We start from the raw sequence: 72,089 nt of genomic DNA, 5'->3' as shown, positions 1-72,089 counted from the left end.
TGTGATTTATCGTTATTGATGTTGGAGTTGAAACTTGTAAATTTTGCTCGAATTCGTACTAAATGATGTGGAAGTCATTCTAATTGGGGAAGCAGTTGGCCCCAAGCGTTGCGGTAAGATTGTAAATATAGAAGTGTCATTTTTGTGCAGGTAGAATTAGCTACTTTCAAGGGAGACTATGATGAAATTTTGGTATGTCTCCTTTTCATAGTGGTCCATGCACAACTTACTCTAGGTATTAGAGTGATATTTGGGGCGGGTTGTGTCACTACATCTGGCGGCCGGCCTTCCCATACTAGCACCACTATCACCTCCACGAACTACAAACTAAAATAAAGATCAAATTCTCAATGGACACGCGATCAAGACCCAACTCCGCCCTTAAAGATTTGAGAATATATCGTTGTCGTACAAAACAAGCCTCCAATCAATCTTGTCGTCGTAACTTGGTCAAAAAGCTAACATAGACTGTAAACAGAACCCGATCATGGATCGTCGACCTCAAAGGAAGCTCGACGCCGCCGAACAACATCGCACAACAGCCCGAAAAGGATGATAACCCACCGTTAACTATCGTACGCTAATATGGTACAAACGTCACACCACCAAAGATGGAGACTAGGGCCGACAACAAAAACAACAGTCGTCATCCCTAAAAAAACTAGGGTCGTTGACCAAAAACTGCGACAAAGAAGAGATATGCCACGACTTGCCTAAGACGGTTTAGAAACTGCATGAAACAACCCGCACAACCTAGATAGATTTGCAAGGAGGTATATTATCCAAAAGATTCATTCTTTAATATGTCTTTTCATTTTTTTTAGTTTGATAATCTCGATTTTGTGTCTTTAGATCTAACGCTCTGGTAACAATATATGTCGATTTTGGGATATTCTATTTTTCAATGTATCATTGGATTAAGCTTGTGCTTTAGGAAAGGAAGAGGAATTCAAGCGAAAAACTTGTCGGATGCTTACTAGAAATCTGGGGAGGATTTATAAGGTTATAGTTATTATGTTTAATAATGCATTTTAATGAAGATATATTAAAAATGAATTAGTTATTTAATTTCATAATTTAGTTTTTTTCTCTTAATTTTATACATATAATTTTTGTTATGGTAGCTCGATTCGTACGTTGTATTACTCTTAGATTGAAACATTTATATATGAATTATGATAGTAACATAAAAATATAGTGTTAGCTCTTTTCAGCATTGACCTCTCTACTACATAATGCAATAGCAATTACATACTGTAGCAACAAAACTGATTGGAATCAAATTTTTCATAGCTAAACTAGAACTAGAACTAGAACACTTTGGAATCAAATTCATCACTAGAATTAGAACACTAATTGAGTCATATACATATTTCATTGCAGATAAATCCCACCCACAGCTAAGAGCTGACCGAGTGTGCAATAGATGTTAACAGTGGACCTACGGAGTGTTAGGCGGTTAGAGGTGGAGACAGGTGGACATTTTTCTGGGATGGATGCACGTGGTTGAACTGAGGTGGAGGAGGTGGTGGGGAACTTCTGAGGAAATGACGAAGGCGACATTGGAGTTTCTATCAGGAGTTGAAGCTCCCGATGAAGCCATTCATGCAAAGCATGGAGTCCATTTGCGGTAGCGTTAATCTCTTGGATTGACTCATCCGTGCAGGTGAGGATTGCTTTCATAAGAGCAATGATTTCTACTCAATATGAGCTTGAATTTAACTTGATACAACAGTAGTGTCAAAAAATAAAAAGGAAATTGACTTAATAAGAAAACTCTACAAAAGGTCATTAGAAGGTACTCATCATTATCACCACGTATGTCTTTTAATTTTTCACTCGTATGTTTTGTAATATCAGCCGTATGTAAGAAAAATACACACTTCTCATTTCCAAACATGAATTTATCTTGAAGAATAATGCTTGCTTTCCTCGTGACTTGACTAACTCCGATGGATTTTGAGAAAGAGTTGTGTTGCGGCTTTTGATCAACGCTAGCAATAATCCGACAATATAGCATCCACAATTAGTATTATATTTATTCTAATCACTTTGTACTATAAAATAATCACCTCTGATATATACTCATATGAATTGAAGCACATTTTATGATCCTTCACTCCAAGGAGTGCTGATACACGAATAATCAACCTGTTTAACCAAGCAACTAAGCCTATAAAATGGGCGGGGTAGGGCTGGCCCAGCCCGGCCGTAATATATTAAGACCCACATACTACCCGCCCATGTATTTTTCAGTCCTAGGTGTAAAATGGGCAAGGCAGGCTAGGGCAGGGCCGCCCCTATTAAAATATGTTAAAGCCCAAGCCCGCCTTTTGGGCAAATAAACTTTCAGCTTAAAAATCTTGCCAATGGGCCAACCTACATTTGGCATATGATTTTTAAATAATAAAATATTTTAACTTTCATTTGAAAAAATTGGATTGAGATATACGTTGAACTCATGAACCTATTCTTATAAAAATAACACATTTGCTAATTGAACCAACAAAATTTGCTGGTTATATCGTTCTCAACGCTTCGGTTTTCTTGGAGTACCTAAGAGAGAAACCCTCTCAACACAATAAACCCTAGCCGCCCTATCTTCTCAACGGCAATCGATTTCATCATCGATTTTTCTCTCCGTGTTAGTCTCCTGGATTCAATTTTCATGCGCCGCTTCAAGATTGTGGTGTGGAATTTTCAGGGTCTCAATCAAACCCCAATGCAGGATGCCTTGGTGAGTATGGTATGTCAACATAAACCTAGTTTGGTTTTTCTCTCAGAAATATTGGCATCCACAAAAGTTCTTGATTTGATTATGAGGAGGATTCGTTTTGATGGGGTTAGTTGCTCCTCGTATATGGAGACTTGTAGGGGCTTGCACTATTGTGGAAGTCAGAACTTCCAGTTCGATTTCGAAACTTCTCAGACCATTATGTTGATGTGGAGGTTGGTGCTCCTGGTTCTAAAGGTGCCTTTCGTTTTATAGAGTTGTATGGTGTGGTCTCTGGGAATGGGGAGGTAACTTGGGATTTGCTACGTACATTAGTAGGTCAATCTTCCCTTCCATGGATTGTGGTTGGGGATTATAATGAAGTGTTATGTTTGGATGATAAGTGGTACAATCGGTTGCATCGATACTTGGTGAGAAGGGGTTATAAGAATGATGAACTATGCACATGCGTGTTCATACGAAAGATAAATTCCGGATTCGTCATCGTTGCGGTCTACGTTGATGACATGAACATAATTGGTACTCTTGATGACATTGAAGAGACCGTGTCTTATTTGAAGTCGGAATTTGAGATGAAAGACCTAGGGAGGACGAAATTCTGCCTTGGCCTTGAGCTTGTGCATAGGGCCGACAGCATCTTAGTGCATCAGTCGAATTACACGCAAAAGATGCTTCGACGTTTCAATATTAATCTATGCAGTCCATTGTCGACTCCCATAGTCGTCCGAAGTCTAGATATCAAGAAGGATCCATTCCGTCCTAAAGAGCATGATGAAGAAGTTCTTGGTCCTGAAGTTTCATATCTTAGTGCAATTTGGGCACTATTGTATCTTGCTCAATGCACTAGACCGGACATATCTTTCGCAGTGAACTTATTAGCCAGATTTAGCTCCATGCCTACGCTACGTCATTGGAATGGAATCAAGCATTTGTTTTGGTACTTGAAAGGTTCCCTTGACATGGGATTGTTCTACCCCTATTGCAGAGAGAACACCGCCACGGTATCTCCCCACACCACCGCCGTTGCCGACCCTGGCCTTGCTGCCGTACGCCGCAGCAACGCCGCCGGCCGCCATGGACTGGATACCGTGCACAGTACCGAGAGCAGCAACCGGTCCCGTGCAGCTCCTTCCCCCGATGCAAAGACTCCAAACAACTTGTTAGTTGGTTATGCCGACGCAGGGTACCTCTCTGACCCTATAAGGCTCATTCTCAAACCAGTTATGTATTTACCATTGGGAATACGGCGATATCTTGGAGATCAACGAAGCAAACTCTTGTTGCTACTTCTTCAAATCACGCGGAGATCATCGCTCTCCATGAAGCAATTAAAGAATGTGTTTGGCTACGATCACTTGTTCGTTATATTCGTGATTCTTATGGATTAGTCTCTACAACTGATCAACCTACGTGCATTTATGAAGATAATGTTACTTGCATAGAACAGACAAAGTTAGGTTTCAATAAGGGAGATAACACCAAGCATATTTCGCCCAAGTTCTTCTATAACGTTCCACAACAGAAGTTCTTGAATGTTCAGATCAATCAAGTGAGTTTAGAATCCAATGTTGCGGATTTGTTCACCAACTCTTTGCCTAAATCTACTTTGTGAAACATGTGAAGAGCATTGGCATGCGTCGTTTATCAGAACTCTAGAGTTTGGTAGACTTCAGGAGGAGTCTACATCACATGTTAAGATCTTTAAGTAGTTAGTGCGTTGTGCTCTTTTTCCCTTCGATCAAGCTTTTGTTTTACCCAAAAGGTTTTATTTTGCTTGACAAGGTTTTTTCCGAGGCAATGTTATGCGCCATGCAACCTAGGCATGCGACACAAGGGGGATTGTTCCAGGAGAATTACTATTCTACCATTTGTGTGTGTCTTAGCCTAATAGGTTTCCTGTTAGGAGATAGAATAACATCTTCGCAATAGATTAGGACTCCGAATCTTACGGGATTGTGGTTTTGTAAATGTCTATATATATGCCCCCATATCATTCAATAATACACAATTATTTCATCCTGCATCAACCTTTATATTAACAATATGCATGAGCAGCAGCATGCAATTTGTGACCTGCTTAACAAAAATTAACATTGATCCTTATAGCACCAAATAGCAGGTTAAACATCAAAATCCGCACTTCCATTCATTGAGAAATAGGACATTGTTATCATAACGCATAACTAAATTTAGGAAGTTGTAGCTTAACGAAAAAGACCAATACATCCATCTTAAATTGTTATAATGATATGTTTTTAACTATAATCATCCTTAAAGAATACTAGAGCTAGCAACAAAGTTACAAGGCACTGAGTTGCACAATATAAGATGTTTAGAATATTGCTATAGTAGATATAAGACTAGTTTCCATCTCCTTTACTTAACTTGTTGGCAATCCTCTGAGATGCTCTTGTTGAAGTCGTAGATGCAGTTTTGCTTGGCATGGAAGTTGCAGTTGGCCGTGAAGTTGGTGGTCTGGTACTTACAAATGCAGTTTGGGGTGACAATGAGCTTCTAGATCTAGCTCTAGGTTGAGTGGCCCTTGATGTCGATGATGCAGCCCTATTTGTTGCCAACTTTGTAGCTTTGGCGTCAACATATTTTTTTCTAACCCAAGAGAACAACACATGGATGTCAAATAGCATGAAACAATAAATGTCCCAACAAGAAATCACTCTAAATACGTTTAAAGGATTAAATAATGATGTTTTACCCTTTGAACTTATGCTCTCTCTTTTATTTTTTTCCTCAATTCATCTGTAGTCATGGGAGCTGGCTTGCTTTTCTTGGGCTGCAACAAGCAAGAACACAACAAAGCTTCTCTTCCTCATTGAGATTAGTTATAAATAGTGTACTATAATTTGAAGTATCTATTTTTTTTAAGTATAAATACCTGAGAAGACTCTGGACCTCCATCATTGTTAGCCTTCCTCTTGTTTTCCTTTGGAGCCAAATGTCTTCTACAGGTTTTCACATTATGACTTGTTTGGTGACAGTTGCTACATTTAATGGATCTTTATTGTCTTCCCAACTTACCATCAGTAGGAATAATCTTTTCTGATGAATCCTTCATCCTTTTTGTCTTCAGCCTACCAGCTGCCTCGAATATGATGGAGGTAGAATTGTTGGCTCTCCGCACTTTGTCCACATGTCCATACTATTAACATGCATGATGAACTACTAAAAGTCTTAATTAATATTCAAAATTATATGTAAATACAAGAACAGAGTTGTCTATTATAGACAAATATATGCAATATTCATTTTGAAAAATCTGAGCAATATTTAAAAGGTCTCTTTGCTTATGAACTTGAAGATAATAAATGTTTCTTTCCATTTGAGTGAAGTGCTTGTGCATGAGTAATATCATATTACATACATCCATCCAATCTTATAGCAGTTATACATCATGGTGTAGCCCCATATTTGCTTAATATCATATGCTTGACACCATAAAGAGATACAAGCTAAAATTGAAAGGACCAAAATAGAAATGTATTTGCAGGCAACATTTGCACACATCTTACTTATTCTCATGTGAGACTAAAGAATGCATTCTTTTACTAGACCACAGAGCATTACCATGGAAACACTCAATTTTTTTAAGGATCAATACCAACTTCTATTACAACTTAAACAACATTAAAATCAAATCATCGATAAAGCAACACAATAGTTTCAACAAATATATTAAATTGAGATAAACCCACACCAGCTTCAATATCATATAGACTAAGTGTAGTTAGTAAATAAAACCCAAAAAAACTTGATATCTTAAAACCCTCAAAGTAGAGAAACCCAATATCTTGAAAATCCCCAAATTAATTGAATTCAGATTTGTTGAAAGTAACTCATTCATGGAGTCGAATAGTATTTGAAACTCACCAAGATGAGGGGTTTTATTGTTCTGAACTCCTGGGGATTAAAAACCTCGATGTCCTGAACCACCACTGTCAAGGAACCCAATCGTCAATAGTTACAAGCGTCACGGCATTGGATTAAGACTTAAGATTACGACATTTTAAGAGGAGAATGAATTCGAGGTTTTAAGAATTTTGAGAGAGAAGAGGCATTAAGACTGGTGATTTACGTAATAGGGAACAAGAGCAATACGGTCAATTAACCTAATTTTTGGGTGATTTGGTCCTGACATGGCAATCCTAACAGACACATCAACAATGTAACAGAGGAAATTGACGAAATGACTATTTGGGATGAAAATCGTGACTTCAGGGATTATTTGGATCAAAATAGAACCACATGGACTAAACATATCACAACGTTGAACCACAAGGACTAAACAAAACAATCCAAATAAAAATATTAGGCTCACCTTCTTCTCCGGGCTTAGCCCCTACTATATGCTCCATAATAAATTGTCTAACCTATTATAACAATAACGTTGTTGGTCCGCTTTTGTTGTAATATCTCAGAAATTTGTAATTACATTTGAAGTATTTTTCGGAGATTAATAATTTAGTGGTGGTTCGATTTCATGGTGCGAGGGTGAAAGCAAAAGTGTTTGGGCGATTAATTGTTCAAAAAACGTTCAATTTAAACGGGTTTAAGAGTTGACTTTTTATTAGTCGAGAATTTCATAAAACATCAATAGAACTCGTCGATACGAGTTTCGTGGACATGCGGTGTGCATGATTTGGAAATCATATGAAAAGGTTATAATCAACATAAGTTCTAGGTTCCGGAAATTTTAAGTATAAACATAAATTTTTCATTTAGGGTTCCATTATTTTCGCATCTCCTTTTTCTTCTCGCTCTCTCTCTGTGTTGCGCGCCTCTTTCAAACTCAAAATCGTACGACTGACCCGACCCGGACCCGGCCGCCCCGACCTGACTTTTCTTGTGAGCTCCGACGGTTCCAGTTGACGGGGCCAGCCCAGATTTCTTCATCTCCCCCATGCACACCTCCCTGTGGTGGTTGCTTTGCCAATTCACGTCGAACTGTGTGAATCGAGAGCTCCAAGATAACCCGAAAATCTGGACGTGACCCGACTTATGTTCTTTAGTTTTCCGGTGAGCTCCGTCGAATTTGGGTGTCGATGCAGGTCAGAATCTCACTTCTTCTTCCTTGCGACGTTTCTTGTAGTAGTGGTTTGGCCCATTTTGATCTTGAAGTTGCAGATCGGCGAGCATGGTTCACGGCGGCGACAGAGGATAACTCCGACGTGTTTTGGTGCCGACCCCGACCTAGAAAGTTGCCTCTACTACTTCCAATCACGACTCTGCTGGTGCTACATCTCAATTTGGAATAGGGTGTGCCCCGTTTCGAAGTTCCCTAGGCAGCAACGAGTTGGGTGATTACGGCCAATTTTGTGGACTCTCTTAAATATAAAACTGATTCTCAGGCCTTAAATGTCATGTTTGTTAAGTTTAATTGTTGGGAGTTGGAAAATTTTGAGGGAAGCGAGTGGAGAGCCTTAGACAGCCCCTTAGGGTGGCTTGCGGTGGTGCTCCGGAGTTATTGCAGAGCCCTTGTTGCAGAGCCTTGTTGGCTCTACTGTCTGATGCTTGTCAATACGAGCATTTCGATATTAAATTTGTAGGTTTTGGTTGTCAAATAAGCAAGTTAGGCTTTTCAAATTTACTCGTGAGCTTTAAATTTGGTGAGTAACGCTATGTTGATGCTTAGCAAGGGTCTAGAGACCTTAGGAGGTCTCGGAGGAAGAGTTGTCTAGAGTGACAAGTCTTCCGGTTAGGTGGAGCGTCAGATTGAGCTAGAACTATATTATTTTCACTTGTTACTAAGTTGCGAATTATTGTTTATTTAGAAGGTTTATACATGTGGATTCGATGTTGAATTCATTAGGGTCAACATAGTAACACCTTGGGTAGTTTGGAGACTTTAATTAGTCTCAAATCAGTGGCCATGTTGTGGGTTATAGTTTATATGGGGAAAGTTGAATTTTTGTTGTTGTGTCTCAAGTGTTAATGACTTGTAACCTTGATATGAATTAGGTACTTATTGTTTGGTTATGGAGTGATTGTAATAACTAGTATTTTCAATATTTTGAGTATAAGACGCAGCGGGAGCTAAGGTGAGTAAACCTCACAATGACTATCATGATCGAAGTAATGTTATAATTATTGAATTTAGTTGAGTTGTTAACATAGTCCTTGCATCACTAACTTATAAACATTGTTCTAAAAATATGTTTTTATTTAAATTACGTGAACTTGATCGTTTACGGTTCATGGGTAAGTAAAACGGTATTTTAATAAAATGATTTTAAAAGGTTTTGGTGTGGTGAATGTGAGAATGAAATTAGATTATGCATATCGATGTTGATATAATATAGTAAATTTATATTTAGATATTAAATGGTAATATTAATATACATACATACATTGCTATATTATATTTTATATTCTTGAATGTTTATATAATAATATGAGGAATGGATCGGAATGAAAAAAAATGTACCATCCGGTAATCTGGTTTATTGGTATGATATTGTTATATTATGTTGTTGTGGAGTCACTTGGTTTTATGTACAATATTATCATGGATGGATTGATATGTTGTATGAGTTATTTTAACATTTGAGTGGTGTTAAAATGTTTTTTGGTCTTCGGACCTGGGTCACAGTGGTGACAATGGCAATTAAATTAGGAATCAAGCATTTGGCCGGTTGATTAGTTACGATTAATTAGAGCTCTAGTTTGTCTGTCGTTGCATGGCATAAGGGGTAAACTAGTGGGGTTATCTAGGTCTCATGAGTGCATGATTTTTCAATGAGAATTTAATTGTGTTTTTCTTGTTGGTTGTGGAGTTGTTGAATTCCTAATATATGACTTTATTTTGTGTTTCCCCTTTTGAGAAAAGGGATATTGTGTTTTAAAAGGAAGCACTGTGAGTTTATCTTGATTTTGAAGTGAAGGTTCTATAGTTCTGGTGAAGTTGTTAATTTTGTTTATTTCCATAATTTTGTTGCATGTTTTTGTGATTTCCTGAGCTATGTTTTTATGCAGGAAACACTACTATTTAACATGCATTATTGTAAGTGTGTTACGTTGTTTTTTTAATGTCGTTACTTATATCTTATAAGCATGTTTATCTTGAGTTAAGTTTACTCATACAAGTTTTAAAAACTCACCAGACTCGTTGTTTACAACCCGATGCACCAATCCATGGTGTAGGGTTATTTGTGCAAGTTGTTGTTCATGTTTGCAATGAGAGAGTTCAATGAAGTAGTGACAAAGGTAGACCAAATGTGTTTTAAGAATTATTTTGTATTAATTCCTTATAGACGTTGCTTTTTACTATTTGTAGGTGTAATATATTTGTTTTTTATTTGAGTTGTCATATCTTTAAATTTGAATTTGAATTTTTTTTATTACTCAAAATTCGGGTTGTGACAAAAAATGTCACAACCCGGAAATTTGAACGATACAATTCCAAATTTCAAAGTTGTGAATAACTCTAAAATTTCTTCAATTACATTGAAAACACTTTACAGTAACAGTTTATCAAAAAACTGAGTTCAAAATGCGACTCAGTCAACAATAATAATACATCACCAATGTTTACAAAATAGTAATATAATTTTGATAATGTAAAATTCACTCAAGTCCTTACTAAAACGAAAAAAGGGGAACTACTTGGCGAACCTCCAAGAAAAGCTCCTCAAGCCCGTTAATCACCACCTGCATGTCTATCCCCTACATCATCAATTGGTGCACCGGGATTGCAAACACAAATCTGGTAAGCTTTATAGCATGTATGAGTAAATCAATACAAAAGAATTAACTCCGCTAAATAATCAATAACAACTCAACCCAAAATTCAAGACTCAATGCAATGCACAAACGTCAGTTCTAGTCCCTTATAAAATACTAGAACCAACAACAAGAAGATGAAAAAAATATCCATTCAACTCACAAAATTATATTCTAGAGGTTACAACGACCCTATTATTCCCCCCCCCATGAATAGATTAACAATAAAAACTAGAGCTCTAGCTAATCATCCCCACACCCAGCCAATGTGTGGTTCCAACATTTGCATAACGCCACTTAGGTCGCCACTAAGGCAAAACAACATAAATTCAATTTTCGCCACTTTGGCCACCACTAAGGCAAAACAATAAAAACTCACAATGAAACAACACTTCTATTGGAATGTACATTTTCTTTTATTCCGATCCTTTTCATCACAATAACAATTAACTACAAACAACATCACTATATTCCGCATATATTTAATGAGACAATATCATCATTTAATATAGCAATGTATATATGCATATCACATTTACCATTAAATATACATATATAAATCACTACATTATGTCAATAACTCCCGTTTTGAGTCTTCCACAACACCAAAGAGACGTACATTCACTTGCCCCGACTATCACCTAAGTGACTTAACCTTCACTTAGTAACAATAGAGACTAAAAATAATTTAACTCAACCCACAACCCACTAAGCAAATGAGTTTGGTGCTCGCTCTCATTCACTGCCAACAACCTTAAAAATAAACTATAGCATGTCATAAGGTCTCGACACACAGAATAAAACCAAAACTATCGAATTAGCACCTAATACTACTTGCAACAACTTAACCAACCTCACAAATACATAAACAATGCTCGTAATGACAAACACACAACCATATGGCACCAACTACTCTAAATGTCAACTTAAACACGTCACCATGCACCACTAAAACCTGCTGCGCGTGGGACCCACGCGCATCTTAATAGCCGCCAACACAGAGTCACTCAAAACCTCATGACCCCAACACGAAACAGAAAGAACACAACGAGATACACCATTTCATACCTAGAACAAACCCCCGTTCGGTCTGAAGTGGTCGGAAAGTCACCGGAAAGTTGTTGCAGATCCAAGCTTCCTCACCGTCAATTATTCCTTGAGTTTGAATTCCAAATAAGTTATTAACAAGCCTAGAAGGTGAAAATCAAGAAGATTTGAGATTAGAACTCACCGGCGACGACGTTTGCAGCAGCGTTGGATTTCTGCAGATTTTTCCGAGCTCGGGTGAAGTTGTGACGCGCCATGGGGTGGTATGCCACCACCACAGATCGATGTGGCCGACCGTGAGGTTCCAAGAGACCAAGAGTGATGAACACGGCCGCCGAAGGAGGGAGATCAGAGGATAATTCGATTAGAGGTGATTTTGGGAGAAGGTGAACAGTCGCGCGACAAAAATGAGATTTTTTATTTTATAAAATTGGATTTCCAAAATTATCCTTTATACTCTTTCCAAAATATGAAACTAAACTTCCGTTACTAACAACTTTAACATATGACATCCGATTTAAGTGTGTCACGTGTTTACGAACTCGTATCGATGTGCTTTATGACTTTCGTGAATAAAGTTTTTAGAGATGAGCGACATATTGAAAATCAACTCCTGAACCCTTGAAAATTTACATTTTTCAACTTTTAAATTCTAAATTCACTTCCATTTCGTATAGATAACCAACGAGAAAGCGTAGAATGTGAATTTACTCGAATCACCATTTTAATAAATTATGAGAAATAGAAATTGAAAAAAATCGGATTATTACATTTGTCCTTTTTAACACATACATCAATATATTCAGATCATATAACACAAAGTGATATATATATATTAAGACTCAAGAAAGAGGATGCATGCTTGTAAAATAATGCTTGCTTTCTTCGTGGTGCCAAAACTAGCAAATTCAAGTACTCTAACTTTTGTATTAGAGCTGCCCACTCGCAAGACGTGATACGTAACCAACTTACCTATTTGGAACTCAGCCACCTTAGTTTCGATTTTCTGATGAGAATCTTTCTCACCTAAGAGGGAATAATATTTCATGCCTCTAGTGACACAAAACATATTCTTCTCCACATACTTACCAATTTTTTTTATGATAAGTAAAAAAAAAATCACATCACGTGTGAATAGCATAAGAATTTCACGCCTCTCTTGTGGATCAAGGCACCCTTTATGATCCCTCCACTTGATACAAGCATAATACATGAATAAGCAACCCCTTGAACCAAGCAACTCATACATTCATCATCTTCATTGATGTTGCTACCTTCTAATAGAGGACCTACATATTCTGTAACTCATTTTTTCCTCCTCTGGCGGCATCTAATTCATTGTCTTCTCTTAACGTTATTATAACAACTTCTACTATAATGACTACCGGTCCAAAATCATTATACCCACAAATGAATGACTTGAGCTGGGAACCATTGATCTTTGTTTGCCGCCTTCCAATCATCAATATATTTCCAACACACCTCTTTCACTCTATATATATATTATTATCATCTGCTAACACCTCTTATACATTATCAATCATTTGATCAAACACTTCACTATTTCCAGCCAAAGCAACAAAAAATATGAGCTTTTAACAAGCTTATTTTTTCCTCATTTCTTGAAACGATAAGACCATAATCACATTCATCTCCGGACTCAGCCCTATTGTCTACAACCAAATATATAGTCTCATCTATTATAACAACAGTGATGTTGGTCCCTTTGTTCTTTTTCAACGTATACATTAATAAATTCAAATCATTAAACATAAGTTGATCCATATCAAGTCATAAAAAAGAGAGATGCATATATTTTACGTATCAGATGTTTGAGAAGGTGGTCCAGCGTGTAGGGACTGGACAAGGAATTGTCCAATGTCCAATATTTGTTCACGGATCAAGTGAAAGGGATGCCTCTCAGTTTGAACCTGGACATTATATTGAAGTATTACAAAGTGGAATATAGAACTGAATTGCACAATCCATAAGACACAATTGATTTCTTTGAAGAATCCACAATTCCTAGTTTGCATACATAAGTAGTTAAGACCATATTTACTTCAGTTGTATTCCACAAATTTCCAGTTGCATATATCCATAGTTAAGACCACATTTACTTACGTGATGTAAAGAAGAAAACTAAAATTTCAAGTTCGCATATATCGGGTAGCTATGAACTATCAGCACTATGAATTAATCAATTTGTGTTTATAAACTTACCCCTAAGTCTTGAACCAAAGTTTTGGCACATAAACGCGTCATCATCCCCTGCATACTCAGTGCAGCTAGCTGTTTTCAACTTTTCTGCATTACAAATCCATTGTCGTCCCATGAAACCAAAAACAATAAAAGTTAAAACCCGAACCTACCTAATAAAAAGAAAAAACTCAAAAACATGAAAATTGGGGGGACTTGAACAGAGAAGAACTTGTTGTCTACGGGGATGCTTGATGCCACCATTGGAATCTCAAAAGAGAAGGAGCCGCATATTGAGTCAAAGACAATGAGATAGCAGAAAGACCAAGATGATGATCGAGAATGACTATGAAAATAATATGAGCCCATAATATTTGTGTCAACTTATTCCAGATTGATATTGATTATTTCTTACAATTATCTAATATTATATGTACAACTATGATAGATGACAAAAACCAATACTGGTAAATTGAAACAATGTGTTGTCATCTATGCATCTTAATCAATAAATTGTTAGAAGAAAATCAAAAAAGTTATATTCTAACCATTCCCAACAAAACTATTTATATTTTGAGAAACGCTTTATAGCTATTCCATCTCATATCATCAACAAAATTGGGCATTATTTCAAACCTTTTCATGGCTGTGCTTGACATATTTAGCACATGCTTCTCAATTGCTTGTTCCGTATTGGTAAAAGGCTAAAAGCTCTTCAATTTAAATTTTCATGTTAGAGTTAGGTGTTTCCTTCTTTAATCCATACTCATTAACTGTGACATCCACTATAAATGCAGCAAAAACTAGCCGGTGATCAGAAAAGCGGGATTCTCCATGAATGTATGACAGTTGTCTTATCTCATTCCATAGTATTCTATCACATCAAGCTAGGGTTATTGATATTGATATTTTCTTGTTCAATTTTTTTTATTACACATGTACAAATTATAGTATCTTTAAAGAAAAAAAAAAGCATTCGAGTAATCGAGTATAAATAAATAATCGTTGCCCAATCTTGCTGAAAGATAAAGAAAACCCTTACAGCTCCAAACCAAGAGCGGATCCTCTATGTTAGAAAGGGATGCTTGAGCATCCCCAGTCAATCAGAAAAAAAAAATACTAGTAATAATTTTTTTTAAGTTCAAGCATCTCCTATATCCACCCACACCCAATCATTTTACACACAGAATAATGACAATAACCAAATTTCTTTCTTTCTTTCTCTTCATCTTCTTCTCCAATTACCCAACCCCAAAAAACTAAAGCCCTAATTCCTAAATTAGATTAATTGATTGCATTTGAGACCTTGGGATTGAGCTCCACACTCGACAATGATTATAGGTTATTAGACTAAGATCATATAATGTCAGAACTTCAATCAAAACGGAAGCGTATGAAAAAAATTACTTCTTGGTGATTGTATAGTCCTTCATACTGAAAAAGAGTATGCTGAATTTATAAGAAATGAAGAGGTCATAAAATAATTTGAAGAACTATCGTCTCATAGAGTTAAATTTAGTTAGTTTAACATTTCTATTGTATGTATTAAGACATAACATTCCCCCTTGACTAGGTGTATCTATTTTGGTTTCAATTAAAAAAACTTCTTTTTCTTCTATTTAGAACTTCAAGCATCCCCAATTTAACAAACCAGGATCCACCACTGCTCCAAACTCTTATGATCCACAATTTGGCGGGTATGGGTTCCCCAATGAATACTGATTAGGAATTGCTCAAGGATGATGGTCCTCAAATTGGAGGTATACTTTTCCTTATCGTTTACAGAGTTTGTTGCATCATCTGTTGAGCAAATAACAATTGTATCACCACAAACAGGTAGCAAGATACATATTGGTCATTCACAACAACAACAACAACAACAACAAGGACCAATTAGCACCAAGCTTGAAGAACTATCTTCCTACAATGGTATGCTTTAATTTTGCTTCAAAATTGCAGATAATGTTTTCTTTGGTTTCCGTAGGGCTTCAAAACAAAAAAGATAAGAAAAGGTACGATTTTTATTTTATGTGGACTTATATCCAGCCATGTTGTCATTGATTTTATTTTTGGATTTTAGAGTAGCAAGTAAAGCGATCAAGAATATGCACGCCTCATTGTTGTCCTTTTATTATTATGTTCTGGAACAAACATTGCAAATTAATCATTGAATGGATTCTTGTTGAATACCATAACAATTCACAACTTAGTCCACTCTCAGCATGCACTCTGATTTTTTATTTTGGTTGGACACTATATGTTTGGTTTGTGTCCTGTAAATATGTAATATATAAGAATAAACAAGACGTATATTTTTATTTAAACCAAAATTTCATACAGTTTGTGTTGAAGAAATTGAATGTTTATTATTATTTTTATTTTATTTTTATCATTAGTCTTGGTTTCAGAAGGGAATTTCACCGGCCTCTGAGCAGCTACTTATTTTTGTTTTTACAATATCCGCCTTTATATATAACGTTTCCAGGCCCTTGACCAGTCATTGAGTTGGTGATAGCTTACATAGAATCAATAGCATATTACTAATTATTAAATTTATCTGTGCATGACCCATAGCTTTAATAACTCATAATGTACTACTAGTTTTCTATGCGATATCATTTTATTTTGCGGCCTCTTCTGTTTCATCACACATTCTACTTTGTTCGTTGTTACATTGGCCATGCTAATTGTTCTTTTTCTTTGGGTCTGATACTTGACTACATACAGTTGGTCAGCTATGTGAACATTTGTACGGTGACTATAACTTCCGTCCTAAGTTGGGTCCTAGTCAAGGTCTGATCGACTTTGTTTTTACATGTTACCTTGCTGGGGACACTTTCTTAACTAATCGAATGTCAATTGTTCTTTGTTTTCTTAGATTATATTGTAGATGATAATGGTCGCCGCCGTCTTACCTATAGAATAACGCCTCGCCCAGGTATGCTTGTAATATTTGTGTTATGTTACCTGGACTTTGCTTGTGGGTGGTGGGTGTGTGCACCATGTGATTGGAGTTGCTGTGAATTACAGTAACTACTCGGGTCATTTTATGATGTAATGCAGCTTTCAAATTGCAGAGCCTAGGAAGTGGAAGGCGTTAGTTAGACGGAAGATGATATTTGATCCTCCAGTGAAGAAGAAGAAAGTGACTGATGATCCCGGAAGGCTATATAGAACATATTGCTTGTGTTTTGAGAAAAAGAAGTAATCTTATGTATTGTTGGTTAATGTAATTGTCATCCATAGATCATGTTGTATTGCAGCTTCTTCTGTTTTGTAGTACATTCATCTTTGCTTTTCTGACGGTGCTGTTCAGTGTTACTGTTACACAATAAATCCATAATAGTACGTGCTGAGTTTTGACATCGTTTATAGTTCTTTTCCTGGACCTAAGCTCAAATTAAGCCTTACTTATCACACTCCATTCTCTAACTATAGTAACATGATCCAGTTGATTATAGGTCACATATTGTAGTTTCCAGAACTCGCTACATACTAACAGTGTTGGTATTCGTTGTCTGAGGAACTACTACTTGGCATTTTCAAAATGATTGGTCTGCGCAGCAGAGTTATTGCAATTCTCCTTTGGAACAGGAACACTGCTGCATTGTTGTTGCTCTTGCCTTTGCTTTTCTGATCCTCTGTGAGGTACTTGAAATCTCCAAACCATTTTCTTGCACTTTAGCATCATCGTCTCCTTCTTCAGTACAAGCCCATCACTGATGATTTCAAGATCAATTTTAGCCTTACAGGAACTGGTTGATGTTGACGATGACTGATTTCAGACATTTAGGGGGCCTCAGTCTTATTTATTGGCACCGACTTTGTAGGAGAGGAGTTAGAGCTCCTTTGGCCAGAGTTGCCTGAGAATTCAAAATTTGAATGTTGAGAAGCATCAGCAGTACCAGTAGACATTGTTCTTGCCAATGTGACAGGAGCCGGATTTACAGTCCGTTTGACATTAGCAGGAGTCACAACCTGTTTGACAGGAGGGGCTTGGGACTGCGAATGGCCACTGGCATCATACTTTTTAGAGACATCATTGGTACTAATTGGCGATGCTTTGCGTAAAGCAGATAGAGTTACATTAACCTTAACAGGAGCCTGCGAATAACCATTGATCTCAGATTTCTTAGAAATATCAGTTGGCACATTCGCCCAACAAGAACACTATCTAATCTAGCTTTGACACGGCGAACTGCCACGGATATCAGACCTTTTAGAGGCATCACTATTCAGTAGTACTAATTGGTGCGGTCTTTGTCAAAGCAGCAGGAGCAAGAGTCACCATTCACTATTCAGTAGCCTTGACAAGAGCTCTCGGGGTTTGAGGTTGTGAGTGTCCATTGGTAGCAGACAACTTATAAACACCAGTCAGTACCTAGTTCGCCGAAGCAACAGGAACAGGAGCTACGTTAGCTTTGGCAAGAACATTCGGCAAAATGTCTTTTAGGGTAACAGAATGTCTTTTGAAGTTGCCTCCTGAGTCCTGACTCCTGAGCTCTAATGCTTGTTGAAAAACGGCATTCACTTCTGCTCCTCTTCCTCCTTTTATCCTCCTCAGCTGCCTTCTTCTTCGCCTCTCTAGCCTTGTTCTACCTGCCTTCAAGTCTCACCATGCCCCTAATGACTGTATAGTGGCGCTAATCTCTTCTCCAAAGCTCGGTATCTATCATCAACTTGGGAAGTCAGCTGATCTTGGATCAGCAGAAATTCAAATAAAGTTGCCGATCAATGATCTGTATTGTCTTCTGTTGCTTTCTCCTTAATATATCACCTTGCTCGTCAACACACTTGACTAAGTTTCTCTCTATTAAAAGACCAAGAGAGCATACCAGTATGTCCCTTTTGTAGTTTTGTTCAACGTAGGTGATGCATTATCTTAGTTCTAGGGGTATCTTATTAGTTCCCAGTGAGCTGGAACACGGTAGTAAAAGTCTGAAATCCATTCTGTTCTAGGGTAGTCTGGAAAAGGAGTCCAATTCCTATATCTATATCATTCTTTATAGAACCAAAATTCAAATGGAAGAGTATTTTACTGTCTATTCAGAGATATTCCTTCCCCCAGAAAATTTCAAAAATGTAATTACAAGAAAATATATCTAAAAATATATCTTCTGTATGGGCAAAAAAATATTTTAGATTACAATTCCTTTTTTCCAGTCCAATCAGTATATGCTTTAACTATAAGCTATCTTGTAAAGAACTATCTACCAATTAACTTCTTATGAAAAAAAAAAACTTAAAACCTGTATTTCAGAAATAGGAAATAAAACCATAATTATTTCCACTGCTCTTGAATTTGTAATTTGACTAATTAATCGGGGAACTAAAGAACAGCTGCAGCTCAAACATTTTTCAGAATCCACATCATCATGAGCAATAAATAAGATGGTATGCTACCTCTGTGATGTGAGTCATGTGACCAGTGGCTGGCTGGGGAAACAACGTGAAAATGGAAAAGGGTGAAATCTGCAACTTTTTAGACTTTGGAAATCATGAAGTGAGGTTGCTGATGCCAAAATAGAGTGTTTTTTGTTGGAAGGCATTAATAGCGTAATCAACCACAAAATGACCGAACTGTGATTTCAAACGAAGACCATATCCGAGGCCAATTCCAGTTCCTGGCTTCCCTAGCCTCAGGGCTGGGTTTCCTGAACCACAAAAAAAATTGACAAGAGAAATTAAGAAGAGGGACACCATTAAGAGTTCAACACTATAATGGAAACAACAGGAGTAGCACACTAATCATGTATCAGCTTAAGAAAAGTCAAAGAACTTTCATTTGTATGAGGTAATTTGCAGGTGTGGTTGGATAGTTCTGATGCATAAAACCAGCTGCTTGCTCTAAAGTTTAGGGGTTAAACACACAGAATTTAGGAATTAGGATTTACTCCCAGGTTCACACCCTAGTTTAGGCTTCACACCAATTCCTTCACAGAAAGCTCAGGAAATCTTATTATTGTAATTCAAACAAACATGCCTTAGCCAAATATTTATACTAGAGTTTATAACCGATATTAATTAGCATTACAGACTCTTTCGGACTCTTAAATTTCTGAAATTATTGACTTTGTTTTCTAGAATCTTTTACTCCAAACTCTTAAACAAAGTCAATAATCTCTGATGGCTTATTTCAGAAGTGATGGAAAGAAGTAAAGGATGAACTGATGGAAGTTATGGGAATTACAGTAATGAATTTGCCAATGCACCTACTAGCACTCATCACGTTCCAAGGGAGGCAGATTCTTTAAAACAGTTTCCCAAAGGTTTTACATTCACGGTTGAGGGAGGTCCTAACTCTGCTGATTGATATGAAATAATATCCTAAATGCCTTTGTAACATGAAGCCATATAGGCATATCAGCCTAAAGGTTCCAGAAAATGCCTTTGTAAGCAAAAGTTGACAGTAACAAGGGCTAGTGCAAAACAATAGCAGTAAGTAGTACCCTAACCAATCACAGTAACTCCCAGAAGCCCATTAATATAATGCAGTGTAAAGCACAGCATTGTAAAGGGCACGATGTTATTAACTAGTACAAGTATGCCGCAAAGTGGCCTGTTTCTACAATTCTGCCTAGGTAATAGAAGACAAATTTTCTGTAATTCCATAGAAATCAAATAAACAGAAAACACAGAGAATAAAGAGAAAAAAGTATGTAAAAGATAACAAACCAAGACGCCAAGCCTTCAACAATACTTAAGATAATTCACCTAAATCTGATTTGCTGTACAGGAATTGGCCTTACTATAGTCTTCAAACGGAACTCCGGATGGCTCTTAGAAATGCTTAGACCCTTATCATAAACAAGAACAGTACTACCCTTCTCCGCATCATTTACTAAAACCCTCTCTCTCATTATTCCCTATTCTAGCAAAACCACCCATCAGAGCCATCGTTAACCATTGGTTGTTAAGGCGTATTCTCAAAAAACCTATATCTACAGCTGTGGCAATAGGCGCGTTATTTGGAAGTATAAGAAGATGCATTCTGGGAGATTTCTGGAACTTTTTAAAGAATAGTTTGGCTCTTAATGAAACTTGACATTAACAGTTACAGTTTTTCAACATACTTGCCCACTTGTTTTATTTAAGTTTGCTTAGATATTGTTACAAATTTGCAATGTCATGAGAATTCTGGTTTAGACCTAGAAGGACTAGTCATGTATGGCCTGGTAGGCCAAACATTTACTTAAATTTTGTTGCGCTGCCATGAGAGTACTGGTTTAGACCTAGAAGGTCATGTTTGGCCCTGAAAAAAAAACCCCCTGGGAGGCTTAGTATTGAGAACCAAAGAAGACATGTCTTTTCATACATAAAGGCCATGTAGTCAGTATTTAGGCTCCAAAGAAGGCCTTGCTCAAGAATTTATCCGTCTCGAGCACAACTCACAAACCTAAAATGCATTTAGGCATATCATTTACCCAAATACTTGTTCGAGACTCACCTGGAACAAGATGTGCAGATCCCAAATCAGTTCCACAATCCAAGAAAACAGCACCCTCCAGCATCTTGTTCTACATATAAATAAGCCAAAATTTTAGGAAATGCTTGTTTGAGTTCACCACAGATAAATAGGAGGACAAACGTAAATAGAAATACCTTACATAGATAGGTGAATCCATCAATATTATTAAACAAGTCAATGAGTTCTAAGAGTAACATAGGTCATTTACAATGAAATATATTAAAGACATCTGTCAACAGATTTGAACAGTATGGCAGATGAGTTGGCATTCATGATATCTTTGCAATCAAATAGATGTAATATTTTCTAGATTGAATTATTCATTGTGGAAATTACTTTATTATTTTCAAATTGATAGTTTACAATAATGATCTCTTATGTAAAACTGCTAAACATATTATCGATTGGTATCCCGGTGTAATATTGTAATGTAACAAATGGTAAGTCTTTGCATTTGAGGAAATGCATCAAAGAGAAAGAAAAAAACAAAGAAAGGGGGGTAGTACATACAAAAGGTAATGTCAATTCGGTATTTGCAACAAGGCATGTCCTCCCCGATCCTACTGCACCTTCACCATACCCTCGCACACTACCAAGACCACCAATTGCAAATGCTTGGTAAGGAGCCATATCCCCCACAATGGAACCACCTGTCATTCTGTTAGAGCAAAAATCAGTAACACTGATAAAGCCAGTTTCACTCAAGATCAATAGATACAGAAAACATAAACTGGGCTGGATTTGCATATAACTAACAAAGCTTCTGATGCAGGTAGTATAGTTATTTAATTTATTTCTCAATCCCATTATGCTGAAGGGTGAATACTGTATGGGGAAACCTGTTTTCTTCCTACTTCTAAATGAACAGTTCCTGGGTCTGCTACCTTTAGAAAAAAAATGCAATTTAACTAACACTCGATGATGCAGTTTTTGAAGTCCTTTTGGCACTTGATATACGCACAGTCACACAGTTTACATTATTTTGAAAAGTCATGTTAATGCTGCACCTACACTTCCTTCAAATTCGCTTCCTCCATTTCCCATTGTAATAGTTTCCCCGCCCCATTGACACTCTATTGCCTTACTGTATTTGGCACATGTACAATAATCAAAAGAAAAAAATATATACTAAACTTACCTTGTAAAGAGGAATGCTGGCCCAAGTTTGACTCCCTTTGATGCAACAAATTTAAACTTGTTAAATATTAGCCACTTTGATAGAACTGGTATCCCTTGTTCTATTTGCAAACTGAACTGCATTAGAGATGAACTTTGCAGTAAGTTTCGCATAGTATCACTTTCAAGCAAGTATTTAACACCTCATATGAGAGACCACAATTTGAAGAAGTCATACATGAAAAAACTTGTGATCATTTGCCTTTGCGTACCGAGATTCTTGCTTTAGGACTACCATACTATCATGAGGACCTCCACTGCAACATAATCAATACACTGGGTAAAGAGTCAGATTAACAGGCAGTTGACCATATAAAGTACCAAAATCATAAATTACCTGCATGTGACAGGAAACCCATCAAGATCTCGGCTCATTGAGTGGCCAATATCATTCAGTGGCCGGACGTGCTGCATAGCAAATAAGAAATTTAGTACTGATCATACTTTCCACCCGAAAAAATATTATGAATTTTTCCACAATGCACCTAGTAGTTATTTAAACCATCCTAATTTAATCCTCAAAAGTAATAAAAAGGACCTTCGCACCAATGCCAGATCAAATTTGACAAAAATAACCTCATTAATATGTCCTGGTCTACTTATTTCAGCATCAAAGTCATCTCAGTCGGCAAAGACAATCACAGGCTACATCTCATACGGCACTCCAATTGGTGTATATGGTCACTGCTTGTTACATTAAGGATGATAAAAGAACTAGAAACCCAATAAGGAATTTACCTCAAACTTTATACTAGTTGTGCTACTCCAGTTGGAACTTGCAGGTTCATTGAGATCCATGCCTACTGATAATCGAGACATATTTACACCTCCACTAGCTGACCGACAGAAATTGTCCATGGGAATGCCATGGACCCCTATCTCAGGTGAAATAGAATGCTGAGAAGCAAAAAGTTGCAAAATTATGATACTATGCCGTGAATTATAAGTCAAGCAAAAACTTTGCATCACTACTTCAGTTTGGTAAAATCAGAAAAGTAGCCATAAGTTCCGATTGATGTGAAATACAGCATTCTTTTATTTAGGTAGTTATATATATTTCACAAGCACCAAAATCAAATGACTAACCTGTAGTACAAAAGATTGTTGAGCCAGCCATTCAGGTCTTGGCCTTCTATAAGCCAATAAGACATTGGAATCATACAAACCCTTATCCAATGACACATCAAGCTTCTCACTTCCACCAAACAAGTTTGGATGTTTAATGCAAAGACTGGAACAAATAAAACCCCAGAAAAGTTTGGTTCAAATACTGAAAGGGTAGTATGTTTCATACCGTTTTCTGTTCCCAAACTACATATTTCCTTATAAACCAAATGATAATAGAGAACCAAAGTAAGGTTCAGTTACCCATAAAAGGGTTTTACCTGCCAATGATGAGAGAGAGAGGACTGCCACTGCCATTACTGCAAGAAAGGGAAAGGAATCAATGAATGAATGAAGGAATGCAGCAGTGAAATGTTTCAATGCATAAGAAGGCATGAAAGGGAACAAGAACCTCAAAGGAGGAAGCATCAAAGAGGCACATAACTTGTGAGTGAAATCAACGTTAACATCAATCTTGGCTGTTACCCAACATGAAATAAACAACAAGAATGAGAAATCCAGAGGGCAAACCCATAATTAACTAAGAGAAACAAACTGGGTATTGAAGTGAGCATCTCTCACCTTTGCCAGCATGGATGCTCTTCTGAGCGCCCATCCAATTAGCAGAAACTTGGCTTCATCAAACATCAAAATTCAAAGTGGGTATTTGGGGTGCATTTACAAATGGAGATTTGCATGAATGAATGAATGGACTCGGGAGGAAGGAAAGAAGAGTGAGGAAGGAGTGAAGGAGAGGGAGGTATTTCGGTAGCGTCTCCTATCGGGGAAGTAAAAAACTTAGTTTTGTTCCTACCTTCCAATGTCTGTTATCCCTTTTTGCTTCTTCATTGCTTTTCCTGCCACGTGGGTTCAACGTTTTGGAGCCATATTCCCATGTTTTTTACATTTTACACTTTGAATTATCAATTATATTTCTTGACAACCTATGCCATCTCCGACCATTGTTCTAAAACCTAAATCCAAATTCAAATTATAGAAAATGTTGTGAAGAAATAGGTTCTTCGTAGGTGTGCTTAGTTTTTGTAGAAGTAGAACTATTTACTTGGTATTTATTCCAAGTATTTCTCAAAGTTGAATATGATCTCACATCTAAAAGCTGGGGATATGACATCATGTAGTCTCCAATTTAAAGGTGCACTTATTCTATTAATAAAGTTACACATCTGAGCATGTTTCTTCAGAACACGTTATCAACGCGAGCCTTCGGCCGTGAGCTTTGGAGAAAAGATCAGCAAAAGTTTTCTTGCTGCAGCCACCGGGCTCCTCCCTGCGATGCCACCGTTCACCGCTGTTAGGATGCCAGTTTTACCCCCAAACACAACCGGTTCTGCACCTTAGCGGCCTCAGAAACCAGCCCCAAAACCTTGCTCCACAAGAGCCTGTTTCGGCCTTGTTTTGCCACAGCTCCGCCGCACCGCCACTGCCGATTTCGGCCTCCTTCTGCGCGTCTCCACCGCTACAACACAAGCAGTCCAGCCTTACAGGCTGTTGCTGCAACACAGGTATTCCAGCCCTACAGGCTATTGCTGCTCATTGTTGCTAGATTCAACACGAAAAATCCTTTAGGATTTCTCACCACCATCTCTGCTGCCACCACTCTTGTTGGTCACCTATCGTCGCTGCAGCACCGCCGCAACTCCCTGCTACTGTCCTGAGAGTCTGCTGCCTCTATAGCAACCCCTAGCTCAATCGGAAATTTCTAAACCGCATTGGTTTAGGTTCCCGGTCCCTAGCAGCTGTCGTTGCTTCTGTTTTTCCGACAAGCTACCACCGCTGATACTTCTACTGCTGTCGTCGCAAGCTACTGCTACTCGTGATACGCTCCATTAACAGAACTCGTTCGTTGAACTCGGAAACTAAAGTAAGCTTTAAAGGTTGTCGCTTTCCTTGATTAAGCTATTTCAATTTTGATACATGTATGTGTGTTTAAATTGGAAATTGATGCAATGAGTGTTTGATCACACACCGTCACTATGGGCTTGAAGCCTCGTAGTGTGTGTGAGAGACTGTGACCTCCTCACACCATAAGTATTGAAATCCGAAAAAAACACGTTGGATAGTTTTCTTGGTAGCACGAAGCTCATAAACATACCTTCAGATTCTCTTGTTCTTTTCAGATGAGTAATTTGAACAAGTTGGACTTTGCACCTTTAGATGCAATTGGTATTAGATACTACAAATGGATCATGGGATGTTCATAACCACTTGAAGCCCCTCAGAATCATATCTGCAATCCGAGCCCCACCTGCTGCGCCTACAGCCGCTGCACCTAGTGCACCTGCATGCAGCTACTGCCCCCGGGGCAGCAACACTCCCGCTCAAGCACCTGATCAAGCTACTATTGATGCTGCTGAGGCAAGAAATGCCAAAGCCATCATCATCATGATATGTCATGTGGACGAATCACTTCAGTCCAAGTACCTCAATGGGGAAGACCCTAGGAGACTATGAGTTGCACTCGAGGAGCGGTTTGGTAATGTCAAAAAGTCCTTGCTTCCGAACTTAGAGCTCAAATGGCAGCTACTTCAATGTTGCGAATATGCCTCAGTCCTTGAGTTTAACTCTAAAGCACCCGTATCAAATCCCTCATGTAATTCTATTAGAGGGAGATCACCAATGCAATGTTGATTGAGAAAACATTATCCACCTTCACTGTCTGACTTGATAGTTGCAAAGAACTATCATATTGAAGTCAACAAAGGAAGGATCACAAGGTTTCATGAGATGATATCCGCTCTATCTATTACTGAGAATCACGATAAGATCCTTGTGAAGACCTATAATGCTTGACCGGTTGGGACTCGTCCTGTTCTGAAACTCACTATAGTAGCGGCCCAAAGGGCCACTGAGGACGTAACCCTGGAAATAGGGGTGGGTGTTTTATGTCTTATATTCATCAGGCACAAAATGGTGCATGCAAGAAGCGGAGTGGTGGTCATGAAGATCATCACAAGGATAATGGTGCACATCCCCTTAGGAGACTTGGTGCAAATGCCGGAACTGGTAGAGAGAATGGTGATAGAGCGTTGGTTAAAACGTCTATAATAAACCCTGCAAAATGTCAACGTTAGTATAGAATAATGGGGGGTTTGAGCTTTCCGGGGAATTGAAGGGAACTCTAAACTTTTAATGTTAACAAATAATGGGGGGTTTGAGATTGATTATTAACTAATAAAATAAAACCTAAATTACTATTTACATGATCGACTTGTCTTTAACAAATTTAAACCAAATTTACCATTACACCACATAATTACAAGTTCGAACCTATCCTGCATTCTAATTCCACCAATTACATACTTTTTAGACACCAATACAATTAGACCCTTAGGGGATCCTAATCATGCAAGATTTCAATTAACATTTAAATTGACTTAGGGCCTAATCTAAATTTGCATGTAATCAAATTCAATAACACTTAGAGTAGAAATCAAATAAGATTACATTTAAGCACCAAATCTTTGTTGGAGACATGTTTCATGTACTCATGTAGAGCGTCACCCACCATGGTTTCACATGTAAATTTTCAAAATTTTTACCACTTTTAATCAACACAAACCGAACCTACTTAGGGCATGATTCGATTTGTGTCAATATGGTTGATGAATTTAACACTCAAATACAATCTTAGGGATTGCATCCAAGCACTAAATTCATATGCACATATCTGAAAATTATCTAAAAGTAAAAAATCAAAAATGAACAAACCCATAGAGAAGAGTTGCGAGAATCACACGTTGTAGGAACCTTAGAGGTGTGTCTTCAATGGTGATTTCGGTGGAGATGGAATTTGTATATGAGGGAGAATGACTTGTTGTTTTGGTGAAGGATGTTTGAGGTAGTATTTTGGTAGAGTTTTGGCTCTTGAATGCAAATGAGAAGTTATCTTATTTGAGAGGTGAAGCCATGTATATATAGAGGAAAGAGGGAGGGTATGCTTGGTTTGAACTTGCCTCTTTCTTCGTATTATAATGTCATGCTTTAATCTCCTTAAATTATGTCATGTTTTATTCCTTAAATCATGCCATGTTTTATGTCTTTAATGATCATCTTCTATTTAATTGTTGCATGACTTGGCTCCATCTTTTTTTTTAATTATCTCTTCAATCCAATCTAAAAATAAGAAAATAAAATCATAAGTAAGAAATAATTAGTTTCAAAACCTAACAAGGATTCCTAGTCAAGCTAGGACTCTAGACTAATTATGCGTTTTTAACTCATGTAAGCACAAAAATGCATCCAATACCGCCTAAGACTCTTACTATGACTCAATAGTACAACAATAAGGGCTAAGCAAAGTACAAATTGAGGTAAACCATGTTAAGAACATCGCACAAAGTGCTTCTATCAAATGCTCACCATGGAGCCAACTCTTAGTCAGAAGGCTCTAACCACAAATTAGTATGCTTTAGGTGTGGGAAACCAGGCCATTGGTCCAAGACTTGTAGAGCCTATTCAAAAGTGGCATCCACGTACAAAGCATATCGCGAGGTGACCGAGACTCACCATCTTGAACATGTTGACGCCGACAAGGATGTTAAGCTCAGGATAGGGGATTTCGAGTCAGCTCCAAATGTGGAGACTCCTGACTATGATTAAGTCATGTATTTCTTTATGGCATATTTGATTGCCAAGAATTTATACTGTTTAGTCTTTTTCGGATTTAATCTATTTTTCTTGTAGTCGATTACGACGTACTGATATTTCCTTTTGAAATTATGATTTTCTCAGTGTTGATTCAGAGTCATTACACATGAATGAACTCCGGGGCCTTTGAGTGTCTTCAGGGTTGTGCTACAATGCATACAATCTTGTGTCATAGGCAATTGTTTTTGGACATTAATTGTGCCTACTCATTCCTCTGTGACCACTGCTGATAGTCCTTCATATCTAGTCCAAGGACGAGGGATTGCCCAATTCCTCCTACCCAATAGAACGTAGCTAGATGTGTCAAATGCACTTTTGCGTTTCAAAGACATAGGTGCCAACGGATTTCATGTGAATACACAAGAAGAGAATGGTAACAAGTTCCTTTGCATTACTACTCAGGACTGCGGCAATACGCTCGTCCTTGAGAAACTTACAGGCTAGAGGAGTGGTTTGTATATCACCTCAATTCGTGCCCTTGAATCCAATAGCGTTGTATGTCAAGACTTGATTGGCATTGACTTGTATTAGCTCTAGCATGACCATCTAGAACATCCCGGTCATGGAACGATAATGAGTGTCTTGAAAACTTCACGCGGTCATCTGTTCTTTTGAGCAAGAAGAAAAAAGAACCAAATTTCAGTTTCGGTTTGAGGAGAAAAGAGTGACGGATTCTGTTGACTTGTAGCCGGGCAGGCGTTCGCTCGAAAGGCGTTGCTCAGTCCTCGTGTGTGCCGATGCGTCACCAACCGTACTCCTCATCCGCTAAACCCTCATGATATTCCCACTCTACACGAAGTAGTTTGGAAGCTACCTCCTACTATTTTGACCTTTATTAAGGCGTGAAATATCTCTTTGTTGTTCAGAGTGCAGAGCATGTTCCATAAGGAAACTAGGACCGAGACCATCATATGCAAAGGATTTAAAAATTCTATTACCGTTCTTGCACAAAATTCAAGGGGATATTTGCAGACCAATTCAACCAAAGAACAAACCATTTAGATACTTTATGGTTTTGGTTTATGCCTCCACAACATACGTTGATCACATGTCGTGTTATTGTCCACTAGAAACACTGCCTATGCTAAACTCATAACCCAGATTATCCGGCTCCGAGCTCACTACCCAAATCATCCCATCAAATTGATAAGATGGGATAATACTGGTGAGCTTATGTTTAAGCATTTTGACGACTATTGCATGTCTGTGGGAATCGATGTTAAGCATTCAGTTCCGCACGTGCACAACTAGAATGGTCTCACAAATGATGCAATAAAGAGATTGAAAACAGTGATAAGGGCATTGGTAATGCACACCAATCTCCCACTCACTGCTTAGGGGCATGCAGTATTACACACAGCTATGCTCATTCAATTAAGGTTTGAAGACCCAAGAGTCTTTCGCATTACAATTAGTGACTGGGTATGAGCCAAGCATCTCGCACTTACGTGTCTTTAGGTGTGAAGTTTATGTGCTTATTACGCCTCCAAAACATATGAAATTAGGCCTTCAGTGTCGAAGAGGCATTTATGTTGGTTTTGAGTCGCCAGCGATTATCCACTTTGTTGAACCCCTGACAAGTGATATTTTTACCGTGCGTCTTGTAGATTATTACTTTGATGAGACAGTTTTCCTATCGTTAGGGGGAGGTAGTGATGCCAGTGTTCATAAGAACGATGAGAAATTAACTGGTCAAGTCCTACTTTGTCTCATCCTAATCCCTATACTGCACATAGAGAAATCGAAGTACGTAGAATCTTAGATCTCCATAACATAATAGATTCTTTCTATGATGCTTTCTTGGATATCGCTAGACTGACGAGATCTCATATACATGCTGTAAATGTACCTACAAGGATGGAGGTGCCTGAAAAGGACCTCACACTTAAAGTCGTCCAACAACTTTATCTCACAAAGAGATTTTGGGACGCTGACACCACACTGGCACCATAGACGCAGTCACGAATCGGAGCCTAAATTTTATGGGTCTCCAACGTGAATTCTGGGGCGAGGGTGGTGCGATGTGGACTGGGTTGCTAGTGGCGCCATCGTGAGAAATGGAGGTACATGGCTAGGGCTGGGTCCACACGAAGGAAGTGTGGGAAACCTAAAGATTCAACGGATTCGTACAAAAGAGTTAGAAGAAGTACAAAGACACCTAATTCGCTCATCATTAATATAGATAATCTGTCCCACGAACTTGTTCTGGATTATGGCTATGTCTACGAATAGACATCAGCGTTGGGGGATGCCTCAACGACTGAAGCACATATCTGTTCAAATATAGAGATCTTGATTAATTACACTAATGTGTATGGGACGATGGATAAAATCTTTGTCATAGTTGATGATGTATTTGCATATGCTTGCGTACGAGAGATCATCCTATCAGATGACATTGAACCATGCTCTGTTGTGAATGTCGGCGAAGATCAGATTGACTTGAATGGGGAAAAACAATCCAGGTTAAGTTGGACTCACTAACAAAGAGAGCGGCATTTGAGAATGTAGTTCCATTACCCTTTGGAATAAAACTTGTTGGATACAAATGGGTCTTTGTTAGAAAATGCAATAAGAGAAATAAGATTATAAGATATAAAGCTCGCCTTGTGGCACAAGGCTTCTAACAGCATTATTGTTAGGAATTTATTGTTAGACTATGGGCACAAATTGATGAAGTTTAAGGATCGTTAGGATTTTCCAAAAATACATATTTTGGTTTGTAAATTGTGGAAATCCACCCGTTGGATTATTTCTGCTTTCGTTCTAGAATGCTTGGATTAGTGAATTGGAATTACCGGTTGAATTTATTCATCAGTTGACTTTTATTTTAAAGTAATGCATGCATGAATTTATATTCTAAGGATTGTGACGTTAATGACGTTATTATCTTTTTATTTATCTATAATGATTTCTATTTATTATTTGGTTGAACTACGAGTGACTTGATCCTTTCAAAAGGGTACATAGACAGTCTGACCAAGGTTTGGGTGCAATCACAATTATTTTAGATTAAATATCGGTTAATTTGCCTATGTTGATGATGATTGATATGTTGTGGGTTATTTGTTTTAGTTGTTGGGAAAGAGTATGAATTGTGTGTGTTGGTTATCGAATGAGCATGTGAAGAGAGTTCTAGGCCCAGGTTTAAGTATTTGATATTATGTTGGTTCACTTTATTCCACTAGACAAAGCCTTATCAACTCAGCTTTACCATTGAAATCAACGAGGCATAGGCAGAAAACTTTATCAACTCAGCCATTCTATTGGAATCAACAAGGCATAGGCAATTTATACATTTGGAGATGAGAGTTCTTGAATTATTTTATGAGATGATGTTTTTGAATCCATACATTGAGATGATGATGATGTATATAGCCGTAGATACTAGCATGTATATATTCCACCTTATAGTTTCGGTGGTTACCCCCAAGTAGTGCACCCAAGCCCTTTCCACCTGGGAGGCGATGTGGTATGTTGACAATGACACGAAAGCCTGGTACCTTCTCCGTTAGCACGGCGTGACGGTATTAGGAGTATGTGAGTATATATTTTACCCGAGGGCACATTGTATGGCCTGATGACATTATTTTCACTAGCGGGGCTAGTCGACATTGTATGGTCTGATGGTATTATTTTGAATAGCGGGGCCAGCGACATTGTATGGCCTGATGGTATTATTTTGACTAGCGGGGCTAGTCCACATTGTATGGCCTGATGGTATTATTTTGACTAGCGGGGCTAGTTCACACTTATGACTTGAGATCACTTTGACTAGTGGGTCTAGTTCATTTTCTATTATTGAGGTATTATTTTGACTAGCGGGGCTAGTCTATTTTTAATAATAATAATTATTATTATTATACTGAGAATAGCGGGGCTAGTTCATTTTCTATTATGTGTCTAATATTTATCTGAGATTGAGATTCTCAGAAATTGTTAAGATAGTTTTGTTATTTGAGTAATTACTTCGGGAATGAGATTTTTCGGGAGTTGTTTTACGTTGATTAATGACCCTTGTTGTCTTAAAGTGGGTTGGGCGGTTGTGGTTTAAGGCGAGCTACGAGCTCCAGGGATCTAATGATATTAATTAACGAATATTGCATATTCCGTAATGTATCTTGTGTTGTATCTTTAAATTATATTTATGGGATGTGGTTGTGGAGTTTGGAAATTTTGGGGAGCAAGGTGGTTCCAAGTGTTGAGGTTGGATTTGAGATATTGGGAGCGTTGTAGGGTTGGCTACTTTCAGGGGAGAGTGTGCCGAAATTTTTGGTATGCTCCTTTGATTAGTGGTGCCCGCACGACTTAATCCAGATATTAGGATAATATTTTGGGTGGGTCGTGTCATTCAATCGTGAAGATTCGCATACTGGTTTCTGAAATATGATCATCTATCAGCCGTAATTAAATCATAGACCCTTTATTGCCCCAATAAGGCTCTATACAATACCTATTTTCACAAGTTGATTTCAACTTTCAATCAGAGACATAAAATTTCAAAAGAGGAGAAAAAACTTAAACAAAAGTGCATAAATGACGACGCCCTAGACTAGGCATATAAGACTTTTCAATTTAGAAAACCCTATCAATGTAGTAAGAGTAAGCATGGGTTTTATCGTTCACAACCGAGGCTTGAGGGTTTCCAATAACTAATCAACGAATCATTCACTATACACAATATACAAGATAAAATGAGATTTACAATTTGGTTTTGATCAACAACTAACTTTCACATAGCTCATGATATAGATGAATGAATAAGAAAGATGCAACTACAACCTATATGTTCATGTCAGTTCTACACTATTCATAACATGTTTGGAATACATATGCAAAACATTATATTCAGTCAAGATAAAGGCCCATGCCCAATTAAAGGACGCTCAACTCTTTTAATTCACTTCTTTATATAAAGAAGTATATCCTCTATGACCAGAATCTCCTATCAATCATGCATAGATTAGATGAATCGCGACTTCACTAACCAACACATAAAGAACTTTGAAGTTGGACCGAATAACACATAACTCAATCTCTGACTTCTGAAACAATGCATGATATCAAAACTCACTCTCGTGTTATCTCAATACTTGCTACAATACGCATCAAATAACCTTGGCATGCATTCTAGAATTAATCGAGATGTAAAGATAAAATCCTCCACATAAACTTTCAATCATGCATGCATATGCCATGTTATAAATCAAGAATCCTAAAAACCTAAACATATAGAAATCGTAAAAAGCATAGATCTACTTCAACCTAACATGAAATCGAAATAACTAAAGAACAAACTCTAAAAAGAAATCCATTCAATAAAATGTAAAAAGAATTTGACATATACAAAGAACAATGGATTACAACTTTGTAATTGATCACTAGAACAAAGAGGTGAAATCTGTGATGATGATGGTGATGGCCTCTTGTCAAAATACTTATAGATCTCCAAGGTTTGAAACGCACAGTTAAACTAAATGGAAGGAAGGTGTGTGAGCTTGTGTTTCTGAAAGTTATGATACATAACTCGTCTCTCTTGTCTCCTATATATAGGGGAGGACAGACATAGGATGTCCCTTCTCCAAATAATCTTTAACCAATCATAAGAGAGTAGAATCCAAATCCTAAAGGGAAACAACATTTTGGATGTGTCATCTTATCTTACTCATTCTAGGGTGGTTGAGCTGTGATTCGATTATGTGGCCCCTAGTGTAGGATTCAGCTAATGAGATCAACCCCAATCCACCAACGTAGGAAACTTATCTTCACACATGACGACACCACCACGGATTTGATACATGCTCCAATTTAAATCATCTATATTGGGGAATTAGGATCCTCTCATTCTCATAGTCATATGGAAGCCTCAAAACTTCAAAAATGGCACGAAGCTGACCACCCGCACAGTTAGCACTTTCAAATAAACGTGTCTCATTCACCAACTCAGCAAACATGATCCATATGGACCATATGTCATTCACTCGAGTGTGAGTAGTGGCGCTCATTAGTAACTCGGGAACACTGTATTTGAAGGTGGTCTGAATATCTTAGTAGGAAGAGTAAAATTGCTTGCCCCGGCCAAAACATATAATACAAGTAAGCACAAACTTATCGAAAATCGAACAATCAGCCCCGAATTAGGTGGAAAGCAACCAGCACATCATCCGGAAAAAACCCTATGTGGATGATCTTACATCAGTGGATTTCATTGGCCACCATGAAAAAGGGATACATCATGCGCTAGATCTAGGGCTGAGTCATCACTTCAAAGATGGGGGTTGATTACGCCAGAGAAGATCAAGGTGTTGCCAGAGACTTTTGAAATCAATATGATCATGGTAAATAAGGCAAAAAATGTCCCCCAACTAAGTAAGAGTCTAAAACCCTAACAATGAATCGAGTCTCAGGCAAAACTCTCGAAATTTCGATATCTCTCAAGTCATAGTAGTGATCATCTATGCTGAAATCTTTGATCGTAACATTTTTGCCGGTACAGAGGTTTCAAACCCAAAAACCCTTATCGTAATGGCCTTTTGCGAACTGCTTAAGGTTGTCGTATTTCTCTATGACATCGTTTTTTAAACCCCAAAAACGATAGTCTTTTGCAGAAGAAACAAAACCCAGATTTTACTGGAATGAGAAGAAAATTGATTAAACTATGAGTTTAGGGATACCTGAGAAGTAAAGGGAGCTTCCTTACTTAGTGTTTGCCCTAAGGTTTTGATGAGAAATGATTCGCAGGACTAAGAGTATGTTTTATTATCAATTTAAAATAAAAGAAAAGACAGTAGTTTTAAGTGGTCCAAAGTTTAAGAAGAGAGATGAAATGAAAGATAAGAGAATACAATGACTCGACTTGGTTTCTCTTGTCATTGTGCTTGGTTGGGAAAATGGTTTATGGTGTTTCTAGAAGTAACTGAAAAAAAGAGAAGTGAACTAAGATAATTGAAAGAGGAATTTCATTTTTGATTGAAGGGTATCTTCATAGGCTAGTTCGTAAACTTTAGACAGATCTCACATATGGTGAGTGTTGTTAAAAAAGCTATCCATCATGATGCCTTCAATGCGGCAGTCTTCCAAGTCTATACAAGGTTTACAATCCCTAATTAAACCCAGTTTGCAAGCTCTAAGACATATGTTTTTTATTTGATAATCATTATTAGACTCTATTTTATGCCACAGTTTGGTGACCCTCTAGCGTTGATATACATTGTGCAGCGATTATTAGATCTGACCTTTTTAATGCTACCCAAGTAACAATATGACCAAATCGGGGTTCGAGTTTATTCTTGTATAGTCACGAGTGAAGCATATCGAGCTTCAAGTGGTTGTGGTCCAAATTTTGGAGACAAATTTTGATAATAAGACATGAAAAATTAATCAATAAATTTTCGAGAGACTTCGTGAAGTGCTTATTTAAGACTTGAAATTTTATTTGTCCATATTTCATATTGCAGCTAATTGATTTGGTGAAACGAAACTTGTAGTTGCTTGGTTACAATTACTTTTGGTGAAGATTGACAGTTGCTTTATACTTTGCATATATGTTTTATTCATTTTTTTTCTTATCAATATTTGGTTGCCATTGATTTCAATATGCAGGTTTTGAATTGGCCACCTCATTTTTATTGATTTAATTCGCAATTTGATGCAATCGAGGTTGAGAACTTCAGTTCTAACCGTATGAAAGTGGTTTACAAAGAAATATCACTTATAAGTTATATGTATTACCTAAAACAAAATTAGTGCAACAATAGCATCGTGTAATATATAGATACTCATACATTCTTATATGTGGTTTTGGGTTTTCAAAATTAAACTCATTTGAAATCATTTTACCATATCATACATTTAAGAAATTCAAAAAATTGGACAAATCTAGGCATCCAAGAATTGGAGAATAAAAAGTGAGATTTATTACTATTTATGAATACAACTATTCATAATTAAATAAATATAGGAGAAGCATTTTATTATATTGATGAGGATTGGGTGCCTTATAGGGTTTGGGTTTATGAGTTTTGATAGTATGTAACATGAAATCATCACTTTTTTTCTTGAAACTTTCAAATAGTACATAGGACAAAAAAATCGATGTCAAATGAAAATTAGAAATTCTAATATTCTATACACCTTTTGTCTTCTTCATTGTCTTCTTCTTCTATCTGTCTTCTGATATTACCCTGTAAAATCTTTTCAAAATTTTTCGGCCCTTGCTAAACTGTCTGTTCAAATATAGGATTCAAGCTTTTCATCCACATCAGTTTTTTCTAGTACTGAAAGTTTGTGAACTGTTGAAATTTTATGAACAACTTCGTCATTCAACCATAATCCTAAAAAAAATTCTATTTGATCCACCACGTTACTCGGTAACTTATAATATTTCATTTTACAAGTTTTTAACTTGGGATCATAAACTTGTTGATATACAAACGCCAGATTTTCCATTTGAAAATATCGTAGAATATTCATCATCTCAGTCTTATATTTTGGCTTTCTAATTCCAGTTGTAAGTTTAAGGTTCGTCGTGCATGTAATAACAGTCTTAATGCGTTGTTATCTTTGTGTAAGCCTTTAAATGCTTATTCCTTTCATATTTGGGAAGTAATTGCAGCCTATCATGATTGTCATTTCTAAAAGCTTATGTTGGGAAAAATCTTTATAGGTTGTTCACTTTTTTTAAATGCTCAAATGAGTAATAGTCGCATGTACTTTTTCAGCATTCATGTTGTAGATGATTTTTCACATCCACATGTAATAAGATCTGAATCAGGAGTGATAACAACATCTATTAATTTGCCGCTTGCTAAGTGTGTCAATTGCGCATTAGCCTCCTCATAAGGAGCCATGTAAAATTCTACTCCCTTCTTCTTCAACTACTTAACAAGTAATGATACATGTGTATCTTATTCTATGTATGAGCTTAGTTAGATTTCTTTCTTTAAAATCATCACTTAAGCTCTCTTAGTTTTTTTTTCTTGGAATTTGAAAATGTGTATGTTTTTGACATAGAAAATGTTCATTTAAAACTAAGAAGTATATGTTGCACCTAAATGTGTGAAACGCGAAAACCTCATTCATCTTCAAATGCAGAAAATCCAATCGGGTATGCTAAAACAAATCATCGAATGAACCCTTAAACTTCATTGAAAGCCAGTCAACTATCGTTCTACTTCAAATCCAACAAGTACTTATTCATACACTTAATTTCAAGGACTAAAATATCGGCGATTATGGAAACTTCAACGGTCTGAACAAAATTTCAAAATTAATATTACAAATAAAAACATAGTACAAACATTAACGATCCAACGAATCTAATAAGTATGTTATAATAATTTGTTGTGAGAATAGCTAAATCTTTGTAAAATTTTCAAAATTTAAGGGTTATTTATATGAACTTTTGGTATATAATCAAGAACAGGACATTATATTGTATGTTAGTTATTCACTAGAAGTAGATTATCCTCGTTTTCAGAATACATTAATAAAGATCTCATTAGTCGACACAATCAAAAGGTAGCGCATATGATTAAGTGATTAGTATTGTGCACGAACCATCCAAGTTTTGAACATCAATTTAATAGCATCAATTTGGAATTTTTGATTGAATTTTAGTTAAACTAAGGTGCATCACGTGGACATGTGGCCTACAATCTGGGTGACCCTGAGTCAAAATATAGGCGAGAGTTTGTGGAATTTCGGGAAATATCTAACATTTAAAAATTTATGATCAATTAACCCTTAATTCTATACTTGTTATTCCCTCTTGCATATAACCTTTTATTGATGAGACATGTTACTATGGCTCTTTCATGCAATGTAACCTTTTATCCTGATTTATGTATTTTTCAAGAGACATTCTGACAAAGTGGATTCTTGGTTATGATGTTAGAAGGGGGAAATTGTATTACTTGGATTTGATGAGCAGTGGATAACAACAATTAAGATCGTTAAGTCAAGCAAACAACACCAGTAGTCTGAATAAAGCCAAAGAGGCAGTGTGGGTACGGCATCGCCGCTTAGGTCATTTATCTTTTGGATATTTTAAAAAGTTACAGCGAGAGTTATTTTCAATTGTTGAAGAGTTTGATTTTAAGTGTGACATTTGTGAACTGGCCAAGATCCATCGTCTTACCTATTCTCCAAGTTTGAATAAATGTTCAAATCCTTTTATGAAAATACATTCTGATGTTTAGAGTCTTGCTAAATTATGTACACGTTCTGGCTTTCATTACTTTGTGGGTTTCATTGATGAATGTACCAGGTTGACTTGGGGTATCCTTGATGAAACATAGGAATGAAGTGTACTCTATGTTTATTGAATTCCATAAGATGGTGGCAACTCAATATCAACAACTAATCCGGATACTTTAATCTGATGATGGTGGAGAATATGTGAATTGTAAAATGTCTACATTCACCAATCTTCATGGAATTCGACACCAAACTTCAATTGCGTATACTCCTCAACAAAATTGATTGGCTGAAATGAAGAATAGACATTTGTTAGAAATCGTTCGTGCCTCTTTCTTTGGTATGAATGTGGATCAAAAGTTATGGGGCGAAGCTGTGTGCTCTGCTGCATACTTGATTAATCGCACACCTTCCCGTGTGATTGAGTTCCAGAGCCCATATAAGAAGTTACATCTGTTGCTCAATGTACCATCTTTACCTAATCTGGAGCTTAGAGTTTTTGGACGTATGGTGTATGTGCATATAAACAAACAACTAAGGACCAAGCTTGACTCGTGTACTGTGAAGTGTGTGTTTGTAGGGTATGCTGAATTTCAGAAAGGGTAATGTTGCTATAACCAAGTTCTTAATAAGATGCATGTTTCCTTGGATGTCTCGTTCCGTGAGTCTGAACCTTATTACTCAGGGGGAGTTTCAAAGTCTTTCCCTTCAAGGGGGAAAGCAGCTTGTAGGAAATCCTATGAATATGGATGAATTTGAAAAGTTGGAAAACATAGAAAGTCGGTTTGGAGCTGGAAATCGAGTAGAAGAAACAGCTATAATTAAGCAGAAGAAACTACATGTAAACTAGTGGACTTGTTAGCTAGACAAGTCGTCTTGTTAGCTACAATGTAACTTTCAAGTGATGACTCAGGCGACTCGTTAGTTCCTCCCATAACAGAGACAAACGAATAGGGTTGACCCATCATCTTCTGAATAGAATGTGAACTTCTTCAAATTAAAGAAATTATGTCGGAAGACCCCCTTCTACTCATCAACTGAAGAACTCATCCAAAATGTCCTTCCGAAGGTACATAATGATAACATTTAATTGGGTAGTGTGGAAACTTTTGTACCTAGGAGATCTCAACGAGCAACAAAAGGGGTTCTAAAGAAACAGTATGAACCTAGCATAGAAACCAAAGCTAAAAATCATATTGCTAGCTTTATATCTCATCATAGGTTGTCTAGATCACATGCACTTGTTTTTCACAAATTATCTACAATATCTACTCCTAGTAATGTACAGGATGCTCTGGCAGATCCAAAGTGGAAGCAAGCTATGAATAAAGAATTGGAAGCCTTGCAAAAGAATGAAACAAAGTTCATTTAATTGGGATTGTAAACCCAATCCCGAATTAGAAAAGTTCAATCCGGAATTAAGGTGTACTGAAAAGATGCTAACCATCCTCAATCCCTTCTAACCCAACTCAAGCAAAGCCTCTCTTTTTCGAGATTTCAGGGAAAATAAAAATAACCTCATAAAATCATTTGAGGCACATAAGAATTCCAATACAAGAAGAGATCGACGAGACCATGAATCTGATTCTCCTCTGCTTCTTGTCGGGAGGAAAAGAAGAGAGTTCTTCCCCTTTTGTAACAACCAAACTTCGTACACGATCTCGACAAAGATCAGTATCTTTCCCTACTATTACTAGTTTGCTACTATTATACAACATAGGGGAGAGAGAGTGGGAGAGAGAGAATCAGAGGCATCCCCTCTATCCCTTTTTTTTCCTTTCTTTTTTTGTGTGAGAAAACTCTCTTGTTCACCCCCTCCCCCTTCTGTCGGTTCCCCCCTTTGATCTCATCTCCCCACAAGCCGTATCCCCTATTTTCTTTCAATTATTTACATATTAACATGTTACGTATATTATTCCTTTTATTATGAGAATATGTATAATGATATGTCGATATGCATTGTACTTGGCATACGTTGTACCATTCTTTTCCTGCCCATATAGGAATTTAACAAATATACCATTCTTACAGGGGTTCGACAGTAAATAGACAATAGTTATGAAAAATTATTGATATTAATATCAGGTTATCACAATAAAACTCTCTTGTTCACTCCCTCCCCCTTCTGTCGGTTCCCCTCTTTTGATCTCATCTCCCCCCCCCCCCCAAGCCTTATCCCCTATTTTCTTTCAATTATTTACATATTAACATGTTACATATATTATTTATTTTTATTATGAGAATATGTATAATGATATGTCGATATGCATCGTACTTGGCATACGTTGTACCATTCTTTTCCTGCCCATATAGGAATTTAACGAATATACTGTTCTTACAGGGGTTAGACACTAAATAGACAATAGTTACAAAAAATTATTGATATTAATATCAGTTTATCACATAGATGTTGTTCTTATGCCTCCTGGTAAGAAGACATTCGGATGTCGTCGGGTGTTTGTAGTGAAGTTGAAAGCTGATGAGAGCGTTGACAAATATAAAGCTCGCCTAGTGGCTAAAGGATATACTCAACAATATGGTGTTGACTATCAGGAGACATTTGCTCTGGTAGCCAAAATCAACATTGTAAGGATCCTTATTGCATTAGCTGCTCATTATGATTGGCCACTTCACCAGTTTGATTTGAAGAATGCTTTCCTGAATGGAACTCTGGAAGAAGTGTACATGGACACCCCACCTGGTATTAGTTGTAGACCATGTGACATTGGAAAAGTGTGCCGACTTAAGAAGTCTTTGTATGGATTGAAACAATCACCTAGAACTTGATTTGGGAGGTTCTCCAAAGTCATGAAGACGTTCGGATATCGACAAAGCAACTATGATCATACCTTGTTCATTAAACGCAAGGATGATAAGATTACTGTGTTGATTGTTTATGTAGATGACATGGTTGCTACAGGTGATGATCCAGTTGAGATGACAAGTCTACAAACGCATTTGTCCTAAGAATTTGAGATGAAAGATGTGGGTCAATTGAAGTATTTTTTTATGGATTGAAGTTGTGCGGTCCGAGCTTGGGATTACTTTGTCACAACGGAAGTATGTACTTGATCTTCTTACTAAAACATGAATGATGGATTGCAAACCGGTTGACACCCCAATTGAGATGAACCATAAGTGGGCATTATATCCTGATCAACTTCCAACAGACAAGAGCAGGTATCAACGGTTAATAGGAAGATTGATTTACTTGTCACATACTAGACATGATCTTGCATATGTTGTAAGTGTTGTTAGCCAGTTTATGCATAATCCAAGTGAGGAGCATATAGATGTTGTATTACGTATTCTCAGATATTTGAAGTCTGCACCTGGTAGAGGTCTACTATTTACAAAAGATGGCAAATCGAAGTGATATAGGATGAATCCTTAGTTTTATAATTTGTAGTTATGGGGTATACAGATGTAGATTGGGTTGGGGATAAGATTGATTACAGGTCAACTTCTAGATACTTCACTTTTATCGGAGGTAGTCTCATCACCTGGCGTAGTAAGAAGCAGAAGGTGGTTGCACGCTCTAGTGTGAAGTAGAATATCGTGGTATGGCTCATGTGGTGTGCAAACTACTGTGGATTCGAAATGTATTAAAGGAGTTGAGTGTCAAGCTTAAAAAACCAATGGATTTGCATTGTCATAATATTGTAGCAATTGAGATTGCTCATAATCCAGTTCAACATGATAGAACTATACATATGGAGGTTGATTGTCATTTTATTAAGGAAAATCTAACGATATTAACGTGGTATAATGAAGATATATCCCCACATGGTAAAAACGAAAAAAATCACCAACATTTTGGCGAAATTTTCGATATTACATACTGTGTCACGCCTTGGTCCTGGAGTTGGTAGCTTTTACCGCACCAGATGTCGGTCCCAACGCTTGAGTTGAATGTTACAGAGTGGAATGTAAATAAAAAAAATAAAAGCCAACAACACTGATCGTAAACAAGAATTTGAACCTCAAAACTCAACCGAAATTGCACTTAAAACAGTGGCACTTGCTGCCATCCAAACACCACCACAAATAATCCCATTCACCTTAAATCTCTTACTCTCACTGCCTCACACACCTAACTTGCAGATCCGTTGAAGGGAAGGAGCTATATACTTGCAATGCCCATCAAATTGGCTGGAAGACTACCGAAAATGCAGCTACAGACTCTTCCTCGATGCAAACAGCTGCTACCTTGAGATATAGCTCTTTTTGACTTCCCCACTCAAAGAGTGAAGGTGGTCGATTGATGTGGCCATGTGCCCTAAACTCCCAAGAATGCTCGCAACTCCGACGCTTACTGTTGCAGCAACTTGTGAGCTTTGCTGCTCTTCGCTCGATTATCAACGTAGCTCAAGCTTGGTACCAATAAAAAGATAAGAGAGAGACGAAACTAATGGGACAAACCACACTCGATTTGATGGCCGGGCGAAGGAGAACGGAGGAGAGAAAATTTGATGCAGTTTTGGGGAAGATGATGAACAGTACCACGAAAAAAAAAGTTTGATGCAATTTATGCATGCCACGTGTCTACGACTTTCGTGAAGAAAGTTTTCGGAAATAAGCCACGAGTCAATGGCTATGTTTGGTGCAGCTGGGCTTTTAATAAAGCTGGCTTATGCTGATTTTTTAGGAATAAGTGGCTGATAAGTAAAGTAGCTGATTGTTTGGTAAACCTACTTATATAAGTGGTTGTTAGTAGCAGAAGCTGTGACAGAGCGTTTGGTAAACTCAAACTGATTTATGCTTTTAATTTGTTAAATGACTAATTTAGACATGTAAGATAATTTTGGTTTAAAACAATGCTTGAAAATATGTCATTAATTGGATAGTTTTAAAATTATCTTAAATAAATATATTTTTATATTAATAACTTTGTTTTGATTAGGATCATGTAAATACATAAATATTCATACACGCGCATCCATCACTACTAGGATTTTTGCTTCAGTTTATAGTTCAAAAGAGATATAAATCAAGTATCATAATAAGAATGTAATATTCCAACAAAAGATATTCTCATTTATTGTAAAAAGAGTATAAACTAGTGTTAACGTTGTGATTACCGGATGGGCAGCTGATCGCACAGTTAGCTATTAGTGAGTGTTAGTTTGACACGAGAAGTATAGTGGTTCACCTCCCTCTCTTGGGGTAGGTTACGTCCACTTGAATCCACTAGTATAGGCAAATAGCCTTAAGGTATACATGACGTGATCCCATTCTAAGTGGGATGAGAGGTCCCTTTTATAGGTGAGGGAACCCCTCTCATTTACATATTCTTCAATGTGGGACAAGTGCCCCTCTAGGCTTACTATGGAGCCATCTTGATGAGGTCGGAAATGTGACTTCTCGGTGGTGTCTTGGTGAGTTCCGACTATCATTGGAAAGCTTGTATGACGAGGTACGCTATGAATATCACGGTTGAGCCACATAGTGACTTGTAGATCCTCCTAGAGAGTGATGCTTATACTCGGTGGCATGCCATACTAGCTCTGTGCCAGTAGGGGTGCCAACAACTAGAAAAAATAGGGAAAATGGACATATGACCTGGACTTCTCCACATACAGTAACAAAAGGAATCATTGATAGGATTGAAGTCTCCTAAATAAACCATATCAAGACATGAATGGTCCGTATATATACAAAAAAGAAAGAAGAAAAAAGGCAGCTTGTTATATGATAAAAGTACTTGTTAAATGACTAAATGAGTTTCCAGCCCTTGCCTCCTTGGGAAACTGCTAATGGACCTAGCATAAACAATGTGTTAATTAGTTAAATACTAAAGAGAAAGTAGAGAAGTAAGTATAAAATTATATCAATCAGATAAGAAAATGCACAGACACATACATATAATTATTTATGGTGCAATGTGGAATTGAACATGTGAACGCGAACAAACACTATATCTGCAAACTAATTTGGTAATATAACTAAAAAATCGTCTTTAAAAAAACATAAAAGCTAACAAATTGTAGCAAGCTATCATAATATAAAATAACATACTGGCAATTAAAGTTACACTTGCAAGGATTATCTCTCTTACAGGTTTGTTAGCTGCCACACCACCATCAACAAGATGGAATTCCCTCTCATTCCCACCTGAGTCTCTTGTTTTGAAGTGATGAGCTGGAAGATAAGTTGGAGCAGACAAAGTATTGATGCAAACATCTAATAACAATGCATCCTCAGAAGCATCAATCTCTGCCTACGGGTCAATTATCGATCATTTAACAACAACAGTTTAAGAATTACGTAGGATCATATGCTAGCTGTACATAAACTGTCTCAACAAAATTAAGCACTGGATACGTATCTCAAAGGTTGAGAAGACATGGGGTTGAAGTAGCTTGATGTCAAAAGTAGGTATAACTATTTGTGTAACAGTTTCATGCAGCCTTCGAGCTCCAAGTATCTGACGAAACATCTTTCTTAGGTACTTGCCATCATATTTTGGTCCAATCAAGGCACACACCCTCATAATTCTCCGACTGAGTACATGCACAAAAGATTTCAGCAAAAGAAAAACTAAACTCATGCAAGTTAATGGAAAATAATAAGCAGATTATTATCGAGCTAGTATGGTTAATTAACCTGGCTTGAGGAAACATTCTGGGGCAATGCTCAAGATAAAATGGAACTATATCTTCGCCTCAAAAAGAGGTCTCTTCTTCTCATTAGGTGTTGTCAACATGGTTGTTATTAGTCCTCATGTGCTTGTTCCTGCAATCACATCAAAAGTAGTCTGCAATTCTCGCTTCTTCTCCATCTAGTTCCTAAATAAAAGAAACCATAAGTGCAACTCCACTACATGTTAGTATGCATGCAATATCACTCAGAGCAAGATTATATCGATCTATTTGCATACTTGTAATTTGGATTCAAGGAAACTCAAAAGGGTTCCATGAATGATGCCTCTAATCTCACCCCCATTAATGCTTAGAACAGTAATTCTATCACCATAGCTAGATGGGTTAATTTCTTCACGGAGAGAATGTTCCTTGCCCATGTATAACTAGCTAGTTTCAGACTTTAAACTACCTGCATGCGTACCTCGAATGAATTGATACAAGACCAAGAATCCAAGAGTATAACTAGCCAGTTTCAAACTTTAAACTATCTAGCTACACCAATCCATCAGAATATGCGATCATGCCACCCCAAAGCAATCTAACCAAAACAAACATTCTCTAGTTACGCAGGGACAAAATTGAGCTTCTACATAGTATTATTGAACAGAACTCATCCAATTCACCCAGGTACAAACTAATTATAAAAATGAACATAAGAGATTGACATATTTTCAAAAGAATTTAACCAGAATCTATACATACCTCATTTCTATTGCAGCATAAATATGCAGCCAGCCCCTCCAACAACACCAATACCACCAAAACCAATGACTCCCCTACGATGCAACATAATGTGTGAGCCTAGACGCCATGTTAGCAACCTGTGACTGCATCTGCATGGCCCTGACCTTGGCCGTCGTCGCGCGATCTCACTCGACAGCAACCTGACAGTCCTCAAGTACTAATCAAACGGCACAGCCCCATCCTGCACGGCCTTATTTAACGAATACACAACATCCTCTATTGCCAAATCCACCTCGCCACCGCCGCCCTTGCCCTTCCCTTCGTTCTCTCTCAGCCACCCCTCTAGAACATCAGAATTCATCAACACCATCTGCAGCTGTTACTCCAAACTCTCCTTCTCGTCCAGCATCTCCTTCAATCCACTCCTTAACTGCTCTGACCGCTACCGCAACGCCACCTGCGCGTTGAACAGCCCATCCATCTCTACCTTCCTCGCCTTCCTCAGCTCGGCCATGTCCCCGTGCACCATCTCCACGATCTTATTAATCACATTCCTCTTGTACACCTCCGTCGGGTCCTCCGTCACCTGCGAGAACGATCCTCCTCCTCCTCCGCCGCTGTCGTACGGCGACGGCAGGTACGGCCTCGTAGGCGGGATCACCGGGTGAGTGTACGAATAAGATGAATTCGACAGACTCAACGAGAGACTAGGGCTAGGGTTTAGGGCGGGGCCGCTGGGAGGAGTAGAGCGGCGGATCCTGAGCGAAGCAGTCGCTGAGGGGCGAGCGAGGTCGACGAGATTAGAGCCATGGAAGATCCAGTTCTAGAGGTAAGGGACGGTGACGAGGTCAGAGGGGTTGACATAGGAGTGGTTGGATTGTGTAAAATCTTTAACAGCATGAGGGTACCACTGGAATTTTGAAACTTTCAATTAATTATCACTATAGTGATCTCCGCGCGTCTCGCGGCTTCTGGCTTCTAAAAGTTGCCCTCCCCTACTTCTGCTTATAGAGCTTAAAAGCTCTAGCTTCCGGAAGCTGAGAGTGAGAAGTTGATTTATTAAACACTTCTATGGACTTTGCTTATAATTACTAGAGGCAAAAAGCTTTAAAACACAGCCAATAATCAACTCTTAAGCCTTTAAAAATTTAATCATTTTTCAAGCTTTTCGTTCTTGAAATCGATTCGACCTCAACCAAAGACTAAATTAAAGGTGTAGAGTCAGGATTTATACAAATCACCATTGTATTAATTTTCGAATTTCCTAAAAATAGAAATCGAAAATTCAAGTTATTACAAAATGACAAAACCACACAACACACACTACCATTTGACACTTGTCCTATGACTAGTGTCTAATGATGACGTTAGCAGCCCACATGTCACCACATGGTCCAATTCGAGCTTGGCATCACTCTCATATTTAATTTTGACCATATTTTCCTAAAATTGTTAAAAAATAGTTTAGGAGTCCGAAAAATTAACTGAAAAATACCCCGAACTCGTGGTAATGACTACTTTTTATTTTTACAAAGGAAAATAGAATTTAACCAACTTAAAAATTCAGGATGTTACACAGACCTTGCTTATTTTATTATTTTGTACTATTTTTGTAATTTTATCATCAAAAGAACCAAATATTTTTTTTTCATATTTAGTTTATTTGGTACTTATTTGTAGTAAAATGTCGTAAATATAATCAATTGAGTAATTTGCTAATCCAATATATATATTTTCCCCGCAACCGATATTATTTTGATAAAATTTAAACCATTGCCTTGCGCTACTATCTTCTTTCTCGATTGAGAATTAAATTTTGGCTCTTTAAAGATATTGAAGCTCATAAAATATTAGTGATCATGCTATTATTGAAATTTTGTCGCGTGCTATGGATTTGGTGAATTCCACTCTCTCTTTGTCTTTTATAAATATTTTTGGAAAATGTGTTAGCGGTAAAGAAAACCCAATAGTTCTTTTATTTTAGTTGCATAACTTGTCCAAGTTGATCCTACACACATGTCGCCTCTTAATAAATTGTAGGTCGAAATAAACTCGTCATAATATTTGAGTTTTTAATCTATAAAAAGGTATAAATAAATGAACATCATAACGCTCTTAGATGTGTTTAATTTAATTTGCTCTTCATGTTATAAGTCGCCTCTTGATGGAGGTCGAAACTCGAAATGCACCCGTTATAAATTTGTACTATATGAGTTGTTTAATTTTTTAAAAATAAAATGGTATATAGGGCAAACGCACATTTTAAGTTCCTAACCCTTTTGGTCGTGTTCAATTTGTACACCCAAAGCGACCGTCGTCCTCGAGCCGCTTCAAAACCACAGAGAGACAGAGAGCAAGCGAAAATGCCGCCGAAGAACGAGAAGACGAAGCTGGGGAGAGCCCTGGTGCGGCAGCACAACCAGCTGATTCAGCAGACCAAAGAGAAAGGCATCATGTACAGAAAAATGCACAAGAAGGTTCTAGAGTCCGTCACCGAGGTCAGCGACATCGACGCCGTCATCGAACAAGCCGACGAGGCCGACCGCCTCTTCTCCCTCAACAACCCTAACCCCAACCTCCTCATCGACCTGTGAGTCCTTCTCTCTTTTCATCTCCCTTTTCGATTCCGATTGAAGTTGTCACTGAATTGATTTTTGAAGGGACGGGAGTGAGATAACGCCGGAGAAGCGGAGGGAGCTGCAGAGGAAGGAGGAGTCGCTTCACGCCGGTAGTCTACAGGTGCCGCGTAGGCCGCCGTGGACGCCGGAAATGTCGGTGGAGGAGCTCGATGATAATGAAAGGCAGGCCTTCTTGGTGTGGCGGAGAAGCCTGGCGAGGCTTGAGGAGAATGACAAGCTTGTTCTTACTCCTTTTGAGAAGAACTTGGATATCTGGAGGCAGCTGTGGCGTGTCGTCGAGCGCAGCGATTTGGTAACATTGGAACAAGCCTTGTTTATCTGTTGTCTCGGTCGAAATTTTTGTGTGTGGTATTTTAAGTCATTGCTGGTAACATTGGTAGTGTTGTGTTTTCAGCTTGTGATGGTTGTCGATGCCCGAGATCCTCTGTTCTATCGCTGTCCTGATCTTGAGGTAATGTAGACTGCCAAATGCTATTAGGTTGTCGTGCTTCGTAATATTGATCATGTATCAGTATGGTCTGGAGATATTTGCTACTAATTGATATATACATTTTGTTAGTAGCTGAAACTAGTTAAGTCGTATTTTCACTCATGAATAATGAACATACTAGTTTGAAGCATTGACTTGTATGCAGTAGTGCGATGCAAGCATCTGGATGGAGAACTCAGCATAAATGAATAAAATCAATGTTAGAGGCTTAGTTAGTGATTTTTTGAGGCAGATAAGGATATTGGCCATCGGGTTCATATTATCTCTTCGAACTGCTTATGTGCAACTACATATATTGTTCTTTGGATTATTGTATCTTTTTGACAGATTATTAGAATTTGTTAATTGTCAAGGAGATGAACTTGTGTTTTTCCACAAATTTTCTCTCTAAAGTGAATAGAATTTTTAATGTTAGTCTCACCTCAATTTGGTACTCTGTTCTTTCCTACTCTCTTTTTTTGGGAAACTGTTCTTTCCTACTCTCTTGTTTTGGGAAACTGTTCTTTCCTACTCGTTAAGGTCTCTATGGAAAATAACAATATGAAGTTGGTTTCCTGGTATTCAAAAAGCAAGGTTTATGACTTTATGGCACAGTCCACTCCAGGAATTGTTTAAGTGATTAACAGCCATAGTCATGGGAAACTTGATGATATTTTAATATGAAGAAATGTTCAAAATGATCAGATGTGTCATGACTCTTCAGAAACTCGGATATGTACATATATGATGTTGGTTCTTCTCAAATGCAGGTATATGCGCGAGAGGTCGACAAACACAAAAGGACAATGCTTCTTGTTAATAAAGCAGATCTGTTACCTGTATCTGTTAGGTTGGTAATTTCATATACATGAATTTGTGATTTTGCAGAGGTTTCTTTTATTTTCTATTTCAAGAACTTTAATCTTGAGCAACCAATCTATTTGTCAATTACCTACCCTCCTAAATTCTTTTACTGCATTCTTCAGAGAGAAGTGGGCACAATATTTCCGTTCCCAAGAGATTCTTTTTGTCTTTTGGTCGGCTAAAGCTGCTTCCGCAGCCATGGAAGGGAAACAACTCAGCTCCTTGTGGAGCACAGAAAATTGTCAGCAGAGTTCAGAGGACCCTGATACAAAAGTATATGGGAGAGATGAGCTTCTGGCTCGTTTACAGTCTGAGGCAGAAGAGATAGTCAAACTCAGAAGGAACTCGGGATCTAGTAGCATAGGCTCATCCAACATCAGGTCGCAAATTGGAAGTATGTCACCTTCCACTAGTGTTGTTGTGGGTTTTGTTGGTTATCCAAATGTTGGTAAAAGCTCAACAATTAATGCATTGGTCGGCCAGAAGAAGACAGGTGTTACCTCCACTCCAGGGAAGACAAAGCACTTCCAAACATTGATTATATCTGATGAGTTGACGCTTTGCGATTGCCCTGGATTAGTGTTTCCATCCTTTTCAAGCTCAAGACATGAGATGATTGCTTGTGGTGTATTGCCAATTGATCGAATGACTGAAAGGAGGGAGGCTGTGCAGGTTGTGGCTGATCGAGTTCCAAGACATGTTATTGAAAAAGTGTACAATATTGATCTACCAAAACCCAAATCCTATGAATTGCAATCGCGGCCACCTCTGGCAGCTGAGCTTATGAGAGCCTACTGTGCCTCTCGTGGGTATGTTGCCTCAAGTGGGCTGCCTGATGAAACTAGAGCTGCCCGTCAATTGTTGAGGGACTACATTGATGGGAAGCTGCCCCATTATGAATTGCCCCCTGGAATGAAGGATGCAAAAGATGATGTGGGACACATCTTGTCCGAACAGCATGAATCAGATTCATCTGATATGGAAACCCTTTCAGATTCGGATGGCGAAAATGTGCCAGAGATAGATCATGTCCTGGAAGACCTCAATTCATTTGACATAGCCAATGGGCTTTCTACCAACAAGAAAGCAGTCAAGAAGCCGAAGGCAGCTCATAAACAACACAAGAAGCCTCAGAGGAAAAAGGATCGCACATGGAGGGTAGGGAATGATGGTGGTGATGGAATGCCGGTAGCAAGAGTCCATCAGAAACCAGTGAACACAGGTCCTGATTAGGCCGGATACTTGATTGATAAAGCCTTTACCGTTGCTCATCTGGAGCTCCGCAGAATTAATTTAGTTGGTATAATTCTTGTGCTTGGGGGCCATAGTCTTTACATCTTTCTTTGCCAGCTAAACCACCTGAATCCAAAAACTGGAATAGGAAAGAAATCTGTTTATTTTGTTCATGCATTTGTAATTTGTTTATCTGAAGATAATTCAGGTTTAAGAAATGTATGGATTTTCTTGCTTACTGTTTTCTACAAGTTCGAATGATCGATGTAATGAAATAGATTCAGATGATAGGAGTTAAGTTAGATAGTCCTTACTTTTCGCAACCATTCGTACTGGTGCCATTACTCACGCAGTAGTAGCGGTAGCTTGTAGAAAAACTATTACATGGGAATGATTCTACCGTTTAAAAAGTTTTAAGTTCAAAGGATTTCCAAGATCGTACATGAAAAAAATAAGAGGAATGAAGCGATCAGGTGATGCATCTTCCACAACATTAGCTAGTAGCTACCACAATACTTATACGTAGTTACTAGTTACCACTTACCACCATACTTATGTAGTTAATGACTTCTAATATTTAGTTATATGCTGAGACATAAGGACCATGGTAGCATCAATCTCAACGTTTGAGTTCCAGTGTGAGTTAATGTGATTCTATTACTGACGACCGATACTCTACGAACACTTTCTCTACATAAACTGGACAACGTCTTATATGCTCAAAATATTGGTTTTTGACATGTTAGTAATATATGGACCATCAGTTGTAATTAAAAATAACAATCTAATGGTCTAAATTAATACTAACATGACTAAGTATCAAAATTTTAAGTATGAAAGAATTTTTGCAGAAAACTGCTCCTTAAATCAACTCCAACGGATAAATTATTTATGACGTGGAGTTGATTCTTCTCTCTCTCTCTCTCTCTCTCTCTCTCTCTCTCTCTCTCTCTCTCTCTCTCTCTCTCTCTCTCTCTCTCTCTCTCTCTCTCTCTCTCTCTCTCTCTCTCTCTCTCTCTCTCTCTCTCTCTCTCTCTCTCTCTTTTTTCGAGAATGATGTATTTGTCTGATCTCAGCAAGGTTTTAATGAGCCATATAAGGATTGTGAAATGTTAATTATGAGCCAAATATAGTAACAGTATGAATCTATCAAAAACTACCGCCGGTTAGAATTCAGCAATAATTTATAATGAAAAACCCTACAAGGTTTAACCGCTCAAGGGTTTTTGTACGAAACCAACTTGGTGCCCACAGTTGGATCAATGAAGAGCTTTGGGTTTTATCCCTGAGAGAAAAACCTCAGTGTTCGGATAAGAAGAAAACCGAGATGGTTGGGCGGATCTTCGAGCGTTCATCCTTGTTAGTAGTCACCGTGCTCCTCCTCATCTCCTCCGCAGCCCACTGCTTCTATCTTCCCGGCGTTGCTCCCTGCGATTGAAATTCTACTTTCTGTCAAAGTGAACGAATTGTCATCTACAAAGACACAACTCTCTTCCGTGCCCAGGTGCCTCAAAAACTTGAGTGAGTTTGTACTTGTTTTCATTGTTGATTTTTTTACTTGGGTAATCTCTGGAGTCTGACTTAAACTACTTGAGGTGTTAACTCATTGGTCATGTTGGATGTTTAATAGCATGTTGATTTCACTATTTTTGTGCTGTTCTGTCAAAATCTTTCAATCGAAGTCTTAGCGGATTGAAGGCCAAATGTGTTTTGACGTCTGTATCTCAAATGGTGTTGTTCTTGTGATGATGATATTATTTTTATACTATTTCATATGTTCTTGTTTATATCCTTTACTATTTCATGTTCTTGTGAAATTGCTGTTTTTAAGTTGCTTAGTTTAGTTTGTTATGCACACTATCTGTGCCTCTGTGGTGTATGCTGATTCTCTCAAGTTCTCTATTCTTATACGACGGACACAAGATCAGTGAAGGCCATTGCTCTCCTTTCGAACCTCCCAGGATTCCCCATAAGGGTATTGATTATTGAATCCTAATCCCTGTTTTCTTTATCAATTTATATTCCCTACTTCAAGGTAAGACTACCTTATTTTCTTTTATTGCTCTGACCTTTGCATCAACTCTTGTGCCATAATCAGCTAAACAGTCTCAACATCAAAAAATCGTATCCAACAGCAATGGGGAACCCAGATACATATTGTTGCCAGAATTGTGGCAATGTGGGGCTGGAAGATGGTGATGATGGCTTCTTCTATTGCACCCAATGCAACTCACAAGCCGAGGACTTCATGGACACTGGCGTGGCAGATGAGGACTTCCTTGACCAGACTGGTAACCCATTTGGAGGCCTCTACTCTGCTCGCCACACTCGTCGCATTAACAGCTATGTTGTCAAACCAGAGCCCCTGTCCCAACCAATTGATGATTTCACACCTTATTCTGAGCCATTTAGTCCAAGCCAAGCTAAAACAGAAGATCAGGATCCCACAGGGCTTAAGGAGTTTGCATTCAATGGGAAGGATATTGAGGAGGACTATTATGGATGGATTAGGCTTAGGTATGTGATGGGATTGCAACGGATGATTGAGCTTCAATGTGAGGCTTTGGTCACAGAGTTCAAGGTAACTCCCTTGATATGTGGTTTGGTTGGGACCGTTTGGCTCCGTTTCTTGGCTGGAACTCAGGTTCTCAATGATGATTGTGCTGATCAGACATCTTACTTAAATGAGTCTGAGATCCCCCAACAAGGTTCCCTTCTACAACTACGCCATTTTTGAAACTTGACTTAAGTTTTCTTGTATTGTAACTTGATTCTTGAAGCAATACTCTGTTCACTTGAAAACAAGAGCTTAGTTCTTATGCCCATTTATGAATTTTAGGATCACTTAATTCTGTTTGGCCAAAAAGAACAATCAGGTCATTCTCTTTTATTTTGAAGCCCTATGTCAGTGCTACTTTGATAAGAGTTCTGTTTTAGTTCATTGAATAAGCTTAAGACAATTTCAGATGTCAATTCCCTTGTATAGTTATTGTCATAGTTTTGTGATTATTGACTTCTGATTTCAGGAGAATCACTTGAAAGTTTGAAGACGCTTTCTAAAAGCCATGCACCACATCTTGCAAAGTATGACCCTCAAGCAGTGAAGGCATGGTTCAAGTCCTTGAAGAAGATTCTACCATTATCTTATACTTTAGCTATTTCTTTTCTGGCTTGTCATCTTGCTAGGGAAGCAGTCCTGCCAACCGACATGGTAAAATGGTCCCTAGAAGGAAAGCTCCCATATTTTGCTGCTTTTGTTGAAATTGAAAATGATCTGAAACAGTTTGGACAGCCTTCACGTGCCTGCCCAATAAGTTCAAGCTTGATGTTTAGGCCTTCTGAATCAATTCCAGTGCAGAAGCTGGAATCACTAGCAGCATCTGTTGCTGGGTCCATAGGCTTGGACTTACCTCCAGTCAATTTCTTTGCCATAGCTTCCCGCTTTCTAAATAAGTTAGCTCTTCCGGTTGAAAAGATTCTTCCTCATGCGTGCCACATATATGAGTGGTCAATGCCCCCAGAGTTATGGTTATCTACAAATGAGTTGAGGCTTCCTACCCGTGTTTGTGTCATGTCAATACTTATTGTAGCTGTGAGAATTCTTTATAATATTCATGGTTTTGGAGAATGGGAAAGAAGTTTGTCCAGTTGTCATGCTTCATCCTCCACATCTAATTGTAGTGGAGATGAGGAGCCCAGATCCAGCTTTGAAATGAAGGATGATGCTGATAAGGAGTCTGATGGTCTGCCTCACAGTAAAGATGATTCTGATACAAACTTCGATAAAAGCTTCTCGCATGCACATAACTCTAAGTTGGATGCCACAGAACTTTTGGCCAAACTTGAAGCAAGATATAATGAAATCGCTGATGACTATGGTAAATCTATTGGGGTGCTTTTATTATTAGAATTGATCATGCAATCTGTGGTGAAGTTTTAATGATATATACAGAAATAGTACATATACTTTCTATCTTCCCCTACTTAATCATGAATATCTAAAACACTTGTCTTCACAGAATATTGCAAGGACTTGCCAACATATCTCCAGTTTTGCAAGGATACAGTCTTTGCTAGATCAGAACCATTGCGCAAGGATCCCAAGGAAGAAAAGCTAATTGAAACTTTATGGAACATCTATCAAAGTGGAAAGGTAATGTGTAGCTTTCTTGGAGTTGTGATATTTTCTTATGAAAACATAGGCTCGTTTACATTTGATGAACTATTGACTGATTCAGCTGATAATAATCTTTATGAAGGGTTTTAATATACTGTACATTTTGTTAAAATTGCTTTATAAAAGCTTCATTGATATAGGTACCACATAGTTAGCATAGTAAAACAGAACGACGAGTTCTGTGTTCAGCACAATTAGTAGGGCTGGATATGCAAAGATCTGCAAACTGTTCCACTAGCTATGGTAGTATCTCCTATCTGGATGAAAAGTGGAATTTTTTTATTTCATTTGTAATATTGAAGGGAAACTGAAGATGGTGTGAGGAGGGTCAGATTTTCTGAACTATGAGAAAAGTGGAAAGTATAGTTCCCTAATGCTGTGTTTGGATGGAGTAATCTTACTTTGACGGAAACTTCATTTTCATGGGAATTCTATTTTTCAGTAATATAAATTCTAAGAATTGAGAATTCTTTTGTTTGGATACTATTCCCTACAATTTAGAAAATGGTTAGAATTGCATGGAAAATATTGGGAATTGAAGAATGACACCTCTTTTTCATGGAAAATAAACAGGAAAACATGCTCCAAATTCCATTTATCTTTTCCAATAGAATTTGTACTTTCCTTGAAATTTCACCCCAAACAGGATAAAGAATATCAAATTTCTAGAATTTAATTAAATTCATCCTTGTTTTCCTCTATCCAAACACAACATTAGTGAAAAGTGGAAAGTTTTTACTTCATTTGTAATATTGAAGGGAAACTGAAGACGGTGTGAGGAAGGTCAGATTTTCTGAACTATGAGAAAACTGGAAAGTATAGTCTCAAGTGGAAAGTTTTTATTTCATTTGTAATATTGAAGGGAAACTGAAGATGGTGTGAGGAGGGTCAGATTTCTGAACTATATGGACAGATACTAACGACATATGATATTAGGCATACTGTATGTAGGACCAATATCTAGCACATACAGGATATTAACAACATATGATATTGATTTACTGTATATATACTATATTTCAAGTGGTGGTACATCATATTAATACCATTTTATAACGTATTTTGTTGATTTCAGGATTCTGATGCGGCAGTGGAACAAGGATTGCACTGTGGTAGAACTGATGAACCCAAAAGACTGAAATATAATGAAGAATGCACCAGCGTTCCATCTTGTGAAGAAACTTTTCTCGCAGATGATCATCAGAGGAGCGAAAATGGTGATCATTTTTGTCATAGCTCAGAGGTGAATGACCAAGAGTCAGCTGAGACTTTCAAAGATGAAGCCATTGGTCAGATGAAATTAGACATGGAGGAGAAGAGGTTCTGTTATATTCCTCCAAGGGTGAACCCCAAAAGATTTGATTACCTTCACTACGTGAGGAAGCAGGATGACGGTGCCTACACTTATGCTGCACATGCTGACTACTACATACTACTTCGTGCTTGTGCGAGAGTTGCCCAAGTCGAAACTCGGTGTATGCACATTGGGGTGTTGAGCTTTGAGAGGAGACTGGCTTGGTTGGAAAAGAGAATCGACCACTGCTTGCACTTGACCCCTCCTATGATACCATGTGAGTATTGTACTGACAGGGTCCCCGAGAACAGTAATGATGCAGAAACTGCTGACATGGTTCCTGAGAGCATTACTGCTACAGAAACTGTTGTTGAGGAATCGATTGGACTTTCAAATTTGAATATATAACTATATTTTTTTTCCTTCTTTTTGCAAGGCTATCAGGTATATTTTGAACGTCAAGTCCCAAATGTAAGTGAGGCTTACGAAATGCAATATGGTTCAATGAGATGATGCTAATTTCACATTTATATTTATGCTGTCCTGTAAATACAAACGCATTTGATCTGATATCAGTGTAGTCTAGAAAATACGAACCAGTCGTGTAAGGACTGAGGACTGAGTCGTATTCAGCTGTGCACACCTTAATCTTGTTTGACATATAAGTACAGATGCCAAAACATACTCAGGTTTTCTTGTTATCCCCTATATGGCAATATATATATGCTTCAATTTTATTTTGCGAGTTTTTCATAAAATCTTGAACACCTTAGTTATTTCCAATGTTCTAAAAATCCCCGCCTAGGACCGTCTAGGCGGCGCCTAAGCGCCCGGAGATTCTTGGCCGCCTCGATTTTGGGCCGATTAATCCGATTAATCATCTGGGCGTTGGTTTTTAACTGTCCGCCCGATTAACGCCTAGCGTTTTTTAGAACCTTGGTTATTTCTACAATTACAGTCTAGAAGATAGGATGCCAGAGGACTAATGTGATTCTTGATTTCTTGATAGGTTGATTTAAGAATACAACGCTGCAGAGTAGAGGTAAACTGTGAGCAACACTATTACGACAGACATGATGAAACATAGAACCTGAAAGATGCGTAAGAGATGAATTTGATATGTCCTTGTGCACATGGGATGTATGTGGAAGTGGAACGACCAACTGTCATTGTTCTATGTGTACATAACAGTGTCAGCCTAGATAATGTTACTATTATGCACATTGTTTACTACGTAGATGGTTTCATCTATAATCATGTAGACAATTTTAGTGATCCGAACATTTATTTGGATCGATTTTATTTTTGTGATTCTCTTGTGAGTAGATTTGTGAAAAAAAAAAGTTGACGTTATTGGATGCAAGTCTAGCCGGTCGGTAACATTCTAGTGAATATACTAATCTTTTCTCAGTTGCTTGACAAGAGAATGTGATCATCTTTTTTTTTGGTCCAAGACAAGAGAATGTGATCAATTTCGCCATATCGGTTAAAAGAGATCTTTTCTGTTTTATGTTATACGCTCAAGTTTTTAATTGAAACTTGCATTTCATTACTATAAATTACTTATCGAACAATCAATTAAACTCAATTTATTAAAAGAAAAATAGAAATTGATCCCATATTTACACTCCAATTCTAGACTTGATTTTCTTATATTACAGGTTATAAAATATTCTTCTAGTATAATCATGATATGACCCGAATCTTTTACAATTCGTCGAAATTATAATTTTATCTTTTTCTCGAAACGAGAGTCGTACTAAGTGTGACAACTCTAAAATTTGACTTTTTGATGCATAATATTTTCAGGAAAACTTCCTTCACGAAAGTTGTAGGGCTCGTCGATACGAATTCGTGGACACGTGACACGCCTAAATCGGAGTTCGTATGGAAATGTTACGAATCATAAGAGCGTTTGGGCGTTTTAGAATTTAGTATAAATAGGGGGTTAAATTGAAGAAAATGAGGAAATTGGAAAATTTGAAATCGGGCGGGTACTGTTCATCCTAAGCTCCCCGACCCCGTCGCCTTCCTCGGTCGATTCCGCCGATGTCGGGCCGAGTTAGGGCGGCGCACTAGTCTCAAAATAAAGTGACTCAAATCCCCTACATTTTCTGGGTTGGTGGCAACACCTGTCTTGCTGCCATGAAGGAGCGGTGCCACCCAAAAGTTCCGCCACCACCGAACCTCTTTTTCGTTGGAACTCCCTCCTCCGGCCGCCATTACTTGAATTTCTTGAGGGGTTTTGCTTGTCTCAGCATCGTCGACAATCTCTCCAAAGGAATTGAGCCAAATCGAAATGTAAGTATTCAAATCAAGAATTTCTAATTCTAGAGTTTGTGAATAGTGCCGATTTTATGTTCTTCGTTAATCGGACTGTTTAGGCTTGGATTTGGACTTTGTTGTGAACTAGAAAGTTGTTAAAAATGTCGATTATATTGTGTTGATGAAATTTGGTGACGATTGGAGGTCGTCGGAATAGTGGCGGCGCTGCCACTGCCAGCTGTGCGTGGCACCGAAATTCGGCCGAGTTTACGGTTCAAAATAAACCTCTCGATGTAGGAATTCATGGTTAGATGGATGAATGTTATGCTATTGATTATGTGTGTTGGTTGTGATGAGGCGTTTGTGTTTTTGGCTTGGTGGATGGTTGAACTACAAATGGCTTGATCCCTTTTATAGGGTACGTAGGCAGCCCAACCGAGGTTTGGGTGCAGCCACACATATTCTAGGTTAGATTCTCATTGCTAGATGTGTTGATGCTTTATGCATTGTGGTTATTTAATGATGGTTGCTATATGATCATATTGTTAGATGATTGTATGACGTTAATTACTTCTATCAGAATTAGTGTTAGGATCGTGGGATTTATTGTCAGGTAAAGATATGCGGACAAATGCCGAGTATTGGGTATTCGTTTGAGTTATGGTTTCGGTTATCTCAGTTAGTCGGATTAATTAGCTTTGGTATTTACTAGTGAGACTCAGGGTACGACGGTATCGTTATGCATGCGTGAGTGAGACTCCGGGAGTACCAGAAGAGAGGGGATGAACCGAGGGTACCAAAAGAGAAGGGATGAATCGGGAGTACCGGAAGAGAGGGAATGAACCGAGGGTACCGGGAGAGGGGATGAACCGGGGGTATAGGAAGAGAGGGGATGAACCGGGAGAACCGGAAGAGAGGTGATGAACTAGGGGTACCAGAAAAGAGGGGATGAACCAGGGGTACCATAAGAAAGGGGATGAACCGGGAGAACCGGAAGAGAGGAGATGAACCGGCAGAACCAGAAGAAAGGGGATGAATCGGGGGAACCGGAAGAGAGGGGATGAACCAGAATAGAGGGGATGAACCGGAAGCGATATTGATATTACCGAGTTGTTAGAAGAGAGGAGTTGCTAGAAGAGAAGGGATGTACTAGCAGACTTTTCCGATAGAGATTAGAAAGGAGAGGACTAGTGACTCGCCGAGTGTCGTATGGTCTCACATTTACTTCCCGAGTGAACATCGTTATAAGTGTAAATTTACACGGTTTAGTGTTTATAGAATGTTGTATGATTGTTGTGACCCCGTCGTCTTAGTGGGTTGGGTGATTGCGGTATAAGATGAGCTACAAGCTCTCGGGGTCCAATGAGATTAGGTAATGAACATGACATATTCCGTCATAATTTTTGAATTGTGATTGTGGAGTTGAAAGTTTGGGGAGCACGGTGGCTCTAGGTGTTGAGATTGGATTTGAGATATCAGAGTGTCTTTTATGCAGGTTGGGTTGGCTACTTTCAGGATAGACTATGCTGAAATTTTCAGTATATCTCTTTTGACAGTGGTCCCCGCACGACCTACCTCGATACTAGGGTATATTTTGGGGTGGGTCGTGTCAGTTGGTATCAGAGCCTAGTTCCAACTATGCTTCTGTTGTGACACTTTGTTGTTATGACACTTATTGATATTATTGGGATGACCGTGTGGCGCAACCTCATGTTCTAAGTTTCTGATTTTGATGTCATCCTCAAGTACTGAGTTCGGAGTATGCCTCCATGTAGGAGTTGGCGATCTACGAGCCGTCGAGAGGGATGGGTAGGAAGAAATGATGAAGGATTTCTTGGCACCTTTGATCGCCTTATTAGACAGGTGACTGATCGAATGCCTAGGCAGCATAACCGTTAAATTGTCAGAAGAAAAGAGGTTGTTAAAGCCGGAGGTTATGAGTTTAAGGGAGTTCAGGAGGCTATGGATGCCCACGAGTGGGTGTCCCGTATGGAGTGGGCATTTGCAGATGCTAGGGTTCCTGAGAATCAGAGGGTGTTCTGTGGACCGAACTACCTATCATTGGTGGAGTGGTGTTCGAGTTGAACATGGAAATGCTGGTGAGATGACTTGGGAGCAGTTCAAGACTCACTTCTACGCTCGATTCTTTGGTCAGGCACTCAGGCCCACCGCAACAGGTTGCAACAAGACTTCTTGAGGTTGAGCAAGGGCAACAGAGCAAGCATGGTGGAGTTTGAGCAGAGGTTCACTTATATGGCTTATCATCTTCCTCACCTGGTTCAAGATGAGCATAGTAAGATTAGTATGTTCATTGAGGGACTTGGGGGAGTTTATGCTAATAGGATGACATGCAATGTGTACCCTACCCTCCTCCAGGCAGTGACCGCAGCCATGAATATTGAGACTAGGCTGGCATCATGAGCTAGACCCCGTGAGTTTGGAGTCCCTAGTCAAGGTCCATCTAAGAGGCCTACGTCCAGCTCTGGTTCTAGATCATCTGGGGGTGGCAGACCCTAATATTTGGGTGCCTCACCAGATTTTGGAGGATTATATATGGAAGACAGAGATGAATGGCAGGCGGGACATGCCATTGGTCGACAAAGCGATGTTTCAAATCAGTTTTATTCACAATGTGATTGACCTCAACTTAGATATGTGCCCGTGACATGCTTCCATTGCGCCCAAAGTGACCATTTCGTCAGGAGCTGTCCCATGCTGAGGCCAGGAAATAGGGGACAAGGTGCTAATCAGGTTTCTGAAGCTACCTCTAGTGGTACACTCCACAGTTCTGGCTGGGATATGGCTCAGTGTAGTAGGGGACGTGGAAGACGTCCAACATCATAGACGAGGCTCTACACCAAGTCATAACTAGAGGATTGTACTCTTTCAGATCCTCGCAATGGGTGAATTTATTTATTTATAGTTGTTGTTATTGCCCTCGCTTAAGAGGTGACATTTTCAAGTAACAAGTATGGATATTGCGTTTAAGGAAATTTTGAGGGCGAAATTTTTATAAGGAGGGGAGAATTGATATGACTCGAATCTTCTATAATTTGTCGAGATTATAGTTTTATCTTTTTCTCGAAACGAGAGTCGTACTAAGTGTGACGACTCTAAAAGTTGACTTTTTGATGCGTAATATTTTCGGGAAAACTTCATTCATGAAAGTTGTAGGGCTCGTCGATACAAATTCGTGGACACGTGGCACGCCTAAATCGAAGTGAGACTCAGGGTACGGCGGTATCGTTATGCATGCGTGAGTGAGACTCCGGGAGTACCGGAAGAGAGGGGATGAACCGAGGGTACCAGGAGAGAGGGGATGAACCGGGGATATCGGAAGAGAGGGGATAAACCGAGAGAACCGGAAGATAGGGGATGAACCGGGGCAACCGGAAGAGAGGGGATGAACCGGGGGTACCAGAAGAGAGGGGATGAACCGGGGGTACCGGAAGAGAGGGATGAACCGGGGGTACCGGAAGAGAGGGATGAACCGGGGGTACCGGAAGAGAGGGATGAACCGGGAGTACCGGAAGAGAGGGAGGAACTGGGGAAACCAGAAGAGAGGGGAGGAACTGGGGAAACCGAAAGAGAGGGGATGAACCGGTAGAACTAGAAGAGAGGGGAGATGAACCGGGAGAACCGGAAGAGAGAGGATGAAACAGGAGAACCAGAAGAGAGGGGATGAACCGGGAGAACCGGAAGAGAGGGGTTGAACCGGCAGAACCAGAAGAGAGGGAATGAATTGGAAGAGAGGGGATGAACCGGAAGTGATATTGATATTACCGAGTCGCTAGAAAAGATGGGGATGTACCAGTAGAGTTTCGATAGAGATTAGAAAGGAGAGGACTAGTGACTCGCCGAGTGTCGTATGGTCTCATGTTTACTTCCCAAGTGACGTCGTTATAAGTGTAAATTTACACTGTTTAGTGTTTATAGAATGTTGTATGATTGTTGTGATCCCGTCGTCTTAGTGGGTTGGGCGGTTGCGGTATAAGACGAGATTAAGTAACGAACATGGCATACTCCATCATATTTATTGAATTATATTTTTGAATTGTGATTGTGGAGTTGAAAGTTTGGGGAGCATGGTGGCTCCAGATATTAGGAGTGTCTTTTGTGCAGGTTGGGTTAGCTACTTTTAGAGAAGACTATGCCGAAATTTTTGGTATATCTTATTTGATAGTGGTCTCTGCATGATCTGCCTCGATATTATGGTATATTTTGGGGTGGGTCATGTCAAATCAACTCAAAGACTTTTCAATCCATAAAAACACTAAAGACCTTAGTTTTCTTAGTCTAATGCCGTTTTTTCTGTAAAAAAGTTTAGCTTAAGATCAAATCAAGCTGAGGTGCGTGAGCACTAGGCCTTTAGTCCTACTTATGCGTTTATGTCATGATGTCTCTCCAAATTATGAGAAATGAGGCGAAACTCCTGATAAATAGGAAAGCACATCCCCGGTTAATCCGGTAGCTCCGTCATCACCCTCCGCCGTCGCTGTTGCCGTTGTCGTCGCATCGGCGGGCACCGTACGTTGTTGTAAGCCCAATTATACTAAACACAGCCGCACTTTAATTATAATTACACTAAAAAAAATATAAAAATAAATAAAAAATAAACATGCATGAAATAAAAAGACATTACATTAGCGTACGCAAGGTTCAAAATATCGGTATTGGTGGATATATCATTTTTTTGAAAAATGAAGATATCGGATATATCGGGGATATTGGAAAAAAATATCGTTCTTCTTCCGAAATTATTTATTTATTTATTATTGAATTACATACAAACAAATACAATTATTAATTTTATCTAGTACCAGAAAGAAACTCTAGATGCTTGGAAAGATGCACGTTGGTCAACAAAACTACAATACTTTGCCCAAGACATACGAGCCATATAGTACGAATTGTGATGGTTAACATGATAGACATATATCTCTTTTGTGCTACTAATAGTTTCTCCGAGAAGGGGATAGTAAGGATGAACCCAACTCGATAATTGATCATAAACGTCTCCAAACTGACCATAATTGTAAATAGGATGTTAATGTTGTGATAACACTCGGTTTAGTACGCCGTATTCCTTGTCTTTTCCATGTCACAAGTGGCACACGTCGTCAAAGTAGAGACCACGGCGGCGTGGTCTTCAACTCTCCGACGCTCAAGTTAGGATGGTGGTAATTTATGCATAGTTACAGTAGAAGATTTAGTGTACTTACCATATGAGGTCAAGAGTTTGACCTTTTATTGTTAAGTTGAGGTAGATCGTTTACCTATCTTTCGGTGTGGGACGAGGTCCGATTAAGGTGTTCTCTGGAGTCTTCTTTGAGATGCGCGTGAGGGCGCGTCCGTAGTGATCGGTTCGATTACTCGAGATCAATATTAACCCTGTAAGCATCGTTCGTAGTATAAAGCAAGAGGGTATCGTTCACAAACCGGGGATCCAACCAGGGTAAAGAATCACAAACATTTAACAACGAATTCATAAGAGTTTAAAAGATTTGAGATATATTTCGGATCAAACATAAAATAAACCTAAACTAATATATACATGTGATCAACCAACCAACACATAAGCAATTACCAAACAAATAACATAAGAACAAAGGTAACGAAATCTACTCTCAATCATGTTCATGCCGTAACTATCATAGTTCATCTTAAATTTGATCATGCATCAAGTTCCTACTTGGTTCCTAATACATGGATATTATCGAGCTCAACTACTTGTCTTGCTACGAAATCTAACATACCAATTCATCATGCAATTACGTATCACAAAGAGAAATCAACATGTTTAAAGCACCTATCCAATGTCGAACTTAAGATCATAATCGGTGGAGGAACAAAGGGGACAAACAATTAATCAACTACTTGTATCAAAATTGTTTTTAACTTTGAATGATTAACATATGCGACATCAACTACTTGTCTTAATCACACATGCAATATAAGAATACACCGAAAATGAATTAAGAACATAAATAAACAGAAACTCATGGCATAAAACCTAAAATCATTGAATAAAAATCGAAAACCTTAATTCATCATGTCATTCGAAAATTACAAATATCTCATAGACAAGAATAAAAATAACTTTAACAAAACCTAAACATAAATCATCCAAGAACAAGAACATAAAAACCCGAAAACTAAACATGAAGATCATAGAGTTACACTTTATAATTCTCCTCCAAGGTTCCTTACAGTGGTAGCACGAGATCTTCAAGAGTATGGTATCCTAGGCTCCCAAGCTTTGGACAGAAAATATGATGAAGGGTGGTGAATTCGGATTCTATGATGCTTGGTGAATGAAAGTGTTTGGGCAGAGCTTTGGCAAGTCTTGTGAGCAAGGTTGATGATCATTTTATGTGGAAATGAGGTGCTATATATAGAGGAAGAAACCCAAGGGAGGATGGCCACAAAGTCCACAAAGTCCACAAAGTTGAAACCAAATTGGTTGAGGTTTCCTAGATTCGGCAGATCTGACCTTTATCCCTTGTTGTGGCCATAACTTTCTCTAGAAAATAGATATTAAGATGATTCCAACTGGCAATTTCAACTAGACTTCCGTGGCTTTTCATCCATATATCATGCACTTTCTCAGTCATTCTGAGCTGTCCAGGGGAGCTCGTCAAAGTTGGATGATCTGCAGTGCCAGAATTCTGATTTCTATAAGGATTGCATATCTTTTGCATTAATTGCATATCTTCTTCCTCCTTTAATGCTGATTTCTTTTGCACAAATTTCTTCCTTTGAATTAGGGAGGCAGCAAAAGTCTTAATTGTTGCAGCCATGTTTGATTTTTCTTACCTCTCCTCATTAAATTTGCTACATGCCTTCTTTGACTTTCTTGCCTCTTCTCATTTAATTTGCTGCATGCCTTATTTGACATTCTTTGGTGCAGGGAATTTATGGATATTCTGATACATATTTGTTCTCTATATGCAGGAGGAACAAAGTCCCAAGTTTCCCTCATAGCCCTTGGATCAAAAGCAAATCAATGGCTGAGATAATTTCATCGAGCTCACTGGACCTCCGAGTAATGATTCGGTCATATCTCCCTGTAGGAATAAGATATTGATTTGATTCCAAATCCTACAGAAACTAGACTCAAATACCTTTATTTCCATATAAAGTAGGTCTTCTAACTCGATCGGAGCTATCCAGGGGAGCCCGTCGAAGTTGGACTACGAATATTGACAGCATTTTGATTCTTGAATGGATTGAGCTTTTAAGTGTATTTTCTTCTCTTTCCTTGTGGAACTAGGATTTCTTTCCTTCTCCAACATGGATTTGTATTTCCTAATAAGAATAAGTATGTTAGAAACAAAGAAATACGAAAGGATGAATCCTACTCGAACAAGGAATCATATCTCAACAAGGATTATTAACACTTAGCACGATTTCATCATCAATTCACTCATAATTGATATAAGCTCTACCTAGACACTTATTCTTACAAAAGAAACTAAAACATACTAAATAAGAGGTAACAAAGAGTAAGAATAGGGCATAATCACATTAAGAACGTCACACTTTGTGCTCCTATCAACAACCCCACACTTAAGCTTTGCTAGTCCCTTAGCAAACACTAGAAAAGGGAAACAAAAACATAAAACAAAAACATAAAACAAAAATCAAAACAACTAAACTAATGACTCAACTATAATGCCTTCAACATTTTGTCTCAAAGATCTTCAAACTCATAGCATCAAGAATAACACTTAATCGAAATAGATAGAATGAATTCAATGGTTAATAAACATGAGATCTCGCAAAACAAGTAAGACAATGCAGAAAACATAGGTGATATTAAGCTCGACATGTTCAAAATAAGTTCAAATTCAACTCACAAGGGATATGCACTCCGAATCTTTTCTCTCAAGAACACGGCATATGCTTAAAAGCTTTTCACACATAAGAGTTAAGAACACATAGTGAATTCGAAAACCTCATGAAAGATACCAATCATATGCACAAATGAACCAAAACCATATGCTTACTCATGAAACAAACTCCACAGATCAAGAGCTACTCATTTTAAGAATCATGCGGATCTTTATAAAAGGTAGGCTTAGGCTCGGTAAGGATATCATTTTTCAGGGAAAAGGAATCACAAAGGTCATCCTCAAGACTTAGCAGAGCAATAATCATCCACCTTATGTCGCCATACTCCATAAAACAAGAGCCAATTTTATCATGTTGGCTCATTCTTCACTCTAAACATTGTGAAAACGAACAAAGGCTAAAATACAACATTATTGAGCCTTCAACAAATACATCACAACTCCAAATTCACATCAAACATAGCTATGCCGTAACTTCTTACTTCTCTTTATTTTTCTATCTTTTTTTTTTCTAACCGTGTATATATCTTTTTCTTTTCTTTTTCTCACACGGCATCTTTCATTTTTTCTTTTCACCATTTTCATACGGCACAAATAAATACATAGCATAACCCCACACTTGAATCGAATCATCACTCCATATTAACACCAAGAAATCGGCTCTGCCAAGTTTTGAGAACAAGGTAGAGATATAACTATACTAAGCAAGGATATTAACATGTTGGTAATGAAAGAAAAGGTTTAACGTAGGCTCAAAGGGGTTCATACTAAGGTGTCCCAAGAAGGGCTGAAATAAGGCATACGGCTTTTTGGTATAAGTGGTGGAATTCCTAAAAAGATCCAACAATCATTTTCAAAATCAGAGTATATTATGATAAAAGTTTTGAAAGTTTCACAAAGTAAGTTCTAGCATTCTCTAGTTCATTGCAATTCTATGACATATGAATTGATCAAAATAGATGTAATGAGGTTATATAGCCAAGAAACGGTAGAATAAACTCTCTAAACAAAGGCACATATATGGCTCGAAACTGACATAGGTTACATGAATTCAAACAAGTAGGGAACATGCTCATTTTGTACCTAAGTTTCAAAATCCTCATCTACTACATGTTCGTACAATTTCTACACATCGATTAACCATCAAATAACAATTAAGTTCAATTTCCAATCTTGTGATCATCTTTCAACCAATCATTCAAAGATCAACTCATCCTAGACAGTTAAAGGCATACCTAGGACTCAAAACAAAAACAAAAACAAAAACAAAACAAAACAAATTTTTTTTTTATGACTCTAACATGTAAACCTTCCCCCACACTCGAATCATGCATTGTCCTCAATGAATGTCAAAATAAATAATGCAATGAAAGACAAAAGCATAGTGGAAGCAAACAAAGACACAAAAATAAAAACATGAGAAAAAGATGAGAAATGCTCCCCCATGGCGCGGTCCAACAGCTTGCATTCCATGCTTCATAATGTTTGAAAATAATCTCCGAACAGTAAGACAACAGTGGGAATTGAAAGCTGATATTCTAGCTTTCCAAGCATATAAAGTACGTTTGCTAACTCCAAATGAGGAGAAAGTTATGCCCCTGCAAATTTGTCACGTAAAACAGGTTCATAGAATAAAAAACTGGAATGACCTTTACCTCTTTGTACCTGATTTCCGTTGACTTAAACAGCCGGAATGGACAAGTGGCCTGAATGAAAGTTGAAGATAACACAACCAGCTTTCAATCCATATATGGCACAACTGCCCAGTTAGGCCGGAAGTGCTCCCTATTGTTCCGTTTCCGGACTGTAACTGCACGCGTTCTGAATTTCTGACACGACCTTGCTGCCTTCCAATTGCAACTGGGAGTGATGTAGACTTCTAAATCTAGTTCTGTAAAAAGATATAGAAACTAGACTCAAATACCTTTGTTTCCATATAAAGTACATATTCCAACTCCCTTTGAGCTGGGAGATACAGTCTGCGGAAGTCGACGGACTGTTTCTACCAGATTCTGTTGAACGAAAATGTTTTGCTCCTCTTCACGTTTTCTCGAAAACTAACCTACACACGCACAAAACAAATCAAAAAGAACAAAAACAATAACCAAATAAAGAGTAAAGAGTAAAAAATCAAAATTGGGTTGCCTCCCAACAAGCGCTTAAATTTAAAGTCTAATAGCTTAGACCGAGTTTTCCTTTCAATCATTTTGTAGGTGACACATTATGGGGTTTCTCCTCCGCCATTTTGTTGTCCAACCTTGTAGTATATTCTCGAGCTCATTGTTGGTCACTTCACTATAAATCTGTAGAATCTCAATTAAAATCATTAGTGAAAGTGAGAACTTACCAAACATAACATAGGACGTGAGGTCCTTAAGAGACTATGTTCCTCTAGCCATATGATATTCCGTGGAATTTAAAATGCCACATGAATGAGATGCAAAATGAATGCAATTAGAATAAATAATGAAGATGCAATGCAAAAGTTAGAGAATAACAATTAGGAAGTCATTGATATATACAAGTCACACACATGTCAAAAGTCATTAAATTATAATAAGCACATGTTAAGGGAAAAAAACTAGCTTAACAACTAATCCAACAAATTGTCAAATCTTATGTTTAAGTTCGTTTTAATTTCTCAACTTAAAAACCTAAGAAAGTACACACAATTATAATTATTATATGTTACAACAAAATAAGATAAGGATTCACAAGTTAGTTCTTTAAGTTTACAAAGTTCACACAATTCACAAGTTCTTTTTGCTATTTCAATGATTGAATGAACGACTGATTCTAAGTTGTAAACCAAGGTGGACGTGCGGCCTAAGTATGAATGTCTAGACACAAGATCAAGTCTTTGTTTCAGAAGACCGTATAGCTCAATTAGAGATAGTGAACATGGTAGGACTCATTTGTTGAACTACGGAGAGCGAACTCCCTATCGACTCCATCACCGAGATGTATGTCAGTCAATAGTTCTCTGAGATCCAATTTTGGTCCCATGCACCAGGGTAATAAAAGAGCATGCCTCTTACTCAGCTGGACTTAAACTTGGGTGTTAGACAATTCTCCAAGTGTTAATAAAAGCCGCCCTCAACCTCATGCAAAAACTTTGGAAGAAAACATGAGGGGTTGAGGCTAATATTAACAAAAGGGACTTTACCTATTCCGTTCGATTTACAACCTACAACAATCATTCATTAATCATAAAAAATAACAACTTAAGATAAAATTAGTATATATTAGAACAAAGTAAGAAAAAAAAATATATACAAATTTACAATATGAACAGTGAATTCGAAATTAAAAGATTGGGATCCATAATGATGGATCCCCGGCAACGGCGCCATTTGATCGGTTCGATTACTCGAGATCAATATTAACCCTGTAAGCATCGTTCGTAGTATAAAGCAAGAGGGTATCGTTCACAAACCGGGGATCCAACCAGGGTAAAGAATCACAAACATTTAACAACGAATTCATAAGAGTTTAAAAGATTTGAGATATATTTCGGATCAAACATAAAATAAACCTAAACTAATATATACATGTGATCAACCAACCAACACATAAGCAATTACCAAACAAATAACATAAGAACAAAGGTAACGAAATCTACTCTCAATCATGTTCATGCCGTAACTATCATAGTTCATCTTAAATTTGATCATGCATCAAGTTCCTACTTGGTTCCTAATACATGGATATTATCGAGCTCAACTACTTGTCTTGCTACGAAATCTAACATACCAATTCATCATGCAATTACGTATCACAAAGAGAAATCAACATGTTTAAAGCACCTATCCAATGTCGAACTTAAGATCATAATCGGTGGAGGAACAAAGGGGACAAACAATTAATCAACTACTTGTATCAAAATTGTTTTTAACTTTGAATGATTAACATATGCGACATCAACTACTTGTCTTAATCACACATGCAATATAAGAATACACCGAAAATGAATTAAGAACATAAATAAACAGAAACTCATGGCATAAAACCTAAAATCATTGAATAAAAATCGAAAACCTTAATTCATCATGTCATTCGAAAATTACAAATATCTCATAGACAAGAATAAAAATAACTTTAACAAAACCTAAACATAAATCATCCAAGAACAAGAACATAAAAACCCGAAAACTAAACATGAAGATCATAGAGTTACACTTTATAATTCTCCTCCAAGGTTCCTTACAGTGGTAGCACGAGATCTTCAAGAGTATGGTATCCTAGGCTCCCAAGCTTTGGACAGAAAATATGATGAAGGGTGGTGAATTCGGATTCTATGATGCTTGGTGAATGAAAGTGTTTGGGCAGAGCTTTGGCAAGTCTTGTGAGCAAGGTTGATGATCATTTTATGTGGAAATGAGGTGCTATATATAGAGGAAGAAACCCAAGGGAGGATGGCCACAAAGTCCACAAAGTCCACAAAGTTGAAACCAAATTGGTTGAGGTTTCCTAGATTCGGCAGATCTGACCTTTATCCCTTGTTGTGGCCATAACTTTCTCTAGAAAATAGATATTAAGATGATTCCAACTGGCAATTTCAACTAGACTTCCGTGGCTTTTCATCCATATATCATGCACTTTCTCAGTCATTCTGAGCTGTCCAGGGGAGCTCGTCAAAGTTGGATGATCTGCAGTGCCAGAATTCAGATTTCTATAAGGATTGCATATCTTTTGCATTAATTGCATATCTTCTTCCTCCTTTAATGCTGATTTCTTTTGCACAAATTTCTTCCTTTGAATTAGGGAGGCAGCAAAAGTCTTAATTGTTGCAGCCATGTTTGATTTTTCTTACCTCTCCTCATTAAATTTGCTACATGCCTTCTTTGACTTTCTTGCCTCTTCTCATTTAATTTGCTGCATGCCTTATTTGACATTCTTTGGTGCAGGGAATTTATGGATATTCTGATACATATTTGTTCTCTATATGCAGGAGGAACAAAGTCCCAAGTTTCCCTCATAGCCCTTGGATCAAAAGCAAATCAATGGCTGAGATAATTTCATCGAGCTCACTGGACCTCCGAGTAATGATTCGGTCATATCTCCCTGTAGGAATAAGATATTGATTTGATTCCAAATCCTACAGAAACTAGACTCAAATACCTTTATTTCCATATAAAGTAGGTCTTCTAACTCGATCGGAGCTATCCAGGGGAGCCCGTCGAAGTTGGACTACGAATATTGACAGCATTTTGATTCTTGAATGGATTGAGCTTTTAAGTGTATTTTCTTCTCTTTCCTTGTGGAACTAGGATTTCTTTCCTTCTCCAACATGGATTTGTATTTCCTAATAAGAATAAGTATGTTAGAAACAAAGAAATACGAAAGGATGAATCCTACTCGAACAAGGAATCATATCTCAACAAGGATTATTAACACTTAGCACGATTTCATCATCAATTCACTCATAATTGATATAAGCTCTACCTAGACACTTATTCTTACAAAAGAAACTAAAACATACTAAATAAGAGGTAACAAAGAGTAAGAATAGGGCATAATCACATTAAGAACGTCACACTTTGTGCTCCTATCACGTAGTCAGTTTGGACCGCGGGGAGGCCCATTGCGTAGCTAGTGCGGCTGACTCGCCGTCAATATTGTAAGACTGTGCTATTATAT

The 72,089-nt window shown here is 38.0% G+C and overlaps 3 protein-coding genes and 1 pseudogene across 4 annotated transcripts; 2 read left to right on the top strand and 2 right to left on the bottom strand.

The window, feature by feature from the left end:
* Positions 1-18,850: 18,850 nt before the first annotated feature.
* On the bottom strand, positions 18,851-24,248 carry LOC126788250 (outer envelope protein 39, chloroplastic). The gene is made up of 11 exons (XM_050514218.1): positions 24,045-24,248; positions 23,875-23,941; positions 23,744-23,782; positions 23,445-23,589; positions 23,097-23,255; positions 22,696-22,766; positions 22,537-22,615; positions 22,321-22,436; positions 21,693-21,840; positions 21,162-21,231; positions 18,851-19,368 (listed from the first exon to the last, which is right to left on the bottom strand). Exons 1-11 carry the CDS (start codon positions 24,076-24,078, stop codon positions 19,211-19,213), a joined length of 1,086 nt encoding a protein of 361 aa, XP_050370175.1. The 5' UTR covers positions 24,079-24,248; the 3' UTR covers positions 18,851-19,210.
* Positions 24,249-43,909: 19,661 nt separating this feature from the next.
* LOC126786626 (patatin-like protein 1) lies at positions 43,910-45,380 on the bottom strand (annotated as a pseudogene).
* A 2,582-nt stretch (positions 45,381-47,962) lies between these two features.
* Positions 47,963-51,098, top strand: LOC126786625 (GTPase LSG1-2). Its single transcript, XM_050512502.1, has 5 exons — positions 47,963-48,245; positions 48,316-48,586; positions 48,689-48,745; positions 49,534-49,613; positions 49,750-51,098. The coding sequence occupies exons 1-5, from the start codon at positions 48,019-48,021 to the stop codon at positions 50,858-50,860; spliced, it is 1,746 nt and encodes a 581-aa protein (XP_050368459.1). The 5' UTR covers positions 47,963-48,018; the 3' UTR covers positions 50,861-51,098.
* A 981-nt stretch (positions 51,099-52,079) lies between these two features.
* Positions 52,080-57,648, top strand: LOC126786506 (TATA box-binding protein-associated factor RNA polymerase I subunit B). Of its 2 annotated transcripts, none has more exons than XM_050512348.1 (7): positions 52,080-52,381; positions 52,784-52,835; positions 52,959-53,568; positions 53,887-54,738; positions 54,880-55,013; positions 56,113-57,020; positions 57,341-57,648. In XM_050512348.1, exons 3-6 carry the CDS (start codon positions 52,998-53,000, stop codon positions 56,737-56,739), a joined length of 2,184 nt encoding a protein of 727 aa, XP_050368305.1. In that variant the 5' UTR covers positions 52,080-52,381; positions 52,784-52,835; positions 52,959-52,997; the 3' UTR covers positions 56,740-57,020; positions 57,341-57,648. The 2 variants fall into 2 exon arrangements, with proteins under 2 accessions (XP_050368305.1, XP_050368304.1); XM_050512347.1 differs by having other exon boundaries at positions 52,080-52,382; positions 52,773-52,835.
* The last annotated feature ends 14,441 nt before the right edge of the window (positions 57,649-72,089 follow it).

The sequence above is a fragment of the Argentina anserina genome, chromosome 3 (assembly GCF_933775445.1).
Source record: "Argentina anserina chromosome 3, drPotAnse1.1, whole genome shotgun sequence".
NCBI lineage: Eukaryota > Viridiplantae > Streptophyta > Magnoliopsida > Rosales > Rosaceae > Argentina > Argentina anserina.
This window is presented reverse-complemented; position numbering and strand designations above follow the sequence as displayed.

Coding starts and splice junctions, on each gene's coding strand:
- LOC126786625 (XM_050512502.1), top strand. CDS start 48,019: ATGCCGCCGAAGAACGAGAAGACGAAGCTGGGGAGAGCCCTGGTGCGG. Junction 48,746..49,533: donor ATCGCTGTCCTGATCTTGAG/GTAATGTAGACT, acceptor TCTCAAATGCAG/GTATATGCGCGAGAGGTCGA. Junction 49,614..49,749: donor CTGTTACCTGTATCTGTTAG/GTTGGTAATTTC, acceptor TGCATTCTTCAG/AGAGAAGTGGGCACAATATT.
- LOC126788250 (XM_050514218.1), bottom strand. CDS start 24,078: ATGGGCGCTCAGAAGAGCATCCATGCTGGCAAAG. Junction 22,767..23,096: donor CAACTAGTATAAAGTTTGAG/GTAAATTCCTTA, acceptor TTTGCTATGCAG/CACGTCCGGCCACTGAATGA. Junction 19,369..21,161: donor ATCTGCACATCTTGTTCCAG/GTGAGTCTCGAA, acceptor TTTGTGGTTCAG/GAAACCCAGCCCTGAGGCTA.
- LOC126786506 (XM_050512348.1), top strand. CDS start 52,998: ATGGGGAACCCAGATACATATTGTTGCCAGAATTGTGGCAATGTGGGG. Junction 54,739..54,879: donor TGAAATCGCTGATGACTATG/GTAAATCTATTG, acceptor TTGTCTTCACAG/AATATTGCAAGGACTTGCCA. Junction 55,014..56,112: donor ACATCTATCAAAGTGGAAAG/GTAATGTGTAGC, acceptor TGTTGATTTCAG/GATTCTGATGCGGCAGTGGA.